This window comes from Hevea brasiliensis, chromosome 15, assembly GCF_030052815.1.
Source record: "Hevea brasiliensis isolate MT/VB/25A 57/8 chromosome 15, ASM3005281v1, whole genome shotgun sequence".
Taxonomy (NCBI): domain Eukaryota; kingdom Viridiplantae; phylum Streptophyta; class Magnoliopsida; order Malpighiales; family Euphorbiaceae; genus Hevea; species Hevea brasiliensis.
Window position 1 is genome coordinate 20,048,237 of NC_079507.1, and position 72,089 is coordinate 20,120,325.

Below are 72,089 nucleotides of genomic sequence, written 5' to 3' on the forward strand. Positions count from 1 at the left end.
TAAAGAACAGATACCCATTGCCCCGTATTGATGATTTGTTTGATTAGTTGAGGGGTGCAACTGTGTTCTCCAAAATTGACCTGAGATCAGGTTATTATCAGCTGAAAGTACAAGAGCAGAGTATTGCTAAAACTGCCTTCAGAACCCGTTATGGCCATTATGAGTTCTTGGTCATGCCATTCGGGTTAACTAATGCTCCGGCTGCTTAATGGATCTGATGAACACTATCTTCATACCATACCTCGACCAGTTTGTTGTGGTATTTATTGATGATATATTGGTCCATTCGAGGAATGCAGAAGAGCACGATAGACATCTGCGGATTGTACTGCAGACTTTGAGGGAGAAACAGCTATATGCCAAATTGTTGAAATGTGAATTTTGGCTGAAGGAGATATCCTTTTTGGGGCACATAGTATCAGCAGAGGGTATTAAGGTAGATCCTAGCAAGATTGAAGCTGTCCTTAATTGGAAGTCACCCAGAAATGTCACAGAGATTCACAGTTTTCTGGGGTTAGCTGGATACTACCGTAGATTTGTGAAGGGATTCTCCATGTTGGCATCTCCATTGACCAAGCTACTTAGAAAGGATGTGAAATTTCAGTGGATGGACAAATGCCAGCAAAGTTTTGATGAATTGAAGAGATGTTTGGTGAGGCTCAGTCGACTTTACCTACACGGGTAAAGAATATACTGATTCTGATGCTTCTCACAATGGGTTAGGTTGTGTGTTGATGCAAGATCGAAATGTCATTGCCTATGCATCACGCCAGCTGAAACCGCATGAGAGGAATTATCCAACACATGATTTGGAGCTTACAGCTATTGTGTTTACTCTTAAGATCTGGAGACATTATTTGTATGGGGAGAAGTGCTACATCTACACAGATCATAAGAGTTTGAAGTATTTGGGCACCCAAAAAGAGTTGAATTTGAGACAGAGGAGATGGTTAGAGTTGATAAAAGACTATGATTGTCTAATAGACTATCAGCCAGGGAAAGCTAATGTTGTGGCTGACACCCTAAGTCGCAAGACTATGGCAAGTCAACAAGTTACTCCCTTATCTTTGGTGCATGAGTTGAGATCATTACATGCCAGTTTAGAGATTAATGATGAGGAGCAGACAGCAGTTGCATGGCATGTACAGCCAGTGTTGATTGATCAGATTAGAATGGCTGCTCAGAATGATAAGAAGTATCAGAAGCTGATGGAAGAAGTCCAGCAGGGTAAGAAACCAGAGTTCTCAATCAGAGATGATGGTTTACTGCTACACCAAGGTAGAATGTGTGTTCCTAATGATGTTAATTTGAGGCAGATCATTTTGAAGGAAGCACATGAGTCTCCTTTTACTATGCACCCTGGTGGTACAAAAATGTATAGAGGGCTAAAGGAGCATTACTGGTGGATGGGTTTAAAAAGAGACGTGGCAGAGTTTGTATCCAAATGCCTAACTTGTCAGCAAGTAAAGGCAGAGCATCAAGTACCCACTGGGTTGTTACATCCACTACCAGTGCCAGAATGGAAATGGGAGAGAATAACAATGGATTTTGTGATGGGACTTCCAAAGACATAGAAGGGTCATGATGCAGTATGGGTCATTGTTGATAGACTAACTAAGTCTGCTCATTTTTTTCCAGTCCGAATGGACTACAGTTTAGATAGATTGGCCAGGTTGTACATCAATGAGTTTGTGAGACTTCATGGAGTGCCAATATCCATTGTATCAGACAGAAATCCTAGGTTCACTTCTAGATTATGGGGTAGTCTTCAGAGAGCCCTAGGAACTAGATTGAACTTCAGTACTGCATTCCACCCACAGACAGATGGCCAGTCTGAGAGGGTAATTCAAATTTTGGAGGACATGCTACGGGCTTGTGTGATTGAGTTTGAGGGTAGTTGGGATACACACTTGCCTTTGATTGAGTTTGCTTACAACAACAGCTACCAATCAAGCATTGGGATGCCTCCATATAAAGCTTTGTATGGCAGAAAATGTAGAACCCCGTTGTGTTGGGATGACGTGGGTAAAAGAAAAATGATTGGACCCGAAATTGTTCAACAGACTGAAGAGAAAATCAGGGTGATCAAAGGTCGACTTAAAACTGCATCAGACCGTCAAAAGTCCTATGTTGATTTGAAAAGAAGGGATATTGAGTATGCAGTGGGTGAGAAAGTGTTCCTCAAGGTTTCTCCTTGGAAGAGGATTATGAGATTCGACAGGAAGGGGAAACTAAGTCCTCGTTTTATCGGGCCATATGAGGTATTGGAAAGAGTGGGTCCTTTGGCTTATCGTTTGGCACTACCTCCAGAGTTAGAGAAGATACATAACATCTTCCATGTGTCGATGTTGAGGAGGTATCGATCAGACCCATCTCATGTATTACCAATAAATGAAATAGAAGTGAATCCAGACCTCACATATGAAGAAGAACCCATAAAGATTCTGGCTTATGAGGTGAAGTAGCTACGGAATAAGCAGATACCATTGGTAAAAGTGCTGTGGAACCATCATTCGGGCCAAGAAGCTACTTGGGAACAAGAGGAGGACATGAGGAGACAACACCCACAGCTATTCAGAAATTGATACCAGGTAAAATTTCGAGACGAAATTTATTTTAAGGGGGGAGAATTGTAACACCCCTATTTGTATAGCCTGGTATATTTCACTATTCCGGTGACCGATGTTGGTCCGGACAATTAATGGGATTAGGGCCACACTTAAGACAACTTGAGAAGCCATAAACACAAATAATTAGTAATGTTTAATTAGTTAACTATAAATAAGAAAAACAAAACATAAGAGGTTAAACGAGCCGAGAGTCACAGCGATGAGTGACCTTCTCGGGAACAACTGCGAAGTCATTTTAAACTCAAATTTCGAACCGTAAAAAGTGACGCCGCAGTCCTTAGGACCCTTATGAACACAGTGGAAAAGAAAAAATCACGAAAAAGAACTGTTAAGCCAGTTAAATAATTAGGTCAGGGAGCCGGAAGAAATATGGAATTATTTACAAACCAGGTTGAACCGGCGAGGGGCAATTTGGTCAATTGACCCCGAGAGCTGACTCCTGACCTAACTGTCAAATAAAATCGGAGAAAAGAAAATTTCAGAATCGAGAATTAAATTGAAGAACTAATAAAAAAATAAATAGAAAAAAAAGAAGAAGATGGAAAAGTCAAAGGTGATGACATCATGCATGATGTCATAAAGGATTAATTAATTTATTTTATTAAATTGGGATTTTTGGTCTTCTAAAAGGGGATAATTACTAACAATTAAAAAGAAAAAAAAATCACTTTCTTCCTCCCCATGTCCAACCATCCATCTCTCTCACCATTTCTCTCAAAAAATCCTCCATTGATGAATATTTGAAGCTCATAAAACCCTAAATTTTCTTCATAATTCCCATAATTCCCAACATCAAATCTTGATATTAGACCTTGGTTAAGAACTTAGAAGCAAAGAAAGGAAGAAAAAGTGAAGAGATTGAAGTTGGGAAAAGCTTCATCAAAGATAAGTCTCCCTCTCCTAACTTAAATTAATTTATACTTATGAAAATGATGTTGAGTAAGTGAAAATTTAATGAAAAAAAGAAAGATGAGGGAACAAGGGAAATTCAGCCAACTTGATGGGGGTTTAGGGTTTGATGGAATTGATAGAATTGAACATGTAATTGAGGTTTGATGCATTAGAATGAGTTTAAAAGCTTTAATTAGTTGAATGGTTAAGTTGAAATTCTTAAATGTGATTAATTGCAACAAAGTAGTGAGATTAGGGTTTTGAGGCAAATTTTGGAGAAATGCATAAATGATGACTTTGGTCTATTGTGAGATGAAAAATGGTCAATAATGACCTAAAGAGATGTGTGGAAATTGTGAGAATGGAAGTTAAATTCGTAGGTCAAATGGTCATGCTAGCATGACCAAACCAACTTTGAAGGACCAAAACGGAAATTTTACAAGTCCAATTGATATGCCACCAATTGGAGATGAAAATAGACATAAAATAGCACAATTTTCATTAAGGAACCATGGCCAAAAACTGACTAAAACTTGGTGAACCAATTGACCAAAGTGAAATGAGAGCAGGCTGCCACTGCACCAAACTGACCAAATGAACAGTAACTGTTCATTTGGTCATAATTCGAGCTAGACAGGTCAAATTGACCTGAAATTTTACCAGAAATTAGATAAGATATAGATCTAAAACTTTCATGAAGAACACCAACCCAAATTATGCCATTAACCCATTCAAATTATTGAGCAAAGTTGAGTTACTGTACCTGCAAAACTGCAGGATTGCCATTTGAGCAGTAATGTTTGAATGGCTATAACTCTCTCTAGAAAACTCTGATTTAGGTGATTCTTAAACCGATGGAAACCTAAGACATAGTAGAACATTTCATATGAAGAAAGTTAGACCAAATTATGAACTTAACTTGATCAAATTACTGAACAAAATTGGATCAAAAACCTGCCAGAACCATAGTTGCAGTATGAACAGTGCACGTGAACAGTAACTGTATTTTGGCTATAACTTGAGCTACAAAACTCCGATTGGGGTGATCCAAAAATGAGAATACACTTAAGACAATAAGGAACATTTTCTATGAAGGAAGTTTTGCCAAATTCTAACAGTAAATTGACCAATGGAACAGTGAAACTTCGGAGCACCAAAACCGAAAATTGGCAATTTTGCCAAAATGACCTAAGCTTTGAGAAAATGACCAAAACCAACAAGTTTAGTGACCAAAATGTGGTATGTGGGTGAAGTTGGAATTCCCATACCTATTAAGCCTTAGAAAGTCAACTATTTGACTTGAATAGTACAGTGAATAGTAACTCGAAACACAAAATTTAAAGAACGTCGAATTTAGCACGTTAGAGCTAGGTAATTGTGAAGCTAAATTTATTTTGGATTTATGTTAAGTTCTAGTACTGAAACATTGTAAAATTGTGTGTTTCAGTTGAAAAGAATATCGGGAAGGAACCCGAGGAACCGAGTCGAGGCTAAGGGATGACTCGCTTGAGGTTTGTGCACAATAAACCCTATTTAAGCATTTTATCCTTGAAAAATTGATTTAGTACGCATTATGAATTTATGAACTTTTGTGTTGCCACCTTGTGACCAAATTGTAACTTTGGAAATTGATTTGATTTTTGTATGCAATATTTGAATGAAATGTTTGAAATGGATTTTTGATTCACACTTAGCATGACAGTTACTTATTATTCCTCCTCCATTTATGGGGTTGAGATCGTTTATTTTCCTCCCTCTCTGGCTTGCCGGTTGAGGTTGTAGATCGAATGAGTACTCATTAGCTAGCTAGCCACCTCCCTCATTGATTTTCATTAATGGGGTTGAGATTACTTTGTCGTGGTGTACAACGCGGCATTGATCAGAAATTTTGTGTCATGGCTTAAGTTGTGTATGACTTTGGCAACACTGTGTTTATGAAATTGTTTGACTAAACTGTGTTTAATAGATTATTTGACAAAATGGTGTTATTAGGAACTTTGATAATTGTTGAAATGTGTTTGAAAAACATTTGAATTGTGTTTGGCAATGAATGATTTAATTATTGCATTTTAGATTTTTATTGTGCACCACTGAGTATTTTTATACTCAGGGATAGCTTATTTTGCTGTCGCAGATAAGAGCAAGGGAAAAGCAGCAGAGTGAGCTGCTGTTGAATCGAGGACTACTCTGACCATTTTGTATGGGTATTATTTTATACCCTTGTAGATAATCTTGATGTAAATATAGAAATATTATTTTTATCAATGTAAGTTGAGCAGTTGTAAATAAATTGTAATAATATTATTTTGGATTCTCTTCTGTAAATTTAATATTTGTTCATATGAATTTTCCGCTTTATGCTTTGTGAATGGAAATATTAAATATTTTGAGATGATTGAGTCATTGAAGGTTGGGAGTTATGAAATATTTTTGGAAGTGCTTTTTACAGGTCTTTGAAGAACTGGTTTCTCAAAATATAGAGGGAACTCTGTCAAAATTTTTATAAAATTTGTGGCAAAATTAAAATGGACAAAAATTTTTATTAGTATTTAAACTTGAATAAATGATTTTAAATTCTTATCAAAATGCTCACCACTTCCAAAATGTAAGAAAATTGTTTTAAAATCCCTTGTAGGGTACTTAATGAGTTATCGGTAGGTGAAGTTCGGTAGTTCATTAAGTATTCTACAGGATCATGTTATGCCTTACAGAGGGGTAAGGTGTGACACCTTATCTTAAAAGACTAATCACTACTGTATAGAAATTTATTCCCATGTAAAGGAATAACAACAGAACATATAGTTCTAATACTAACATACAACTAAGTAGTGCTGGGATCAAACAAAAATAATTAATTGTTTATTTCAAAATTAAGAACTTACCAATAGCGACATCCAAAGTTTCTGTTCTTTTCCCTTAGCGCATAGTGGATGCTCTAACTGATGCGCTACTATGTTCGTGTTGATTCATTGTGTTATGGTTATGAGGAGTACGAACTCTATTTCTATCTCGACCTTTACTGACTGTCTATGAACTTTGGAGAGTAGATCGAGGTGCTCTAGTACAATCTTTAACAAAGTGTCAAAGTTTTCCACAATTGTAGTAGGCTCCAGAGGCCTTACGACAAATACCTCCATGTAGCTTACCACAAACATGGCAGAAATGGGCAGAATAGGAACTTCTGGTTGTTTGACGACTAGATCTTGGTGTTCTCTCCCCTGATGATCCGCCTCTGTCATATCCCTGAGCTCAGGGTTCCTCAAATTCTTTTCTCTTTCCCAAATTACTGCTCGAGCTCTGACCCATATGTTTCTCCCTCTTCTCTATTTCACATTGCCCTTGTGGGGTTGGGTTTTGCACTTGGGCTTAGGCTAACAGATTATCAATCATTTATTTAAAGAAAGTGGCCATTTGTATAGTAATTTGTACAGGTGGGGCTGATAAAGTCGGACTTCCGACTCTCGGAGGGCTGGGGCCTCACCTTGTACTTTCGCCGTCATAGACTGTTCTATTGTCTCATTCTTCTCTTCCATTCTTTTCACAGGATTTTCTATTTCCTGTACAACTAACGCAAGGAGATTCCTCTTCATTAATTCATATTTATGATGTAAATGTACTATATGTATCAAACATTTGAGCAATTGTAGTTACTGACAAAAAGATTTCAAATTCACAGTTCGAAATTTACTTTAAAACCATTGCTCTGATACCACAAAACATGTCACACCCTACTCCCCCGTAAGATGTAACATGATCCCATAGTACACCTAATGAATTACCGTACTTCGCCTATCGATAACTCATTAAATAAACTACAAGGGATTTTAAGACAATTTTTGTGAAATTTAAATCATCGATTAAAATATGGTGTAATAAATTTTTTTTCAAAATTTCGGCAAAGTGTCGGCTGTGTTTTGAGAAAACAGTTCTTCAACCTGAAAAGGAAAAACATTCCCAATATGTTTTCTCAAATACAACTCCAAGAAACTTTATTTCATCTCACAATTCAATCTCAATAATCAATCATTTCATTTCCAAACCAACCTCATCATAAAAGAAACATTTCATTGATTACAAGACTCAAAAATTAATATTACAAAATTATTCAGGTAAATGAAACCTCAAATTTACATTTACAATAGTTTATATTTAATTACATACCAAAATATTTTACAAGAGTTTTTATACAACTGTTCAAATAATTTACATACATATTATTACATACATACATCAAAACCTGTGTACATGGGTCCACCTGGAGCTAATATGAATGTCTCTTCAAAGAAGCTTACTCAATTGCTCTATGCTCTTTTCATCTGCGATAGCATACAAAGCTATCGCTGAGTGGTAAACTCAGTGGTACACAACTATAATTTAAAACATAGTACAATATATATTGACAAAATTTACAGTAAATAATTTGGAAATCTGAATACTCATCAAATTCCAGAACTCAAAATATTCATTGCCAATAATATAAATCATTTGTATAAAATGACTTTGATCACGAAATTCAATTTATCAAAAAATTACTAACCATTTAAGGTAATTCCAACAAAATCAATTATTCATAAATCATAATTGAAATCACAATTCTTTACTATTCAAAAACATTCTTTATCTCGAAAACCATTCTTTATCTCACTAACTATGCAAGACTAATCCGCAAGGGCCATCTTCGGGGTGATTATAACTCCCTATAGTCGGGGAGGTCGAATCGGATTCTAACTCCCTATGATCGGGGAGATCGAATCATCGTGCACAATACACACCACAATAATGAATCTTCCGAAAGGGCCATAAGATAAAAACTTAGATCTAACCTCTAATAAGAGGAGAATCTAAGCCTGTGCACGTACCATGGTAATCAAAACACAACTAACTCCATTGTCTTCTCAATAAATGAGAGACACGGGTAATAACCTTGTCAAGCATCTATAGTGAGATATAAAACAATATCACAATCCTTTTAGTGAGCATAAATCACAATACAATTCGATTCAAAGTCAATTCCAATATCCAATAATTTTTATGCTCATCACAATTCAAATCATAAATTTACATTTTTCCATGCAAATTGCCCATCACAATTCAAAACATGTTCTATCACAATTTTCGAAAACATAATTTATTCAATTCACAACAATGCTTAATACTTGTGGAAATACCATTTCACAAAGCTAAATTCATACATACTATAACAATTTCAATAATCATTGAATTAAATCCAATGCTTGTTAAACATAATACATAAGAAAAATATGTCATTTAATCATATGAATGTTCAAAACAAAATCAGTTAAACATTAGTTGTGCACAAACCTGATTTAAGTCGCCCCTCGGCCTTGACTCAATGTTCCTTATGCTTCTCAATATCCTTTTCAACTGAAACACACAATTTAAAGTGTTTCAGTACTCAATGAATTTGTTTCTAACAATAAAATCCATTATTTAAATTTTCTTGGTACTATTCCCTTCAATTCATTTCGTTAGTCAACCTATAATGTTGACCCTTGATGTACTCTAAGTGAGTTAATTCTAATGTTACCAATATGTCACATTTTAGAGCCCTTTAGTGTTGGCATATGTTACCAATTTCATTTCCAAGTGTATTGCATTTTATTGTAATTTACCAGATTTCGGTGTACTATTTTGACCTAGCTAGACGACCTAGTTTCCTCGGTTTTCGAGTTTCAATCCAAACTGCAAACTTTTAGGTCTTTGTCTTATTGCACGCAGGGCAAAATTTTAGGTCATTTTGAGTTGTGTAGAACAAGACATGGTCAATTTACCAATGCCGGATAGAATGCACTAAAATGCTAGGCTTAGGTCATTTTTAGGTCACTTTTGGTTCGGCCAGTTTTGGTACCTAAACTTATGCAAGCAATTTCTTTTAGTTCTGGTCATTTCTGGGCTTTGGTGTCTTCATAAGAATTTTAGATATATGTCTAAACTATTCATGGTAAAAATTTCAAGTCAATTGGACCTATTTTGATTGAGTTATGGCCAAAACACTAACTGCTGCCCAAATGGTCAATTTTCAGGATTTCAAGTCACTAATCCGGATTTGATCATTTTTAAGGTTACTTTCTGGACTGAATTTAGGTAAGCTTCCTTCATGAAAGTTGGTAATTTTGTGCCTACTTTTACCTCCAATTGGTCTCATACCAATTGGAGTCACACACTTAAGGTTCTAAGCTAAAATGTACACTGCCCTATTACACATTGTTTATCCTTACCAATTACACATCCAACACTTACCAAATTTACCTTTCATGCCAATTCTGATTTGGTACCATAACTTAACACACTTTACATCACATTTTGGTCATTTTGGGCAGCTTGTAACCACTCTCAACATACACATTATAACTCAGAATTTTCAAAGTCCAATTACAATAATTTAACCACATGAACGTACCTCATTTACATGTCCAAATCCAAACAATTATTCACATACACATGCTACCACCATAAGCAACATAATTCAACAATGTTTCATGAACTTAAACACTTCAATCTTCTTCATGAGGCTGCCACAAGTTTACACATACCCATCAACTTCGATTTTCACTTTTGAAGCTTACAAATCAAACTTTACACATGAAATTCAACTTCAATACAATTAAACATTTAAATCAACATCCAAAGAACCATTTACATGCAAGGATAAGCTGTTCATGGTGAGGTTTCATGGCTACCAAAATGCTCCATCACCAATAATTGATCAAACCTCAAATTTCTTCCATAATTCAACTACCCACAACCTTAGTTACACTTTTAATGAAACAAGAATTGAAAATAACCACTTACCTCTTTTGGACTTCTTCGAAACTCCACCAAAACTTATCTTTCTTGCTCCCAATAACCTGTCCAAGAGTTATACACGACTTTTAATGAAGAAATTTGCAAGAAACCATGGCTTAATCATGGTAGATGGAGCTTGTGGTATGGTGCGGCCATGGAAGAATTTTTGAGAGGATTTGGTTTGGCTTGGAGAAAAATGTAGAAGAAGAAGAAGATGGAGTTAGTGGAGTTGGCTGTCCACTTAAGTGATGTTAGTGGAGCACTAATTGATTAAAAATCTATTTTAATGTTAAACTCTTCAATTTTTGCAATTTGGCCACCACACTTTCAATATTTACATAATGCATCTCATTTTAATTTTTCATGGTATTTTCAAAGTTTAATATCATTTACTTTTAATGGACATTTAGGTCAAAAGGCAACTCGAAGTGTCAAATGACCACAATAACCCTATTTGGATTGCATTCCCGATTTTTCGGTAACACCGAGTTTTGTCATTTTCTCGATTTCTCATCTTTCTTTGTACTAATTAATTAATTTTTCTTTGATATTTCTAATGATATTTATACTTCAATAGATGTTTATTTAAGTCTTAAAAATATTTCAGGGCTAGTCAACGGTCCACGCCGTAACTTCCCAGTGTGGTCACCCATCGTTATGGTTCTCGGCTCGTTTAACTTGGTTACATTTCATTACTATTATTTTTCTTTTTTTTTTCTTGTATTTTCTTTTCTTGTATTTCATTATTTTATGTCTCTTCACCCATATCTAAGTGTAGTTCTAGGCATCCTAGCTGTCTGGACAACACTGGTTACTGGAACATAGAACGCACTACCGAACATAGGGGTGTTATGGGTTCAACCAGATTTGGTGTCCTAACTTGGACTAGCAATTTGAATTGGTTAGGTACAGAATTTGAGTTTATGTTCTCGATGAAAGTTGTTCTAAATTATCTGAGTTTTCTATTGATTTGAAATTTAGATCAATTGGATATTTCTACTCTGAGTTATGGCTAAATGAATAAACACTGTTCATTTGGTCACTTTTACCAGGTCCAGAATTTGTTACTCGGATTTGGCCAATTTTAAGGTCATCCTAATTTTTTTTTTTTTTTTTTTATGGGCAAGCTTTCTTCATCAAAGTTGTGCCATTATGTGTCTAGTTTCATGTCCAATTGGCCTTGCACCAATTAGACCTACACAACTCAAGTTACAGCTGACCAAACTTGATAAAGTCACACCCAGCCTTGCAGGTCACCTAAGGCAGCATACCTAACCTCAATTCCATTGGCATAAATCACTTCAATTCCTCATCAAATATAGCCAAATGGTCACTAATTGACCATTAGGACTCCAATTCCATAACACATGACTAAAACCCTAACTTCATGCCTCAAACCCTAATTTTCAAATGTCCATTTCATACAACCCATGCAAAACTAACATTCTAATCATATATACACATTAAACAACTCCAATAATCACAATTTATTTCGTTCAAATTCATCAACTCCCTTAACTCATAAGCTGGCCAAAATTTCTCTTGAATTAAACATGAATAATTTCTCAATTTCTCTTGAATTTCTTTCCATTTTCCTACTTAAGTTCAAGTTTAAAGAAGAGAAAGGGAATAAGGTAGCACTAACCTTGAATTAGCCAATTCCCAAGGCTTGAAAACTCCACTTTTTCTCTTTCTTTTTACTGCCCAAGTCTTGCCCTAGGTGTGAGGAGGAGTTTTGGTGAAGGGAACTTATGATTTTATGGTGAATTTTCAAGAGTTTTTTTAGTGAGAAGATGAAATAACAATGGAGGTTGGCAAGGGAGATGGGTCTCGGCTGGAGAGAAGGAAGAAACCAGAAATTTCTTTTTGAATTTTGACTCATTTTTCCCTTTTTAATTGGTTTAAGTGTGCTTGTTGAAATTTGATTGGTGGAGACCTCACTAATGACATCATGTGATGTCATATTCCAATTTTCTTTTATTTTCTTTTCTTTTTTTTACTACCCATTTTCAATTAAATTTTTAGAATATTTATTCATATTTTATGTCATAATAATTATTTACTTAATTGTACAAGTTGGTCAAAAATCGTCTCTGAAGGTAAAATGACTAAAATGCCCTCCGTTTGGCTTAAGGAGCCAAAACTGTCTGTATCGATTGATAAAATTCCAGAAGCATTTTCTTGGCAATCTAATGCCATCGAAACCTCAATGACTCTTCTCTAGAGTCCCAAAAATTATTTCATGAATTTTCTCCTGGGTTTATGGCTCGTAGCTGCGAGGACCACAACTTCCCACTGGGTTACCCATCATTAGAGCACCGGCTCATTTAACTTGGTTGTATTTTATTTCTAAAATTTTTCCTAAATTTTTCTTATTAATATTTGAGTTATTTATGACTCCTCACTCTAGTTTACATATAATTTCAGTTATTCTAGATGTCCAGAAAGATATTGGTCATCAGAACAGTAGAATGTACGGACTATCTAACGTGAGGGTGTTACAATTCTTTCTCTCTAACAAAAATTTCATCCTCGACATTTACCTAACGTACATAGCTGAAGATCTGCATTAGTGTCACCTCGACTCATATGAATGCAATGTATGTTATGCACACGATCTCATTCTATCTATCGATGCCTAGGAACGCCTAAACCGTGCTCTGATACCAATAAATGTGACACCCCTTACCCGATTACAGTGTAGCTGAGCAAGACATGTCACACTAGGTGCCGGAGCACCCTATTTTATCTTATTTTATTCCTTTAAAAATTTTGTTCTTGTTATATTTTAATATCAATTATCTTTCTATGGAGAAGCCAACGGAATTTCCCCTGTTTCTATTACTATTTGGCGTATTTTACTATTCACATGTTTGAAATTCAATAATATTTTCAAAATAAAATCTCATTATCATCTCATATTTCAATATCATCCATGTATCTCAATTCTCATATTCATTTCCATCCTCTTTCCTTCATACTCCATTCACATATCAAAATTTTCATATTTTCATTAATTTACATAATTTGTAAACTAATTAAATAAATTTATAATTTACATGATACACAAATTAATTACATATGAAATAATCAATTTATTAATTTACATCACATAAATATTACTCACAAATTCTTAGTTTACATTACAACATTCTTGCAATTCACATGCTTATTTGTACAAATTCATTCATGCTTATTACATATATCAAAACTCTTAATTTCATTAGTTTACATAATTTGCAAACTAATTGCATAAATTTATAATTTACATCAAGTGCATATTATATATAATTTCCTAATTTTCATTCAACATATTAAATAATTATAATGCACAAATTACATAATATGACTAATGTGAGACCTATCTATATGCATTACTGAGGAGGTGACAACCTTGAATCCTTTTGACGCTTCTGCAGATCTGGACTTTAAAATCCCAGTCTAATATCCACTGGGTTTTATCTTCAGTACCTGTGCGAAGGTAAAAAAATCCATCTCGCTAAGCATTTCTGCTTAATGGTGCAATAATATTACAAGAAATAATATATATAAATAAAGAAAGAATCAAGCATTCTAAATATTCAAATATCAATTTGATTTAAAATGACATTTCTAGTATTAACTATCTTATATGCTAATTCGTTCTTCTTTGGATGTACTGAGTTTATAGCCTTATAGTAATAATATTCAATATACACTTTATTCTAGGAGTATTGTATTTGAGGTCTCTCTACGATTCTGCAAATTGTATTTTTGTTATGTTTCTATTGCTAATCTCTTTTTCACATTTTATTTAATACTTTCTAATGTTTTTAATTGCTAATATGTTTAAATAATTTCAATAATTTACACTGCCCAGGTAACGTATGATAAGCTAACTAAATTGGATAACAGGTCGTTAGCACTGGACACCGCGGTGCCTCGGGCCGTTATACCATGGGACACGGAACGTCGACCACGTATGCAGTCAGTATGGCTAAAAAGTCGTTAAAACACATAATCGGGCATAAAAGCCATGAATACAGGCATAAAGCCTTTCGCAGTACTGCTAAAAAAAATACCTTATTGGCATGCCAATCTATCCAATCTGACACACGTGTCTAGGCAATACATGGGCACATAGTACCATTAAATGTTAATATATTGTTTTTTATGACTTCATTATTTCATGACAAATTTCATAATTTATACATTCATTTGATAATTTATATGATCACAATTCTCATCAATGGTTCCCACGCACCATTGTTCTTAAAACATTCTTCTATGTTTTAGGGTCACTCAAATTCAAAAATCACAATTCACTAATCATATTATATATTATCAATCATAATGGATTTTTTAATTTCTTTTATTATTCCTTATGTTTTTTGGGTTACTATTTACACATTACTATTCACTCAATTTGTTAACTTTTTTATACATAATATGTATACAAATTATAGATACATAATTATACCACATTTTAGGTTCTAGATTTGTTAGTATTGATTGCCAATACCATTTCAAAACTTATTTTATGTTATTCAAAATTTTCAGATTTCATGCCGTAAGTTTACTGTTCCATTGGTCATTGTTACAGTAGAATTTTTGTCACACCCTACCCCTCTGTAAGGTATAACATGATCCCGTAGTATACCTAATGAATTACCAACTTCGTCTACTGATAATCCATTAAACACACTACAAGGGATTTTAAAAACTTTTCTTATTTCTTTTACAGTGGTGAGCCCTACAAGGGATTTTAAAAACTTTTCTTACTTCTTTTACAGTGGTGAGCACTATTTACAGGTGTTAAAAACCTTTTTGAACTGAAGTGATAGAACTAACACATTTGAATTATTTGGAGTTTCTGTAAAAATTTTGGCAGAGTGCCATCTGTATTTTGGATAAAACAGTTCTTCAGAAAACCTGTAAAAAGCACTTCAATATTTTTCCAAATCTCAACTTCAACATATTTCTCAACACAACATATTTATCAACTCAATTCCACAGTGATTTTTCAAAGACTGAGATAAAAGAAATGTAATACAATTTTTACAAGTCAAAATAACTCATAATTTACTTTACAACTTCAATGTACAATTTTTATTTACAACTGCTCAAAACCAACAACAATATGTACATACAGTGAACATACATTACATTACAAAATACAAAATATTGGTATACTCATTATACCCGGTAGTCTCTCGCTGGAGGTACTAGCAGCCTAGTCTGCTGCCCTGTCTGTCTGTCTACCTGCGACAGCAATAAAAAGCTATCGCTGAGACAATGTCTCAGTGGTGCACAACATTAACCAAATACAATTTAAATCACAATTCATAAATCATATAAATAGTGGATACTTAAAAACCATAGTTAAATTCAAGACAATACTGTCATAAGGAATTTAACACAATATCAAAATAAATCTCAATAATCAAAACATAGTTAAATTCGAAAGACAGTAAATGTCAATAAGAATTTAAACTTCATTTCACAAATTATCAAATTGCATAACAACACAATTTAGTCGAATAAGTTAAGAATACAGTGTTGCCAATTCATTCACAACTTAAGCCATGACACAAATTTCCGATCAATGCCGCGTTGTACACCACGACAAAGCAATCACAACCCCACTAATCGAAATCAATGAGGAAGGGAGCTAGCTATATAATGAGTACTCATCCGATCACCTCAACTGGTAAACCAGAGAGGGAGAAAAATAAACGATCACGACTCCATAAATGGAGAAGGAAAATAAACGATCACGACTCCATAAATGGAGAAGGAATGATATGATACTGTCATGCTAAGTGTGAACACAAAATCAATTCCAAACATTTTATTCAAATGATTCGTGAGAATCCAATAAATTTCCAAAGTTATAATTTCATTCACAAAATGGCAACACAATTCATAATTATCTTTAATTTCCACAAAAACCATTTATAGTGCTTTTCAATCAATAGTATCCATCAAATCATTTACAATGCTTTTCAAGCAATAAATATCCATTCAAACACATTTCCACAATTTAAAACAATAATGTACAAATAGTCATAATTTATTTCGATTGAAAAATTCAAAAGAATTAAATATCGTGCACAAACACAATTTAAAATAATAACATATAATTAATCATATGAAATATTATTCAGAGTAAAATCAGTTGAAAACTAGTTGTGCACAAACCTCTGATAATTGTCTCCTGGTCTGGACTCAGTGTTTCCTTCCCTTTTCCTGAGTCTTTGGTAACTGAGAAACACAATTTGAAGTGTTTCAGTACTAAATTAAACTGTCTCTAACGATAATGTTCGATAAATAATTCACTAAAGGCTATTATTTGCTCAATTACCTAATATACCGACCCTCGATGCGTTTTAGGTAAATTAGGTTTTAGTGTCATTAATATATCACATTCGATAGGGTTTTAGGGTTGGTACGTTTTACCAAACTCATTTCTATGTATACTGCGTTTCCTTGCATTTTATTGCAAATTGCTGGATTCCGGGATACTAGTTTGACCTAGCCGGACGACCTAGTTCCCTCGGTTTTCGGGTTTTGGTCAAAACTACAAACTTGTAGATCTATGTCTTATGGAACGCGGGGCAAAATTTTAGGTCAATCCGAGTTAAGTAGACCAAGTTATGGTCATTACACTATTGCTGGTCAAATGGCATCAAATTAGGTCAATTTTAGGTCAATTTGGTCAACTTTGGTTCGGCCAGTTTTTGGACCCGAACTTGTGCAAGCTTTTTGACTTGCTTCTGGTCATTTCTGGGCTTTTTTGTCTTCATAATACTTATAGGTATGGGTCTTAACTATTCATGGTTAAAATTTCAGGTCAATTGGACCTGTTTTGAGTGAGTTATGGCCTAAACACTAACTGATGCCCAAATGGTCAGTTTTCAGGTTTCAATTGCACTTAATCCGAATTGGTCATTTTCTTATGTCACCTTGCAAGCAGAATTTTGGTATGCTTTCAATGAATGTTGGCACATTTTGTGCCTAGTTCCACCTCCAATTGGTCTCATACCAATTGAGGTTACACATTTAAAGTTATAGGCTAAAATGCATACTGCCCTTAACTACCATGCTTAAACACACATCAATTACACATGTACCTTACTATATGTTCACTTCCCTTACCATTTCTGTTTTGGTTCATTACCAAAACCATATCCCACTTTACATTAACATCACTTTGGGCAGATTACAAACATCCTTAATACATCAATTACAGCTCACATTTACAAAGTCTAATTTCAATCACATACACACCTAAACATCACTAATTCTTACATACACTTTACACAATCAATCTTTACACATATCCATAAATTCTCAAGGTCAATATTCTGCCAACACCTTCATGAACACACACATTTATCCAAGTGTCCCAAGGCTACCGAAAATGTTTCTCCATACCAAAGTGTCCTACAAATCATTAATTTCCATCCAAGTGCAAAAATCACCATATACATATGAAGCAATTTACTAGGATATTAAATCACCATAACCAACATCATTTCTCATCAAATATATGCACAATTATTTCATCAATTACATGACTCCATGGCTGTCCAAAATGAACATCTCAATAACTCTTCAAACTTAAAAATTTTCTTCACAAATTCAACACCCATAACATGCACACAAAGTTTAACAAAGCTATCTTCAAAAATGCTAACTTACCTTATAGTTGGAACTTGTTAAACCTTGATTAAACTTCTTAAATTTGGTATCAAACTCTTCCTTGTGATGTGTAGACAATTTTTCATGAAGGAACCTAAGTGATTGGAGTTGAAATGGAGGAGTGCATGAAGCTTTTTCAATTTGCCATGGAGGTTTACTATGTTTTCATTTCGGTTTGCATGAGAGAAGTGAAGAAGATGAAGATTTCAGAATGTGTAATGGGCTTACACCTGCCCATTTAGTGATTAGTTAAATCCATAGTGGTCCACTCACCAAATTTAAATCATATTATATGTTAATTGTTCATTTATCCCACATTAACCCATAATTTTAGCTATTTACTTTAGGTACCACTAAATTAATTTTTCATTTCATTTTCTAAGTGTAATATTATTTATTTTTAATGGAAATTTAGGTCAAAAGACAATTCGTGTCAAATGACCATAATGCCCTGTTCGGGTTACATTCCCGATTTTTCGGTAACACCGTGTTTTGTCTGTTTTTCGATTTCTCACTTTTCTTTGTACTAATTATTTAATTTTTCTTTGATCTTTCTAATGAGATTTATTCTTCAATAAGGGTCTATTTAAGTACTAAAAAAGTTTTCCAGGGTTCCCGATCCAGGGGTACCAACGGTCCACGCCGTGACTTCCGTCTGATCACCCATCGTTAGGGTTCCCGCCGCTTAACTTGATTACCTTTCTTTGCTATTATTTTTCCTTTGTTTTTCTTGTATTTTCTTTTCTTGTATTTCATTATTTTATGTCTTCTCACTCATATCGAAGTGTAGTTCTAGGCATCCTAGCTGTCCGGACAACACTGGTCACCGGAACAGTAGAACGCACTACCGAACTTAGGGGTGTTACAATTCTCCCCCCCTTAAATAAATTTCGTTCACGAAATTTTACCCAATAGCCATCTTACAATAGTCATACGTTTATTTTCTCCTTTCTATATAATCGTATAATCTTCTTTTCCTCAAATTTGTATAAGACTCTTAACAATCTAATACAACGTTTAATTTGTTTGGATAACACTAATCTCCTCTTACTATTGTCCTGTCTAATATTTCGATTCATGTTCCTTCTTGAATGACCGTTGAGGTCATGTTAGAATCATTCATCAGTCATTGGTCCTCTGACCATTCTGGTCCATAGTCTTCCTCACATTCGTAATATTTCTTTTTCATATATGAATCAACTATTCAAATCTCTACTTCCATAACTCTTTTATCTCACAATATTTTATAACTTACTTTCTTTTGTACCGAACTATAACCTTCGATATTCTAACTTTTGAGTTTTAGATCCCTAAGTAGGATTTTCAAACTTATTTCTAACAATTAAATTATGTCCTGGCATAACTACACAAAAATAGATGCCGTTGGCAACTATCCTCGTCTAGGTGTACTATCAGATAGTACGTAGCTCTACACAATAATCTCAAGTTAGTCTTCAGAATCCGCAGCTTACAAGATAAACAATCAAGAACATTGCATAGTTACTACAATACATCCCAATAGATCAAACTATCCTATCCTTTGTCCTTTTCGAATTCACTGATATCCGAACTTATTCTGATTACAATATCCATTAACAATTACTAACAGTAACATCTCTGCCTTCATCTAGAACAATTCTATTACTGTAACTTACTTTTACGTCCTCTTGCTTTACATTAAATAGACTCGCCAATTAGCTTTATAATTAATAGTGTGTCAGGAAATACTTTTCGCCGATAAAATCTTCAAAAACTAATTTCACTTATTATCACAATCCCTATCCTAAAGGATTAATCACTAATGTATCAAAATTTATTTCCCTAACCTCCTATCCTAGCGGACTTGTTACTAGCACCATAAAGTCCATTTTTGTACATGGAATAGCAATGCAATCAATGATGCTAGCACTCACATAAGAATGGGTAGAACCCGGATCAAATAACACAAACACATCTTGGTTAAAAGTTGAGAAGGTACCAGCCACAACATCAGATGTCTCGGCCTCTTCCCTCTGTCTCATTGCATACATTCTGACTGGAGCACTGTCTTGCTCTGAGTGTTTCACTGTGCCTTGACTGCCTGCTGGGCTACCTCTACCCCTGCCTCTACCTCTGCTGGGTTGTTGTGAACTTCTGGTGATAGGGCTCTGAACTGACCCTTCTACAGTAGTAGGAGGTGGTCCAACTCTGCGACTACTGGTGCAGTCCTTGGCAAAATGTCCTATGCCTCTACAGTTATAACAGGCTCCAATAGCCTTATAGCATATCCCACCATGATATCTTCCACAATTTTCACATTGGCGAGAATGGTAGGAACCTCTGTACTCACGACCCGGATAGAGGAGGTTTCTGTCCTGAATGTCTTCCTCTACCAGACTTCTTGCCACCTCTGCTGTGTCCCTCATAGTTCTTCCTCTTTCCAGTAGGACCACTGGAACTCTATTCTACAGATTTTCCCTCATTCTCTGTCTTCTCTGATTTTTTTTCTCTAAGGAGCAGTTTCAGACTCGATTCTTTCTAACTCTAGAGCTTGAGAAATAAGTTCAGAGAAGTTAGTGTGTTTGAAGCCGACTACTTGTAGTCCGACATCGGGCTTCAAGCCGGTTTAAACCTCTTGCATCTCTCCTCCGGTAGAGAGTAGACTCACCGTGATAATGGCTAAGGCGGGAAAATTCTCTTTCATACTCAGCCACTGATCTGTTCCCCTATTTTAGACTTAGGAACTCTTGCAGCTTCTGGTCTACATAAGCATCAGGGACATATTTCTGTCTGAATTCCCTGAGAAAGTCATTCTATGTTAGCACTGCAAGTTCTACCAAACTGTGGGGAATGGTTTTCCACCAATCATAAGCATCTCCCTGTAGTAAGGACACCGAGTATTCAAATCGAGCTCTTACAGACAATGCGGTTTCTTGAATACCCTATCCATCCTCTCTAACCACTGCTCACCTTCTAGAGGATCTACCGTCCCTTGAACTCTATAGCCCCATATTTCATCAATTTATCATAACGCTTAGTAAGAGACTGTGGTTGTACCACTAGGGTCTGTATTGGGACTTGAGTAGGCACATTGCCAGCCATTTGTTGAAACATTGCGACCATCTGAGCGAATCGAGCAGAAATCATGATGCAGGGCTGGTGCATTGAACCACTAACAATATGTAGTCCTGGGCATCCCTTGCACCTCGGCCTCTATAGATTGATCGATCAATGATCACCCTCTTCCATAGTCACTGTGTGGATTTTAGACCTCCTAAACAAATAACACTAGTAGATTTCCTCCTGTTAGTGCATATTTATAATGTAATGTACTGTATATATCAAACAATTATTTTGAGCAGTTGTACTATGAAGAAAGAATATTCAAGTAACAGTGAAAATGTAATTTAAAAACTTTGCTCTGATACCACTAAAACATGTCACACCCTACTCCTCTGTAAGGCATAACATGATCCCGTAGTATACCTAATGAATTACCAACTTCGTCTACTGATAATCCATTAAATACACTACAAGGGATTTTAAAAACTTTTCTTACTTCTTTTACGATGGTGAGCACTATTTACAGTGTTAAAAACCTTTTTGAACTAAAGTGATAGAACTAACACATTTGAATTATTTGGAGTTTCAGAAAATTTTGGCAGAGTGCCATCCGTATTTTGGATAAAACAGTTCTAAAAACCTGTAAAAAGCACTTCAATATTTTTCCAAATCTCAACTTCAACATATTTCTCAACACAACATATTTATCAACTCAATTCCACAGTGATTTTTCAAAGACTGAGATAAAAGAAATGTAATACAATTTTTACAAGTCAAAATAACTCATAATTTACTTTACAACTTCAATGTACAATTTTTATTTACAACTGCTCAAAACCAACAACAATATGTACATACGGTTAACATACATTACATTACAAAATATAAAAGATTGGTATACTCATTATACCCAGTAGTCTCTCATTGGAGGTAATAGCAGTGAGTTCACTGTCTGTCTGTCTCACTGCGACAAAGAATAAAGCTATCACGAGACAATGTCTCGATGGTGCACAACATTAACCAAATACAATTTAAATCACAATTCATAAATCATATAAATAGTGGATACTTAAAAACCATAGTTAAATTCAAGACAATACTGTCATAAGGAATTTAACACAATATCAAAATAAATCTCAATAATCAAAACATAGTTAAATTCGAAAGACAGTAAATGTCAATAAGAATTTAAACTTCATTTCACAAATTATCAAATTGCATAACAACACAATTTAGTCGAATAAGTTAAGAATACAGTGTTGCCAATTCATTCACAACTTAAGCCATGACACAAATTTCCGATCAATGCCGCGTTGTACACCACGACAAAGCAATCACAACCCCACTAATCGAAATCAATGAGGAAGGGAGCTAGCTATATAATGAGTACTCATCCGATCACCTCAACTGGTAAACCAGAGAGGGAGAAAAATAAACGATCACGACTCCATAAATGGAGAAGGAAAATAAACGATCACGACTCCATAAATGGAGAAGGAATGATATGATACTGTCATGCTAAGTGTGAACACAAAATCAATTCCAAACATTTTATTCAAATGATTCGTGAGAATCCAATAAATTTCCAAAGTTATAATTTCATTCACAAAATGGCAACACAATTCATAATTATCTTTAATTTCCACAAAAACCATTTACAGTGCTTTTCAATCAATAGTATCCATCAAATCATTTACAATGCTTTTCAAGCAATAAATATCCATTCAAACACATTTCCACAATTTAAAACAATAATGTACAAATAGTCATAATTTATTTCAATTGAAAAATTCAAAAGAAATAAATGTCGTGCACAAACACAATTTAAAATAATAACATATAATTAATCATATGAAATATTATTCAGAGTAAAATCAGTTGAAAACTAGTTGTGCACAAACCTCTGATAATTGTCTCCTGGTCTGGACTCAGTGTTTCCTTCCCTTTTCCTGAGTCTTTGGTAATTGAGAAACACAATTTGAAGTGTTTTAGTACTAAATTAAACTGTCTCTAACGATAATGTTCGATAAATAATTCATTAAAGGCTATTATTTGCTCAATTACCTAATATACCGACCCTCGATGCGTTTTAGGTAAATTAGGTTTTAGTGTCATTAATATATCACATTCAATAGGGTTTTAGGGTTGGTACGTTTTACCAAACTCATTTCTATGTATACAACGTTTCCTTGCATTTTATTGCAAATTACTGGATTCCGGGATACTAGTTTGACCTAGCCGGACGACCTATTTTCCTCGGTTCTCGGGTTTCGGTCAAAACTACAAACTTGTAGATCTATGTCTTATGGAACGCGGGGCAAAATTTTAGGTCAATCCAAGTTAAGTAGACCAAGTTATGGTCATTACACTATTGCTGGTCAAATGGCATCAAATTAGGTCAATTTTAGGTCAATTTGGTCAACTTTGGTTCGGCCAATTTTTGGACCCGAATTTGTGAAAGCTTTTTGACTTTCTTCTGGTCATTTCTGGGCTTTTTTGTCATCATAAGACTTGTAGGTATGGGTCTTAACTATTCATGGTTAAAATTTCAGGTCAATTGGACCTGTTTTGAGTGAGTTATGGCCTAAACACTAACTGCTGCCCAAATGGTCAGTTTTCAGGTTTCAATTGCACTTAATCCGAATTGGTCATTTTCTTATGTCACCTTGGAAGCAGAATTTTGGTATGCTTTCTCAATGAAAGTTGGCACGTTTTGTGCCTAGTTTCACCTCCAATTGGTCTCATACCAATTGAGGTTACACATTTAAAGTTATAGGCTAAAATGCATACTGCCCTTAACTACCATGCTTAAACACACATCAATTACACATGTACCTTACTATATGTTCACTTCCCTTACCATTTCTGTTTTGGTTCATTACCAAAACCATATCCCACTTTACATTAACATCACTTTGGGCAGATTACAAACATCCTTAATACATCAATTACAGCTCACATTTACAAAGTCTAATTTCAATCACATACACACCTAAACATCACTAATTCTTACATACACTTTACACAATCAATCTTTACACATATCCATAAATTCTCAAGGTCAATATTTTTCCAACACCTTCATGAACACACATTCATCCAAGTGTCCCAAGGCTGCCGAAAATGTTTCTCCATACCAAAGTGTCCTACAAATCATTAATTTCCATCCAAGTGCAAAAATCACCATATACATATGAAGCAATTTACTAGGATATTAAATCACCATAACCAACATCATTTCTCATCAAATATATGCACAATTATTTCATCAATTACATGACTCCTTGACTGTCCAAAATGAACATCTCAATAACTCTTCAAACTTAAAAATTTTCTTCACAAATTCAACACCCATAACATGCACACAATGTTTAACAAAGCTATCTTCAAAAATGCTAACTTACCTTATAGTTGGAACTTGTTAAACCTTGATTAAACTTCTTAAATTTGGTATCAAACTCTTCCTTTTGATGTGTAGACAATTTTTCATGAAGGAACCTAAGTGATTGGAGTTGAAATGGAGGAGTGCATGAAGCTTTTTCAATTTGCGGCCATGGAGGTTTTCTATGTTTTCATTTCGGTTTGCATGAGAGAAGTGAAGAAGATGAAGATTTCAGAATGTGTAATGGGTTTACACCTTCCCATTTAGTGATTAGTTAAATCCATAGTGGTCCACTCACCAAATTTAAATCATATTATATGTTAATTGTTCATTTATCCCACATTAACCCATAATTTTAGCTATTTACTTTAGGTACCACTAAATTAATTTTTCATTTCATTTTCTAAGTGTAATAGTATTTATTATTAATGGAAATTTTGGTCAAAAGACAATTCGATGTGTCCAATGACCATAATGCCTGCTCGGGTTGCATTCCGATTTTTCTGTAACACCGTGTTTTGTCTGCTTTTCGATTTCTTACTTTTCTTTGTACTAATTATTTAATTTTTCTTTGATCTTTCTAATGAAATTTATTCTTCAATAAGGGTCTATTTAAGTCCTAAAAATATTTTCCGTGGTTCCTCATGATCAGTGATACCAACGGTCCACGCCGTGACTTCCGGTCTGATCACCCATCGTTAGGGTTCCCGCCGCTTAACTTGATTACCTTTCTTTTATATTATTTTTCCTTTGTTTTTCTTGTATTTTCTTTTCTTGTATTTCATTATTTTATATCTTCTCACTCATATCGAAGTGTAGTTCTAGGCATCCTAGCTGTCCGGACAACACTGGTCACCGGAACAGTAGAACGCACTACCGAACTTAGGGGTGTTACAATTCTCCCCCCCTTAAATAAATTTCGTCCACGAAATTTTACCCAATAGCCATCTTACAATAGTCATACGTTTATTTTCTCCTTTCTATATGATCGTATAATCTTCTTTTCCTCAAATTTGTATAAGACTCTTAACAATCTAATACAACGTTTAATTTGTTTGGATAACACTAATCTCCTCTTACTATTGTCCTGTCTAATATTTCGATTCATGTTCCTTCTTGAATGACCGTTGAGGTCATGTTAGAATCATTCATCAGTCATTGGTCCTCTGACCATTCTGGTCCATAGTCTTCCTCACATTCGTAATATTTCTTTTTCATATATGAATCAACTATTCAAATCTCTACTTCCATAACTCTTTTTATCTGTCAATATTTTATAACTTACTTTCTTTTGTACTGAACTATAACCTTTCGATATTCTAACTTTTGAGTTTTAGATCCCTAAGTAGGATTTTCAAACTTATTTCTAACAATTAAATTATGTCCTGGCATAACTATACAAAAACAGATGCCGTTGGCAACTATCCTCGTCTAGGTGTACTATCAGATAGTACGTAGCTCTACACAATAATCTCAAGTTAGTACTGTAATTCGCAGTTTACAGTATAAACAATCAAGAACATTGCATAGTTACTACAATACATCCCAATAGATCAAACTATCCTATCCTTTGTCCTTTTCGAAATCACTAATATCCGAACTTATTCTGATTACAATATCCATTAACAATTACTAACAGTAACATCTCTGCCTTCATCTAGAGCAATTCTATTACTGTAACTTACTTTTATGTCCTCTTGCTTTACATTAAATAGACTCGCCAATTAGCTTTATAATTTATAGTGTGTCAGGAAATACTTTTCGCCGATAAACTCTTCAAAAACTAATTTCACTTATTATCACAATCCCTATCCTAAAGGATTAATCACTAATGTATCAAAATTTATTTCCCTGACCTCCTGTCCTAGCGGACTTGTTACTAGCACCTTAAAGTCCATTTTTGTACATGGAATAGCAATGCAATCAATGATGCTAGCACTCACATAAGAAAGTGTACAAACCGGATCAAATAAAAAAAACACATCTTGGTTAAAAGTTGAGAAGGTACTAGCCACAACATCAGATGTCTCGCCTCTTCCTCTGTCTCATTGCATACATTCGACTCGAGCACTGCCTTGCTCGAGTGTTTCATCGTGCCTTGACTGCCTTTGGCTACCTCTACCCCCGCTCTACCTCTGGGGTTGTTGTGAACTTCTTGTGATAGGGCTCAATCGACCCTTCTACAGTAGTAGGAGGTGGTCCAACTCTGCGACTACTGGTGCAGTCCTTGGCAAAATGTCCTATGCCTCTATAGTTATAACAGGCTCCAATAGCCTTATAGCATATCCCACCATGATATCTTCCACAATTTTCACATTGGCGGGAATGGTAGGAACCTCTGGTACTGCTCACGACGGATAAAGTGTTTCATTCCCGAATGTCTTCCTCTACTGCACTTCTTGCCACCTCTGCTGTGTCCCTTATAGTTCTTCCTCTTTCCAGTAGGACCACTGGAACTCTGTTCTACAGATTTTCCCTCATTCTCTGTCTTCTCTGATTTTTTTTCTCTAAGGAGCAGTTTCAGACTCGATTCTTTCTAACTCTAGAGCTTGAGAAATAAGTTCAGAGAAGTTAGTGTGTTTGAAGCCGACTACTTGTAGTCTGATACTGGGCTTCAAGCCGGTTTCAAACCTCTTGCATCTCTCCCTGCTGGTAGAGAGTAGACTCACTGTATAATGGCTAAGGCGGGAAAATTCTCTTTCACACTCAGCCACTGATCTGTTCCCCTATTTCAGACTTAGGAACTCTTGCAGCTTCTAGTCTACATAAGCATCAGGGACATATTTTCTGTCTGAATTCCCTGAGAAAGTCATTCCATGTTAGCACTGCAGGTTCTACCAAACTGTGCGGAATGGTTTTCCACCAATCATAAGCATCCCCCTGTAGTAAGGACACTGAGTATTCAAATCTGAGCTCTTCTGTACAATGCAGTTTCTTGAATACCCTATCCATCCTCTCTAACCACTGTTCAGCTTCTAGAGGATCTACTGTCCCCTTGAACTCTATAGCCCCATATTTCATCAATTTATCATACTGCCTAGTAAGAGACTGTGGTTGTACCACTAGGGTCTGTATTGGGACTTGAGTAGGCACATTGCCAGCCATTTGTTGAAACATTGCGACCATCTCACGAGCGAATCGAGCAGAAATCGCAGATCGCAGGGTCAGTGCAATGAACCACTAACAATATGTAGGCCTGGGGCATCCCCTTGCACCTCAGCCTCTATAGATTGATCGACTGAACGATCACCCTCTTCCATAGTCACTGTGAGGATTTTAGACCTCCTAAACAAATAACACAAGGAGATTTCCTCCTGTTAGTGCATATTTATAATGTAATATACTGTATGTATCAAACAATGATATTGAGCATTTGTACTATGAAGAAAGAATATTCAAGTAACAGGTGAAAACAGAATTTAAAAACTTTGCTCTGATACCACTAAAACATGTCACACCCTACCCCTCTGTAAGGCATAACATGATCCCGTAGTATACCTAATGAATTACCAACTTTGTCTACTGATAATCCATTAAATACACTACAAGGGATTTTAAAAACTTTTCTTACTTCTTTTACAGTGGTGAGCACTATTTACAGGTGTTAAAAACCTTTTTGAACTGAAGTGATAGAACTAACACATTTGAATTATTTGGAGTTTCTGTAAAAATTTTGGCAGAGTGCCATCTGTATTTTGGATAAAACAGTTCTTCAGAAAACCTGTAAAAAGCACTTCAATATTTTTCCAAATCTCAACTTCAACATATTTCTCAACACAACATATTTATCAACTCAATTCCACAGTGATTTTTCAAAGACTGAGATAAAAGAAATGTAATACAATTTTTACAAGTCAAAATAACTCATAATTTACTTTACAACTTCAATGTACAATTTTTATTTACAACTGCTCAAAACCAACAACAATATGTACATACGGTGAACATACATTACATTACAAAATACAAAATATTGGTATACTCATTATACCCTGAGTCTCTCGCTGGAGGTAATAGCACCTAGTCTCACGCCTCTGTCTGTCTCTACTGCGACAAAGAATAAAGCTATCACGAGACAATGTCTCTGGTGCACAACATTAACCAAATACAATTTAAATCACAATTCATAAATCATATAAATAGTGGATACTTAAAACCATAGTTAAATTCAAGACAATCTTGTCATAAGGAATTTAACACAATATCAAAATAAATCTCAATAATCAAAACATAGTTAAATTCAAAGATAGTAAATGTCAATAAGAATTTAAACTTCATTTCACAAATTATCAAATTGCATAACAACACAATTTAGTCGAATAAGTTAAGAATACAAAGGTTGCCAATCCATTCACAACTTAAGCCATGACACAAATTTCCGATCAATGCCGCGTTGTACACCACGACAAAGCAATCACAACCCCACTAATCGAAATCAATGAGGAAGGGAGTTAGCTATATAATGAGTACTCATCCGATCACCTCAACTGGTAAACCAGAGAGGGAAAAATAAACGATCACGACTCCATAAATGGAGAAGGAAAATAACGATCACGACTCCATAAATGGAGAAGGAATGATATGATATCATGCTAAGTGTGAACACAAAATCAAGTCCAAACATTTTATTAAAATGATTCGTGAGAATCCAATAAATTTCACAAGTTATAATTTCAATCACAAAATGGCAACACAATTCATAATTATCTTTAATTTCCACAAAAACCATTTATAGTGCTTTTCAATCAATAGTATCCATCAAATCATTTACAATGCTTTTCAAGCAATAAATATCCATTCAAACACATTTCCACAATTTAAAACAATAATGTACAAATAGTCATAATTTATTTCAATTGAAAAATTCAAAAGAAATAAATGTCGTGCACAAACACAATTTAAAATAATAACATATAATTAATCATATGAAATATTATTCAGAGTAAAATCAGTTGAAAACTAGTTGTGCACAAACCTCTGATAATTGTCTCCTAGTCTGGACTCAGTGTTTCCTTTCCTTTTCCTGAGTCTTTGGTAATTGAGAAACACAATTTGAAGTGTTTTAGTACTAAATTAAACTGTCTGTAACGATAATGTTCGATAAATAATTCATTAAAGGCTATTATTTGCTCAATTACCTAATATACCGACCCTCGATGCGTTTTAGGTAAATTAGGTTTTAGTGTCATTAATATATCACATTCGATAGGGTTTTAGGGTTGGTACGTTTTACCAAACTCATTTCTATGTATACTGCGTTTCCTTGCATTTTATTGCAAATTGCTGGATTCCGGGATACTAGTTTGACCTGGCCGGACGACCTATTTCCCTCGGTTTTTGGGTTTTGGTCAAAACTACAAACTTGTAGATCTATGTCTTATGGAACGCGGGGCAAAATTTTAGGTCAATCCGAGTTAAGTAGACCAAGTTATGGTCATTACACTATTGCTGGTCAAATGGCATCAAATTAGGTCAATTTTAGGTCAATTTGGTCAACTTTGGTTCGGCTAGTTTTTGGACCCGAATTTGTGCAAGCTTTTTGACTTGCTTCTGGTCATTTCTGGGCTTTTTTGTCTTCATAATACTTATAGGTATGGGTCTTAACTATTCATGGTTAAAATTTCAGGTCAATTGGACCTGTTTTGAGTGAGTTATGGCCTAAACACTAACTGATGCCCAAATGGTCAGTTTTCAGGTTTCAATTGCACTTAATCCGAATTGGTCATTTTCTTATGTCACCTTGCAAGCAGAATTTTGGTATGCTTTCTCAATGAAAGTTGGCACATTTTGTGCCTAGTTTCACCTCCAATTGGTCTCATACCAATTGAGGTTACACATTTAAAGTTATAGGCTAAAATGCATACTGCCCTTAACTACCATGCTTAAACACACATCAATTACACATGTACCTTACTATATGTTCACTTCCCTTACCATTTCTGTTTTGGTTCATTACAAAAACCATATCCCACTTTACATTAACATCACTTTGGGCAGATTACAAACATCCTTAATACATCAATTACAGCTCACATTTACAAAGTCTAATTTCAATCACATACACACCTAAACATCACTAATTCTTACATACACTTTACACAATCAATCTTTACACATATCCATAAATTCTCAAGGTCAATATTCTGCCAACACCTTCATGAACACACACATTTATCCAAGTGTCCCAAGGCTGCCGAAAATGTTTCTCCATACCAAAGTGTCCTACAAATCATTAATTTCCATCCAAGTGCAAAAATCACCATATACATATGAAGCAATTTACTAGGATATTAAATCACCATAACCAACATCATTTCTCATCAAATATATGCACAATTATTTCATCAATTACATGACTCCATGGCTGTCCAAAATGAACATCTCAATAACTCTTCAAACTTAAAAATTTTCTTCACAAATTCAACACCCATAACATGCACACAAAGTTTAACAAAGCTATCTTCAAAAATGCTAACTTACCTTATAGTTGGAACTTGTTAAACCTTGATTAAACTTCTTAAATTTGGTATCAAACTCTTCCTTTTGATGTGTAGACAATTTTTCATGAAGGAACCTAAGTGATTGGAGTTGAAATGGAGGAGTGCATGAAGCTTTTTCAATTTGCGGCCATGGAGGTTTACTATGTTTTCATTTCGGTTTGCATGAGAGAAGTGAAGAAGATGAAGATTTCAGAATGTGTAATGGGTTTACACCTGCCCATTTAGTGATTAGTTAAATCCATAGTGGTCCACTCACCAAATTTAAATCATATTATATGTTAATTGTTCATTTATCCCACATTAACCCATAATTTTAGCTATTTACTTTAGGTACCACTAAATTAATTTTTCATTTCATTTTCTAAGTGTAATATTATTTATTTTTAATGGAAATTTAGGTCAAAAGACAATTCGGGGTGTCAAATGACCATAATGCCCCTATTCGGGTTGCATTCCCGATTTTTCGGTAACACCGGGTTTTGTCTGTTTTTCGATTTCTCACTTTTCTTTGTACTAATTATTTAATTTTTCTTTGATCTTTCTAATGAGATTTATTCTTCAATAAGGGTCTATTTAAGTCCTAAAAATATTTTCCAGGTTTCCTCGATCCGAGGCCACCAACGGTCCACGCCGTGATTTTCTGGCAAGGCCACCCATCGTTAGGGTTCCCGGCTCGCTTAACTTGATTACCTTTCTTTGCTATTATTTTTCCTTTGTTTTTCTTGTATTTCATTATTTTATGTCTTCTCACTCATATCGAAGTGTAGTTCTAGGCATCCTAGCTGTCCGGACAACACTGGTCACCGGAACAGTAGAACGCACTACCGAACTTAGGGGTGTTATAATTTTGAAAAAACTTTCTTCATCAAAGTTGTTCCTTTATGTGTCTTATTTAATTCCATTTTTGAATCACTCAATTTGGAGTTTTGTAGCTCAAGTTATGGCCATTTTACCATAACTAGCCGGATTGACCTATACCCATAATTTTTGGGCAATTTGGTTTTGCCAGATTTGGTGTCCTAACTTGGACTAGCAATTTGAATTGGTTAGGTTCAGAATTTGAGTTTGTGTTCGTCATAAAAGTTGTTCTAAATTGTCTAAGCTTTCTATTGATATAAAATTCAGGTTAATTAGATATTTCTACTCTGAGTTATGGCCAAATGAACAAGCATTGTTTATTTGGTCACCTTTACCAGGTTCAGAATTGGTTACCTAGATTTGGCCAATTTTTAGGTCATCTTAAGTTTTTTTTCTGAGCAAGGTTTCTTCATCAAAGTTGTGTCATTATGTGTCTAGTTTCATGTCCAATTGGCCTTGCACCAATTGGATCTACACAACTCAAGTTACAGCTACCCAAATTTGTTGGACTCACATCCAGTCCTGCAGGTCACCTAAGGCAGCATACCTAACCTCAATTCCATTGGCATAAATCACTTCAATTCCTCATCAAATATAGCCAAATGGTCACTAATTGACCATTAGGAATCCAATTCCACAACACATGAACAAAACCCTAACTTCATGCCTCAAACCCTAATTTTCAAATGTCCATTTCATACAACCCATGCAAAACTAACATTCTAATCATATATACACACTAAACAACTCCAATAATCACAATTTATTTCATTTAAATTCATCAACTCCCTTAACTCATAAGCTGCCCAAAATTTCTTTTGAATAAACATGAATAATTTCTCAATTTTCTCTTGAATTTCTTTCCATTTTCCTACTTAAGTTCAAGTTTAAAGAAGAGAAAGGGAAGAAGGTAGAACTAACCTTGAATTAGCCAATTCCCAAGGCTTGAAAACTCCACTTTTTCTCTTTCTTTTTGCTGCCCAAGTCTTGCTCTAGGTTTGAGGAGGAGTTTTGGTGAAGGGAACTTATGATTTTATGGTGAATTTTTAAGAGTTTTTTTAGTGAGAAGATGAAACAACAATGGAGGTTGGCAAGGGAGATGGGCCTCGGCTGGAGAGAAGGAAGAAACCAGAAATTTCTTTATGAATTTTGACTCATTTTTCCCTTTTTAATTGGTTTAAGTGTGCTTATTGAAATTTGATTGGTGGAGACCTCACTAATGACATCATGTGATGTCATATTTCCAATTTTCTTTTATTTTCTTTTCTTTTTTTTTACTATCCATTTTCAATTAAATTTTTAGCAATATTTATTCATATTTTATGTCATAATAATTATTTACTTAAATGTACAAGTTGGTAAAAAATTGTCTCTGAAGGCAAAATGACCAAAATGCCCCCTCCGTTTGGCTTAAGGAGCCAAAACTGTCTGTACCAATTGATAAAATTCCAGAACCATTTTCTTGGCATTCTAATACCATCAAAACCTCAATGGTGGAAAACCATCCCCCTTAGCCTAGTTGAGCCACCAGTCCTCACTTGGGCAGACTTCCTGAGAGAGTTCAGGCAGAAATGGTTCCCCGACACCTATATAAATATGAAGCTGCAAGAGTTTTTAAGTCTAAAGTAAGGGGACTGAACTATAGTAGAGTACGAGTGGGATTTCTCTCGACTAAGCCACTATGCCGAAAGCTTGGTCACCACCCCAAAGACCGGTGCAAGAGGTTTGAGGCCGAGTTGAGGCTGTAACACCTCTCACTCGACTACAATGTAGCCGAGCTAGGCATGTCACACTTGGTGCCGAAGCACCCTATCTTATCTTACTTTATTCTTTTAATAATTTATTCTCATTATATATTTTAATGTCAATTATTTTTCTATGGAGAAACCAGCAGAGTTTCCCCTTGTTTCTATTACCATTTGGTGTATTTCACTATTCACTTGCTTGAAATCTTTAATAATATTTTAAAATTAAAATCTCATCATTTAATGCATCATCTTTATATTTCAATTCCGTATTCAAATCTATACAATTTCATTCATATCCAATTGGGTACATTCCCATTCATGCTCAACTCATATATGAAAATTTTCAATCTTCATTAATTTACATGATATACAATTTAATCACATATGAACTAACCGATTTATTAATTTACATCACATACCTATTAATTACATTTTCATAATTTACATTATAATACTATAACTAAGCATTTTATACAACATACAAATTATGACCTATATGAGCCCTATCTATATGCATTGCTGAGGAGGTGACAACCTTGAAGACTCTGCAGATCAGAACTCCAAAATCTCTGTTTAGTAGTCACTGGGCTTTACCTTCAGTACCTGCGTGAGGAAACAAATCCATCACGCTAAGCATTGCTGCTTAGTAGTGCAAGAATAAAACAAAGAAAATAATATACAAAATACAGATGGAAATAAAACATAGTTCATTGTAACATTTATTTTAATTATAATTCTATTACTAATCTTTTGTAATGTTTAATTCAATACTTTCTAGGTTATCTTTGATTATTTCATAATAATTAAATTTTAACATCGCTCATATTTATTTCAATTCTTTCTACTAAATAACTAATCTAATTTATTTTAAATATTCTTACTCATTTATTTAATTGCTAATATTTTCAATTGCTAATATTCTTAACTTATTTCAATAAATTTCACTGCCCAAGTAACCTATGACAAGCTGACTAAACTAGATAACAAGTTGTTGGCACTGGACACCATGGTGCCTTGGGCTGTCATACCATGGGACGCAAAATGTCAACCACGTATGTAGTCAGTATGGCCTAAGAGCCATTATAACATATCAGTATGGCTAAAAGCCATGATAACATATAATCGGGCATAAAAGCCATGAGTGAGGGCATAAAGCCATGAATACAAGCATAAAGCCTTACGCAGTACTACTAAAACAATACGCTATTGGCATGCCGATCTATCCAATCTGACACACGTGTCTAGGCAATACATGGGCGCATAGTACCATTAAATATTAATATATTGTGTTTTATGACTTCATTATTTCATGACAAATTTTAATTATAAATTATAACATTTCAATTCTATTCCTAACAGAAGTATAAATTTTTAAAATACATTTTTACATAAATTTTTCCTTCATCATAATTCATATATTTATTTATTATATTATTTGTGTTGATCACAATTCACAATAATGGTTCTCATATACCATTGTACTTAAAGTACTTCTCCTTTCTACAATAATGAGAACTAATATCTCATTCATACATTAACATGATCCATTTATTCATTACACTATTTATATAATTCATCATTCAAATTTCAAGTAATCCATGAATATTTCATGAATTTCAAATTTAGCTAAATTTTCCTTAAATCTTAGTATCACTCAAATTCAAAAATTTAAATCAACTATTTGCATTATCTATATATTAACCATTATAATAGCTTTCTAATTTATTATACCCTATCCTATATCATTGGGGTCACTCAACTTCACCATTCACAATTTACCTACCACATCCTACATTAACAACTACAATGGTTCTTATAGTTTGTTTTTTTACTTCACATAATTTAGTGGTTACTATTTATTTGACCATTTCCTTTCAAAGGTTGACTTTTTTATTCATAATAGATTTGTTAAGCCTAAGTTCACTAATATACCACATTGTACATTTTATTTTTGTTGGCATTGGTTGCCAAACTCAATTCCTAGTCTCCTAGGTTTTATTTCAAATTTTCAGAATTTGAGGTCCAAATTCACTATTCCATTGGACCTTGCTACAGTAAAAATTTGACAAAAATTTCTTCATGAAAGTTGTTCCTTTATGTGCCTTCTTTAATTCCCTTTTTTGAATCACTCCATTTGGAGTTTTGTAGCCCAGCCCAAGTTATGGCCATTTTACCATAACTGGCCTGATTGACCTGTACCTAGAATTCTGGGCAAAATTGGTTTTGCCAGATTTGGTGTTTGTGTTCTACATGAAGGTTGTTCTAAATTGTCTAAGCTTTCCATTGATATAAATTTTAGGTCAATTGGACCTTCTACACTGAGTTATGAGCAAATGAACAGTTCATTTGGTCACTTTTACCAGGTCCAGAATTGGTTACCCAGATTTGGCTAATTTTTAGGTCATCCTAAGTTTGTTTTCTGGGCAAGGTTGCTTCATCAAAATTGTGTCAAATTGTCTTAGGTTTCATCTTCAATTGCTCTCACACTAATTGGAGTAACACAACTCTACTTATGACCTAAAAACCACACTGGACTCAAGGTCCAGAAAATCCTGCATAAACACAACACTCCCAATACCACCATTCCACACTACTACCAACCTCAAATCACATTCCATGCACTTCTAGTCCATAATTGATCTCAACAACATCAATTTATTAACATATTATCAAATTCCCAATTTTCATACTAAACCCTAACTTATAACTTTTATAAATCTCATGCAATACATATACAACATCATCTAACTCAACATACACATCAATTAACATTAATCTACAAATTTAATTGAAACTAAACCTTCAAAACCTTAACCCTCTCATGGCTACCAAAAATGGGGAGTTTCCCTAACATGCACATATTTGTTCAATTTCTCAAATTCCTAGCATAATTCATGAGACTAACACAAATCTAAAGAAAAGAAGAAGGATTAAGCACTAACCCTTATGTGAGCATAATTTTCCCTCATCCAATCTTAAATTTTCCTTCACTTTCTTGGCTTTTCTTAGTAGCCAAACACTTTCCTAAGAGGTGTAGACAAGTTTTAATGAAAGATGCTTAAGGTTTAGTAGTGAGAATTCATGGGAAATGGAAGAGAGAGATGAAAGAAAATGTTTATGGAGGAGAGAGAGACATTTTTGGCTGGTTTGGGTTAAGTAGAAAACAACTGAATTTTATTAGTATTTATCTCATTTTATTTGTTTTAAATATGCTTGTTGAAATTTGATTGGTTGGAGAATGTTAAATGACATCATCTTATGTCATAATTAGGTATTTATTTCCATTTTCTTCTTCTTTCTTTTCTACTCATTTTGAATTAAATTTTTAGCAATATTTATTCATATTTTAAGTCAAATAATTTATTTACTTAACTGGACAAGTTGGACAAAAATCATCTCTGAAGGCGAAATACCAAAATGCCCTTTGTTTTGCTTAAAAGACTAAAATTGTCTGTACTTATTTAAAAATTTTTCTAAGCATTTTCTTGGCATTCTAATGCCATTGAAACCTCAATGACTCTTCTCTGGAGTCCTAAAAATTATTTCACGGGATTTCCCTTGGGTTTAGGGCTACTAGCTATTTTCACCGCTACTTCTCGTTAGGTCACCCATTGCTAGGGTACTGACTCATTTAACTTTATTGCATTTCATTTCTAAAATTTTTTCTTACCATTATTTGGATTATTTATGACTCCTTACTCTAGTCTACATATAGTTCCAGTCATTCTAGCTGTTTGGACAGACATTGGTCATCGGAACAGTCGAATGCACGGACTAGCTAAAGTGAGGGTGCTACAGAAGCCTACTTTGAGAATGCAAGTGGTGGGGTTCCGACACTAAAATTTTTCTAAATTGATTTCACAAGCTTTGGAACTTGAAAGGATTGAGTTGGAAGGGACAGTTAAAAAGGGTACAGAAGAGAAAGAGAAAACTAGAAAGACTACTGATCAAGTTCCTGATAGTAGGTCAGGAAAGAGAAAGTACTTTGGAGGATCTAACTCGCGCGAATCGGGTAGAGGTAGATCTTCTGGATAGAAACCACCCCGATCCAGTCAGCAAACTCAGTGACACCCAAAAATGCACCGTCGGATCAACTTTGTGAAACTTGTGGCAAACCACATGGTGGGGTATGTTATAGAGCCATAGGAGCATGTTTTAATTGTGGAGGGACTGGTCATTTTGCTAAGGATTCTATAAGTCCACGCCGTTCTGGATCATTTACTACATCAAAAGGATCAGCCCAAGTTTCTACCCCAGAGAGTTCACCATTAGTTAGTAGATGCAGAGGCATAGGCAGAGGTAGGGGTACTGCATCTGAAAGTCAGAGTACTGTGAATCAGCCAGAACAAGGTAATGCTCCAGCTAGAGTATATACTTTGCGGCAGAGGGAAGAGGATGAGACTTTTGACATTGTTGCTGGTACTTTCTTGATTTTTAACTAAGATATATATATGTGTTATTGACCCGGGGTTTGCACACTTTTATGTTAGTGCCAGCATTGCTTGCCTTCCTGCTATCTCTTGTATAAAAATAAATTTTGATATGTTAGTGACTAGTCTTTTTAGAATTAGTTTTGAAAGAGTTTGCTAGCGAAAGACATTTCCTATAATACGATAAATTATTGAATATCGATAGATAGAAGAGTTATGGAAGTAAAAATTTGAATAGCTGGTTCAGATGTAACAAATAAATGTTACAAATATTAGCAAGATTATTGACTAGAATGGTCAGAGGACCAATGATTAGGTAAATAATTCTAACATGATTACAATGGTCATTCAATAAGGGAACATGAATTGAAATATTAGATAGAACGATAGTAAGAGAAGATTAGTGTTATAAAAACAAATTAAATGTTGTATTAGATTGTTAAAAGTCTTACACAAACTTAAAGGAAAGAAGATTATATGATTCTATAGAAAGGAGAAAAACTAAGTTCTCACTCCATAGGATCACACAAGGTCTTAGAAAGAGTGGATTCATTTGCACACAAAATTGCTTACCTCTAAAAAGGTGAAATTAATTTAAATTTAACATATGATGGGGAAATTCATAAAGATCTTAGTACATAAGGTGAAGCAGCTGAGAAATAAATATATACATTTGGTTAAGGTGTTATGGACCATTATTCAGATTATGAAGCTACATGAAAATATATGAAAGACATGAGAAAATAAATATATGACTATTTTAGGATGGATATTGGGTAAAATTTCGCTGACGAAATTTTTTTTAAGGGGGGGAGAATTGTAACACCCCTATATGCATAGCCTGGTATATTTCACTATTCTAGTGACCGGTGTCGATCTGTACAATTAAAAGGATTAGAACTATCTTTAAGACACCTAGAAAAGCCCTGAATGAAAATTAATAGTGATTACCATTTAGTTAAGTATAAACAAGAAAAACAAAGCATAAAAAATTAAATGAGCCGATGGTCACAGCGATGGGTGACCTTACCAAGAATTGACTATGAGGTCAGTCCTAACCCTAATTTTGGATGGGAAATTGTGACACCGTGGTCCTAAGGACTATTACGAACCTAGTGGAAAAGAGAAAATCACATAAAAGAGCTGATAAGTAGGTCAAATAATTAGGTCAGGACTTCGAAAGAAACACTGAATTATTTGCAAACCAGATCAAACCGGCGAAGGGCAATTTCTTCAATTCACCCCTAGTGGTGACTCCTGACCTAACTGTCCAATAAAATCAGAGAAATGAAAATTTTGGAATAGAGAATTAAATTAAAGAAGAGTGGAAAATTAAAGGAAAAAGAAAAGTAAATGCAAATGGAATTTTTACATCACTTTGGTGACATCATATATGAGTCAAAATAAAATTTTACTTACACTAATTTTTGACCAAGTCAAATTTAACTTAATTAGACATAAAAACATAAAAATTAAAAGAAAAAAAAAATCATTTCCTTCTCCCCTAACTAGCCGGCTGAACCCCAATCCTCTCTCTCTCTCCATGGTTTTCCTCCATTAACAAATTATTCAAGCTTAAATAACTTGACCTTGCCCCATAAATTTCTACCCTAAACCCTCAAATGCTTCTAATTCACCAAAGATAAGAAGATTGAAGAACAAAGAGAAAGGAGAAAGTGAAGAAATTGGTGAATTGGAAATCAAAGATTAAGGTTAGTGATTTAAATTGAAAATTCTAGTTCAATGCTTATGTTTCTAGCTAAATTAACTTAGAATTAAAGTGAAAATGTAAACAAAACAATTATGGGGGATTAATGGTAAATTTCGGCCAGCCTATAGGGAGGTATAAATTGCTTGAGTTTGATGAAATTAAAGTGATAGAGAAGTTGAATTAAGTATGTAGATTAAGATTATGCACTTTAATTTCATTAGTTGCATAAATTACACAATTAGGGTTCTTGAGATCTAGAAATTGGGAGAAAATTTGAAGGAAATGGTCAATTGATGCAATTGACCCTAATTGAGGTTATAAATGGTCAATTGGGACTAATTGTGATGTGTTGGAATTGGTAGAAACTAAATGCAATTCGGATTGGTTAGGGGTCCCAACCTGGCAGTTTGACCTAGGTCCCTTTCAGGGACCAAAACTGAAATTTTACCAACCCAATTGGTGTGAGGCCAATTGGAATGAAATTAGACACATAAAGACACAATTTTCAATTAGAAACCATGTCCAGAAAATGACATTAACATAGTGAACAATTAGGTCAAACTCAGATATTGTGCACTGCCACTGTACCAAAATGACTAAATGAATAGTGTTTGTTCATTTGGCCATAACTTGGGCTAGACAGGTCCAAATGACCTGATTTTTGTGGCATTGGAAAGATATGACATATAACTACAACTTTCATGAAGAACACAAACCCAAATTCTGACCATAACTAAGTCATTTTGCCACCCAAAGTTAGTTGTCCAAAACTACTAGAACCAATAAAGTGCCCAAAAACTCTGGGTAACACCAATCCGGCCAGACTTAGGAAAATGGCCATATCTTGGGCTACAAAACTCCAAATGTAGTGATTCAAAAAGAGAATTAAAGATAAGACAATTAGAAACAACTTTGATGAAGGACACTTAGCCAAATTTCTACAGTAACTAGATCAATGGAACAGTGCAAAATAGGACACCAAAACTGAAAAATTGAGTTTTATCTTAGGAGACCTAGAAATTGAAATGGCAATCTAAACCAACAAATTAGGCACCCAAAATGTGGTATGTGGGTGTAATGAGAATTGGTATACCAAATTAGTGTGGAAAAGTCAACATTTTGACCCAATGGTCAAATGAATAGTAACCACCATAATTAAGAACACAAAGAATTTAATTTATGGGAGTATATAAGTAAAGTTTAAATGAAAATTTCAATTGTTAAAATTATGGTTAAACATTATTTGAATAAATATTGAAACATCTTAATTGTGTGCTTTAGTGGAAAAAGGGCCTTCCGAGGAAAGGAATCGACAGGAGTGAAATAAGGAAAGACTGATTAAGAGGTTTGTGCACAATAAACTTATTTAAGTATTTCTTATTGAAAATTGATTTAGTATGTAATATGAATAGTTTTTAATTGTTTTGACTTTGGGAATTTTATTTGGAAATTATTGTGTTGCCTACTTTGTAAATGGAAATTTTGAGATAAAATGTGATTTATGGTTTGTATGAAATATTTAAATGTTTTGATTTAAATTGTTTTTGATTCACACTTGGCATGACAGTCCCTCACTATGGTCCTCCTCCACTTGTGGGGTTGAGTTTGATATTTGATTATATTCCTCACTCTTTGGCTTGCCAGTCAGAGGTGAGTTTAGATGAGTACTCATTAGCTAGCTAGCCACCTCCCTCATTGATTTCGATTAGTGTGGTGGGTTTGTATTGTCGTGGTGTACAACACGGCATAGTTTGGAAATTTTGTATTATGGCCTAAGTTGTGTTATTGATTGGCAACACTGTGTTTATTAAATTTTTTCATCAAATTTGTGTTATATTGAGCTTTGAAAATTGTGAAATATTAAATTGTGATTTGTTATAAATGTGCTTTGAAAATTGTGAAATGTGATTGTGTAATGTTTAAATTATGATTTGGCAATGAATAGATTATGTTCAGCTTTTTAAATTTTATTGTGCACTACTGAGTAAAATTTACTCAGTGATAGCTTTATTTTGCTGTCGCAGATAGAGAAAAGGACATAGCAGCAGAGTGAGCTGCTACAGTAATAGGGGAGCACAAATTGAAGATTTTTGTACAGGTATATTATTTATACCCATTGTGATTTGGTAGATATAAATATGGTATTGGCATATACATGTATGTAAAATTAAGCAGTTGTACAGTGATTTATAATAATATTATTTTGGATTTTCTATTTGTAAATTAAGACCAGTGAATGTAAGTAATTTTTTCTTTAATGAAATATGTATGAAATTATTTAGTATTATTTTTGAAAATATTTCTCAGAATTGTGAATTGTGAAATTTGAACTTAATTGTGGAAGTTGAGTAAATTGTGATGATTTGAGTTATTGAAGGTTAAAATTAGTGAAGTGTATTATTTTGGAAGTGTTTTTTCTGCAGGTCAAATTTTTTGTTTTTCATAATTACAACCGGCACTCTGCCGAAATTTTTACAAGATTTACAAAAAAATCCAAATGGTTAAATTTTTTTTTACCTACACCTAAACTTCAAAGAAAAGTTTTTAATTCCTACCAAAAGTGCTCGCCACCTTCAAAAGAAGTAAAATTTGTTTTAAAATCCCTTGCAGTGTATTTAATGGGTTATCGGTAGGTGAAGTTCGGTAATTCATTAAGTATACTACGGGATTATGTTATGCCTTACAGAGGTGTAAGGTGTGATATGTTTAGTGGTATCAGAGCATGGTTTTAAATGAATTTTGATTATGCATGTAAATAATTCCTTTGATAAGTACAACTACTCAAGTGTCCTAAATTGATACATATGACATATTTATATCATGAATATGCACTAACGAAGGTCAACCTCCTTGTATTTATTATCAGGAAGTAGAAAATTTCTAGAATGGAAATGGAAGAAGGAGATCATTCCATAGAACAATTTGTTAAGGCTGAGGTACAAGGGTAAGCCCCAGCACTCCAGAATGTGAGTGGGTTGTTGCAGATCATGAAGCAAAGTGAGTATGATGTGATTGAACAATTAAAGAAGACACCTGCTCGAATCTCTTTGTTGTCATTAATATTGAGCTTAGAAGTGCATCGCCATGCCTTTACAGAGGGTTCTGGACCAGGCCTTTGTAACCTTCGATATCACATCGGGGCAATTTGAGAAAATAGTTGGATAAATTCAGGCATCCAATTTCGTCACTTTCTCAGAAAACGAAATAGACCCGACTGCCTTAAAGCATACCAAGGCTCTACATGTGACAGTTAAGTGCAAAGGATGTATGGTCGCTAAACTCTTTATTAACAATGGCTCAGTGCTCAATGTCTTGCCTAATGCAACCCTGGCAAGACTCCCAGTAAACCCATCTGAGGTACGTCGAAGTGCCATGATTGTGAGGGCATTCGATGGCACAGAGAGAGATGTACTAGGAGACATTGACTTGACACTTCAAATTAGGGCATGTACTTTCGATATTACATTCTAGGTAATGGATATTGAACCAGCATACACTATGCTGTTAGGAAGGCCTTGGATCCATTCAGCAAATGTAGTGCCCTCAACTCTGCACCAGAGGATCAAATATGTCATGAATGGTAAAATCATCATGGTGAGAAGGGAAGAAGCTATGCTAGTCACTAAGCCCTAGTCAGTTCCTTATGTGGAAGCAACTGAATGATCCCTAGAGAGTTCATTTTAAGCATTAAAATTGCAAGGAACGGCCCTGGGAGATGGGGGAGCTGCAGCCATGGATACAAAAGTGATGCTGAAAAATGGTTATAAGGAGGGCAAGGGATTAGGCACTACCCTACAAGGAATTGTCAAACCCGTGTCAGCTACTCAGAGAAATGGTCACTTTGGGTTGGAATATGATGAAGATGCCCTGACTGACGAAAGGTTCTGGATGAGGAACATGCTTAGGGATAAGAGATTTGACAAATCACTCGGAATGAGGAAAAATGTTTCAAAAATTACAGATGTTTTTACCCAGCCAATCATTGAAAACTTAGAAGAATACGATGGACAATCTCCCTCAGGGTTATCTATCAATGTCCTACACCTAGATCCCATATCCGAAGTGCTGATCTCACCGACCGCTGAGGGGTAAGAGCTTGACAACTGGGAAGCCGAGGATATCCCTATGCTTTATTTCGAGTAAAGTATATTTTATTACCAACACTTGATTACTTCGCCCATGGTATCAAGTGTGATTATGTAAATGGAACTTTTCTTATGATTAAACGATTAACAAATTAATCGCGTACTTTCACAAGCTCTGTGTCCAATATTTTCTTTTAAAAGTTCATTGTTAAAATTTAATCTTTAATATACTCCATTTTCATTTCTTCAGGACCACTGACCAACCCAGCCATAATAATCCAATCAACTCTAAAATCCCTTGTGTTAACTTTAAGAGTCCCATAATCGCCATTGACACAAGTGATTCTAAAGAAAAGCCTGTGAAAGAACAGGGGGAAGCAGATGAACCCACTCTGGTACCAAGTGGAGATGAAATGAGTACTTTAAATTTAGGGACAGAGGAAAATAAAAAGGAACTCAAAATAGTGAATAACAAAGAATTAGAAGACATGATTCAATTACTAAAGCAATTCATCAATGTATTCGCTTGTGGTTACGATGATATGCCAGGACCGGATCCCCAAATTGTCACGCATAAAATTCCCTTGATTCTTGATACAGTCCCAGTTAAACAAAAATTGAGGAGAATGAACCCTAGCACACTGCTCAATGTTAGGGATGAAGTTAAAAAGCAATACGATGCTAGATTCCTAGAGGTGATAAAATAACTTGAATGGGTAGCTAATGTCGTCGTCGTAATGAAAAAGGATGAAAGGGTAAGAGTATGAGTTGACTACAGGGACCTTAATAAGGCAAGTTTGAAAGATGATTTCCCTCTCCCACATATAGATGTGCTAGTGGACAATGCAACAGAATTAGAGAGATGTTCATGTATTGACGGAGCCTCAGGGTATAATCAGATTTTGATGGACAATGATGACAAAGAAAAGACTGCCTTTATCACCCAGTGGGGAGTCTTTTGCTACCGGGTGATGGCCTTTGGGTTAAAGAATGCAAGGTCTACCTACCAACGTGCCATGGTCACATTATTCCATGACATTATGCACAAAGAAGTGAAAGTTTATGTGGATGACATGATCATTAATTCTAGAAGGACTGAAAGCCATGTACGGGTATTAAGAAAAGTATTTGAAAGGCTCAGAAAGTATTAGCTGAAGCTGAACCTAGCTAAATGTGTGTTTGGGGCAAGATCAGGAAAGTTGTTGGGATTTATAATAAGTGAGAAAGGAATAGAAGTGGATCCAGACAAAGTTCGAGCCATTCAAGAGATGCCATCACCAAAGACAGAAAGGGATGTGCGTAGTTTTCTGGGAAAATTGAACTACATTTCAAGATTCATTTCTATTCTCACCGCCAAGGCTAAACCCATTTTCAAGTTACTCAAGAAGAATAATACGGCCAAGTGGGATCAAGCTTGTCAAGAAGCTTTTGAAAAGATTAAGCAGTACTTGTCAAATCCACCAGTATTGGTTCCTCCGGTGACGGGTAGGCTGTTAATCCTGTACATGGCAGTTCAGCAAAACTCGATGGGTTGTGTTCTGGGATAACATGATGACACTAGGAGAAAGGAAAGAGCCATTTACTATTTAAGTAAGAAATTCAACAAATACGAGTCAAGATACTCATTTTTGGAAAAAACCTATTGTGCGTTGGCATGGACAGCGAATCGACTCAAACATTACATGTTGAATCATAAAACGTGGCTCATCTCCAGAATGGATCCAATCAAGTACGTATTTGAAAGCCCGTTCATACCTAGAAGAATAGCAAAATGGCAGGTCATACTTTCTCAATATGACATTGTCTATATGACAAGAAAGGCAGTAAAAGGAAGTGTGATAGCTGATCTCCTGGCTGAAAACCCAATCAATGATTATGAGGCTTTGGAATTCGAATTCCCAGATGAGTATATTAATGCAGTAGGCAATGATGTGGAGGGACTAGATGATGTGTGGGAAATGTATTTTGACAGAGCAGTCAATTTATCTGGTAATGGGATTGGAGCAGTGCTAGTAGCCCCAGATGGGAAACGTTTCCCAATAGCTGTTAAGCTAAGATTTGGTGTTAAGCTAAGATTTGGCTGTATAAATAACGTAGCAGAGTATGAAGCCTGCGTGAGTGGCTTACAAGCCGCCATTGAAATGAAGGTAAGGAAATTAGAGGTGTATGGGGATTCAGCTCTGATCATTTACCAAGTTAAAGGGGAATGGCAAACTAAAGACCCGAAACTGATCCTGTATCATAAATATCTCCTTGAACTGATCAAGGAATTTGAAGAGATTTCTTTCACTCACCTGAGCATGACAAGAACCAATTTGCTGATGCCTTAGCTACTTTAGCTGTGATGACCGAGATGGAGGAAGGGCAGATAATGCAGTTATTACAAATTAAAGCAAGGAGCGAGCCAGCATATTACTTTGTGATTAAAGAAGAAACAGACAACAAACCCTGGTATCATGATATCTAGGTGTACATCAAAAATAGGGAATATCCTCCTGGGGCATACAGAAACAAAAGAAGAATGATCAGAAGGTTAGCAATGGGATACTTCCCCAGTGGAGAAATCTTGTACAAGAGAAGCTCCAATGGTGAGTTATTGAGATGCGTGAATGCGAAAGAAATAAGGAGAATTCTTTTTGAAACCCATGAAGGGAACTGCGCTAGTCATAGCAATGGGTATATGATGGCAAAGCAAATCTTAAGGCGGGGTTACTTTTGGAAACCACTTTGGAAAAAAACTGCATTAAGTACTTCTGGAAGTGTCACAAATGCCAAATTTATGCTGATCAGATAAATGTCTCGCCTCATCAGCTCTACAATCTTGTCTCACCATGGCTTTTTGCAATGTGGGGTATCGATGTAATCGGTCCAATTAATCCAAAAGCATCTGTTTGCCTGGTTTTACAACCCTGCAAGTATATGAATTGCTAACAAGTAATAAAATGATAAGTAGAGTATTATTCCCATGAGGAATTTTGTTTAACAAGTACCAATCTGTATAGTAATTTTGACTGTCTAGGCTATCTAATACTTAAGGATTAAAGTTTGTAACTTTAAACACTAGAAGAGTAAACTTAAAATGAAGTAATCTATTTTTGGAACAATTCTGGAATTAAGATTTCATACTTAAATCTTATTAGGGATGTTATCTCGTTTATTTACTAAATTGAGGATCGTTTTCCTTGATGGAAATTAGCCCTAAGTTATCCTAAATCCTCTCTCAAGGCATCTAGGGGGTATTTTAATTAATTCAAACCCTACTTTTGTGGTGATCAAATTAATTAAAATCCTTTAAGACTTTTGACCAATTTTTAGGTTCTACAAAGGTATTAGCCTATGTCGAGGTTAGAATTCCTAGGTTCAATATCTTCATTGTCTAATGTTAATCTTCACCTTTTAGTCCTTCAATCAACATCTACAATCATGGCTAAGTGGGTACCAGCACATAGCATGCATTAAGATCACAAGAAATTAAATCAAGAAACGAATCTCAATCCAATAAATAAAACTTAATGTTCATCCATAATAATAATTACAAGCGTTACTCTCCCAAATCAGGAATTAGGAAACTACTCACTCATGGTGAGTTCAACAAACATCATGTTGAAAGGTAAAAAAAGTAAAAAGAAAATCATGTAAAAGAAATAAAGCAATAGAAATCTATCTAAGGAGATGAAACGAAGGAACCGAAGATAGTTTGCAACTTTGATCTTGTGGAGCTTCAGCTGGAAAACTTCTTTTGGTACTGATGCAGAGCCCGACAGTAGCAGCCTTCAGCAACACTCCCGACCTCCTTTTTTCTGATGTTTTCTTTTCTATTTATATTGGTTGCTCTAGGGTTAGGTCACTTTGAGTCCAAAGGGCCTTAGGAGTCTCATTTTTATCCGAAAATATGAGGGGAATTCGAGTTATAAAACTGGTTGTAGCATAGTACACGGCCCGTGTGTCACTACATGGGTCCCAACGTGCAGGGCCGTGTAACTTGCTGGAGTGGAACTGCGAAATCTTGCATTGGCATAGAGAGTTACACGGGCCTGTGCCAACTACATGGGCCATGTACTATTGTTCCCATAAGGTTCTTCAAGCTTACGCTTGACAGAGACTTACACGGGTCCCTGTGGATTACACGGGTCTACTTACACGACCCGTGTACTTGTGTTTCTCATCGATTCTTTTGGCTTTCTTCTGGCAGAGAGTTACATGGTTCTGGGGCTTGGTTTACATGATCCGTGTACTGTGTATCAGCAACAATTCTCTGTCTCTTGACTCCTCCAAGCTTTCCTTTGCACTCCTATACATCTGGGGCTTCACCCAAACACCTGAAATAATGCAGAAAACATGGAATTAAGGGCTTTACAATAGAAATTACAAAAACTAATGAAATCAACTATTATACATGAAAATACTTGCCTAAATGCTATGAAATAGTATGCAATTGTGTTTAAAAACACCTATACAATTCAAGTGTATCAAATACTCCCAAACTTAAACTTTTGCTTGTCCTTAAGCAAAACAAAACTTTATTTTAAAACACATTTCAGGGGATACTTAGGAATATAACCATCAATTTAATAAGCATAGAATTGAACTCCTCCAACCTTCATACCAATTTCTCTCTTTCAAGGCATAAGGGTTTTAATAGCTGCCTATTTGGAACTTCACCTCATTTCATGGTGTTTCGACTAATTATTCCTCTATACAAGACCATTAATCAGCCAAAAATAACCTTTCTTATCGAAATAGATTTGAGAAACACTAACTCCCCCAAAATTGCCTCTTTTGTAAGTAATTGTGATGAAGTAATTCAATTCTAACTCCATATGAAGGAGCAGAAGCATGAAAAACACAAGTTTAGATAATTGAAATTCAAAATTTTTCATCTAGGGTCACATGCATCATGCAAGATTTATTTTTATCTATTTGATTTCAATGATAAACAGCATATTAAAACTCTTTTAATATATTTTTGGATCTAAATTTGCTATTTAATATTTTGGAATTAATTAGATTAATTATTAGAACTCTAGATTAGATCAAGAACAAGTGCACTAACAACTTGATGCACTACAGTGTGTTTGGCACCTTTGGGATGTGTCTTTAGGACACCAGGTGTTGTCCCTCTAGCTTGTCCACACCAAGATCACTTATGGCAGCCCTTGAACAGCTTCTAAAGCTTTTTCTATGAATTAGAAAATCAAATTTTGCCTTTTGAGATATTAGAGATGTAAACAGAACACTAAAAATAATTTCTAGTATTTTTAATTTAAGAGATTGCTTGCTAATCTCTTGGAATTGATGAGAGATGAAGAAGAAGAGAAGAGAGAAGTCTCCAAGGTGGTGGCACAAAGAGAAAGACAGCAGCTTGTTATGTTTTTTCTTTTCATAACAACACTTATATAGCTAGGTCACCACTTAAAACCCTTGCCACATGTCACATTCTGATTGGCTCTAGGTTTAATTGACCCAATCACATTGTGCCAAGTGTCAAACCTATATTTAATCTTTACTTTGATCATCTTATATGATTAAAAGACATCTCGCAAGCTTATGTGTAGTGCCATGTGTCACCATCTCATGGTGCCATATGTCACCCTGTGAAATGACCAAAATGCCCCTATGTCTTAATTTTGAGTTCTCAACCCAAAATAATTATTTCTCTTCTTCTAATCAATTTATATTAAATATAAATTAATTAATTAATCTCTATTAATTAATTTCTCATTAATTAAATTCATATTTAAATACTTTAAATATAAATTTAACTTATACTATACATCCAATAACCTAGATTTGGTTTAGGGACTTTGTAATCTAATTGCAAACCAAACCTATTTAATTAATCAATTAAACTCTTTAATTAATTAATTAAATCATATTCAATTTGATGATTACTTGTGTATGTGTGTGACTTACTAAGCTCATTACTAATTGGCAATGAGATATGATATCAACTCTTAATATCATCAGAACTCTTTCTTACCATAAATGATTTCTCTAAACTATTTTTTGCACCTCATAGACCATGGTTAATGTAACACCCCCATTTGCATAGCCTGGTATATTTCACTATTCCGGTGACCTGTGTCGGTCTGGACAATTAAGGGGATTAGAACCATACTTAAGACAACTAAATAAGCCATAAACACAAATAATTAGTAATTGCTAATTAGTTAAGTATAAATAAGAAAAACAGAACATAAGAAGTTAAACGAGCCGAGAGTCACAACGATGAGTGACCTCTCTGAACGCATCGCTAAGTCGTTTTAAACTCAAATTTCGAACCGTAAAAAGTGACGCTGCAGTCCTTAGGACCCTTATGAACACAGTGGAAAAAAAATCACGAAAAAGAACTGTTAAGCCAGTCAAATAATTAGGTCAGGGAGCCAGAAGAAATATTGGATTATTTACAAACCGGGATGAACCGGCGAGGGGCAATTTGATCAATTGACCCCGAGAGCTGACTCCTGACCTAACTGTCAAATAAAAACGGAGAAAAGAAAATTTTGGAATCAATAATTAAATTAAAGAACTAATAGAAAAAAAAAAAAAGAAGAAGATGGAAAAGTCAAAGGTGATGACATCATGCATGACCTCATGCATGATGCCATAAATAAATTAATTAAATTATTTATTAAATTAGCTTTTGTGGTCTTCCATAAGACTAAAGATATAAAAGAAAAAGAAAAGAAAAAAAAAAATAGAAAACACTCATCTTCCATACGTTTCTCTCTCTTCCAAGCTCTCCTCTCCCTTTCTTTTTATTTTTCCACCATTAAAGCTTATATTTAAGCTTTTAAAACCATAAATTGCACCATAAATTTCCTAGTTCCTCATGTTAAACCTTGTCTTTGAGTCTTGAAAAGAAGATTGGAGCAAGAAAGAAAAGGAAAAATTGAAGAAATAAAGACTTGGAAAATCTACATAAAAGGTTAGTAATCAAATTTGATAATTTGAGTTGATTCTTACATTTCTAACTTATTGAGCTTGTAAATAAACTTAAAATGAAAAGAAATTAATTATTGGAGGATTAAAGCAAAACTCATCTAGCTAGGGTTTTGATGTGTGTGCATGAATTTGATGGACTTAAAGGTGTATATGAGCTTGATAGAGTTAAAGAAGCATGTATATAGGCATTGAATTGGTTAAATGAAACAACTTAGTGAGTTAGGGCTTTGGGACTTAGGGTTTGTGAACCAAAAATGTAAGAAATGAGTAAATGGCATGTTTGACCTATTTTGAAATGAAAAATGGTCAATAATGACCAAAAGAGATGTGTGGGAATTGTTGGAATGAAAACCAAATTCGTAGGTCAAATGGTCATGCTGCTGGTAGCATGACCAAACCCACTTTGAAGGACCAAAATGGAAATTTTACAAACCCAATTGATATGCCACCAATTGAGGATGAAAATAGACATAAAAGGGCACAATTTTCATTGAGGAACCATGCCCAAAAACTTACCAAAATTTAGTGAAACAATTGACCAAAGTGAAATGAGAGCAGGCTGCCACTGCACCAAACTGACCAAATGAATAGTAACTGTTCATTTGATCATAACTCGAGCTAGACAGGTCAAATTGACCTGAAATTTTACCAACAATTAGATAAGATATAGACCTAGAACTTTCATGAAGAACACCATCCCAAATTATGTCATTAACCCATTCAAATCATTGAACAAAGTTGAGTTACTGTACCTGCGATTCTGTAGAATTCCATTTGAGCAGTAATGTTTGAAGGGCTATAATTCTCTCTAGAAAACTCGGATTTAGGTGATTCTTGAATCGATGGAAACCTAAGACATAGTAGAACATTTCATGTGAAGAAAGTTAGGCCAAATTATGAACTTAACTTGATCAAATTACTGAAAAAGTTGGACAAAAAATCTGCCAGAACCAAAATCTCAGTATGAACAGTGCACGTGAACAGTAATCTTATTTTGGCTATAACTTGAGCTACAAAACTCCAATTGGGGTGATCCAAAAATAAGAATACACTTAAGATAATAAGGAACATTTTCTATGAAGGAAGTTTTGCCAAATTCCAATAGTAGATTGACCAATGGAACAGTGCAATTTCGGAGCACCAAAACCGAAAATTGGCAATTTTGCTAAAATGACTTAAGCTTTGAGAAAATGACCAAAACCAACAAGTTTAATGGCTAAAATGTGGTATGTGGGTGAAGTTGGAGTTCCCATACCTATTAAGCCTTAGAAAGTCAACTATTTAACTTGAATAGTATAGTGAATAGTAACCCAAAACACAAAATTTCGAGAACGTCGAATTTAACACGTTAGAGCTAGGTAAATGTGAAGCTAAATTTATTTTGGATTTGTGTTAAGTTCTAGTACTGAAACATTGTAAAATTGTGTGTTTCAGTTGAAAAGAATATCGGGAAGGAACCCGAGGAACCGAGTCGAGGCTAAGGGACGACTCGTTTGAGGTTTGTGCACAACTAACACTTTTGTTACTTTTCAATTCCAAATTGATTTGAAATAAATTTATTGTATGATTTATGATTTTTTTTTGTGTTGAGAATTTTAACTTATTGAATAAAATTGTATAATTTGAATATAATTTTCTTATGCATTTAAGGATTTATTGCATTATTTTGAGGATTGTAAATTTTAAGTTTAATGTGTTGCCAACCTTGAGCATGAATTTATGATGATTAAATATGTTGATTTGTAAATACTTTGCAAATAGAAATTATTTTGAATCTGATTTGAAACCACAGTTGACATGATAAAATATGTTGTGAATTCTCATTAGCTTGTCTAGTGAGATAACTCCTCCACTTGATGGGGCGAGTTTCTTCCTCTCTGGCTTGCCAGTTGGGGAATGATGTGAATGAGTACTCATATATACTAGCTAGTCTTTGTTTCTCCCTTTTAGCCTCGGTTATTGGGAGAATGTGAAATGTCATGGTGTACAACACGGCATCTATTCAAATTTTGGGTCATGGGTTCGACTGTGTGTATAATTGGCAACGCCCTTTAAATTATGCATGATTTAATAAATTGTGATTGAAATAAATAATTTGTCAGTGATTCAAAAGATTTTGTACTGTTTCGGAATCTAAAAGAAATGTAAATTAATCGTTATTATTTGGTCAAAATGTTATTCGAATGAATAATTTGCATAAATGAAAATGTTGATTTCTGAAGGTCATGGATTTTGAAGAATTTAGAAATTTTAAAATTCTATTTGTTATGAATTGTCAAGCATAAATTGTGTTAAGTTTTAAATTGTTAGTTTGTGCACCACTGAGTTCACCACTCAGCGATAGCTTTGTATGCTGTCGCAGATATAGGGACTAGAAGAGCAGCAGATTGAGCTGCTGAGGACAGGGGAGTTACCTGCTAGAAGTTATCGGGTATAATTTATACCCTGACTGTAAATATTTCTTTTGATGTATATATTGCACATAAATGTATGGACATGTAAAAATGGGTCTTGAGCAGTTTGTATAAAATTTGTATAAAGTTGTAATATATATATTGTAGTTTGAAATTCTCTTAATGTAAATTTTGTAATGATGTATCTAAATTGTTTTTTTCTAATACAATATGAATGATATTGATTGATAGTATTTTGAGAATTATTGAACTTGTGAATTTGAGAAATTGATTGAGATTGAGTATGAAATTGAAGCAGTTGTTGAGAAAAATTTTTAGCAGTGCTTTTTACAGGTATTTGAAGAACTGTTTTCTCAAAATACAGAGGAAACTCTGTCAAAATTTTTATAAAATTTACGGAAAAAGAAAATGGGCTAAAATTTCCAACTAGATTTAATTTAACTAAATGTTTTAAGTACTTATTAGAAAATGCTCACCACTTGTCAAAAATAAGAAAATTGTTTTAAAATCCCTTGTAGGGTACTTAATGAGTTATCGGTAGGTGAAGTTCGGTAGTTCATTAGGTATTCTACGGGATCATGTTATACCTTACAGAGGGGTAAGGTGTGACATGTTTTAGTGGTATCAGAGCAAGTTTTTGAAGTATGTTTTAAATTGTGAATTTGTGTCTTTCCTTGTTATGTACAACTGCTCAATGTCCATAATTGTTACATACCGTGCATTACATCATGAATATGAACTAACAGGGAGAAATCTCCTTGTGTTGGGTGTACAGGAAATAGAAAAAAAGTCCTGTGAATAGATATGGACAAGAGGGATAAAATTGTAGAGCAGTCTGATATAGCTAACGTACAAAGAGAGGCCCCAGTTTCACAGAGTCTTGGGGGTCCAACTGTACCAATCCCTCCTATACAAATTACTGCACAAACGGCCCAGCAGATGGCCATGTTCTTCCAGCAAATGGCTGATAATCTGTCAGCCCAGGCTCAAGTACAAACCCAACCCCCTCAAGAATAGTATGAAAAAGGGAAAAGTGGGAAACCCATCGGTCAAAGTTCGAGTAGTAATTTGGGAAAGAGAAAAGATTTTGAGGGACCCCGAGCTCCTAAGTATGACAGAGGTGGATCTTCAGGGCGGAAGCAATCAAGAACCATTCGTCAAAGAACCAGAAGTTCCTACCCTACCCGTCTCTATGAAGTTTGTGGGAAATTACACGGAGGTATATGCCATAGGGTCACTAGAGCCTGCTTCAATTGTGGTGGAATTGGACATTTCGCCTGAGATTGTACTAGCGCACGTCGAGTTATGCCACATACTACACCAAAGGAATCAGTCCAAGGTTTTGATTTTAGAGGCTCATTAATAGTCAGTAGGGGCAGAGGCAGAAGTAGAGACAACACTTCGTGTAATCCTCGTACAATGGACCAACCCGAGCAGAAGAATACACTAGAAAGAGGGAACGTCGTGCATCGAGGGGAAGAAGCAGAGACTTCAGATGTAGTTGCCGGTATGTCCTTAACTTGTGAAAGGAATAATTATGTACTATTTGATTCCGGCTCTACTTGTTTATATGCTAATGCTAAAATTATATGTTCAACTGCTATTCCCTTGCATGGAGATAAATTTTAATGTGTTAGCAATTAGTTTTTTAGGATAAGAATTGCGATAATAAGCATGATTGGAATTAATTTTGGAAAAGTTTCTAGTGAGAGACATCTCCTAGACTATGATAAATTATAAAGCTAATTAGTAAGCCTAATTAGGTAAGGCAAGAGGACCTAAAAGTAAGTTGTAGTAATATATTTGCCCTAGATGAAAGTAAAGGTATTACTGTGATAGATGTCAGTAAGTACCATAATCAAAATAAGTTTAAGATATTAGTGGATTTGAAAGAAATAAAACATAGGAAAGTTTGATCTATTGGGATGTATCGTAGTAACTATGCAATATACTTGCTGTTTGTGCTGTAAGCTGCAGATTACAGTATTGACTTGAGATTTATTGTGTGGAGCTACGTGCTACCTAATAGTACATAAGGATAAGAATAGTTATAAATAATTTTTGCTCTGGTATAAATATACCAGAATAGAGTTTTATTACTAGAACTGAGTTTGAAAATCCTAATTCAGGATTTAAAACTCTATGATTAGAATATCAAAATATCATGGTTGTAAGGTAGTGAGAGTTAAAGACTCCGTTACCCTAGCATGAATTACAGTACATCAGGAATTGTTATGGGACTAGAGATTTTAGCATGGTAAATATTTGAAAATAACACCTATAGGACTAAGTCATCCAGTCTCCGATATGGGGTTTATAGTTGTTTTGATATTGCGATGGATCTTTTGCTCAAAGTTTAGTAAGGAACAGTATTCTATTTGTGTAACGGTAAGACACAAAATATCATTTTGTTTCCCTAGAAGAGACAGGATGCTATGGATGACAATTATAACTTATAAAACAGTTAAGAAATGATATTCTACTGATAACAGTAATTCGATAGGAACTAGTTGGTCAGGTATGCTTTAGGAAGAGCACAATTTTATTGTGCGGATTATAAGGATTAGATTAGAATTCAAGTGGAACTTTTGAATAGCATGGGAAATAGGAGAGTCCGGTAGACTTCCTTTTTAAGATTAAAGAATTGTTTATGGTTAAAAAGTAAAAAAGGTAATGATCACAAACCAGCGCAAAATAAGCTATAGAATATTGATAGATAAAAGAGTTGTGGAAGTAAAAATTAGAATAGTTAGTGCAAATGTAATAAAGAAACATTATGAATATTAGTTAAAGTGTTGACTAGAATGGTCAGAGGACTAAATCAAGTAATATTGAAGTATAGTGGATTTATTAGGGACGATAAGAGGTACTAAATTACGACTCGACAGCCAAGTTAAGGAAGAAGATAAGATTGAGGAATAAAATAATTAAAGTTAAGTTGTGGAATGAAAAAAGGAAATAAACAGAACATTAAGAAATGAGAAAAATACTAGATGAGGAATTGCCACTAAGATAAACAACTTACTTAAGATGCGTAACGATATCCCGAACTATTTTATCAAGAAGAACATAAGTTAAATAAAAGCAAAAAAGATAGTGCAAAATGGCACATAAGCCGTGGTCATAAATGGAAATGGTAAGATAATGATTATGGACCTATGGCCAAGAAAGAGATAAGCAGTTCATATATGACCAACAAGGTCATTTAAGAAAAAAAAAAGATTATAAAGAAAAATAATTGTTAAAACAACAACAAGAAAAGACTAAAATATTCTAAACTAAACTAAAGGTTGCATGAAATGATCAAGAGATTTGATAAGGAAAGAGTAAAACTAAGTTCTCCCCCATAGGATCATACGAGGTCCTAGAGAGAGTGGATCCACTAGCACATAGATTTGTTTACCTCTAAAATTGAAATGAATTTGACTCTAACTTATGACAGAAGCTCATAAGAAAATTGGCACACGAGGTAAGCAATTGATGAGTAAATAGTGTTGGTTAAAGTGCTATAGACCATTATTCTGATTATGAAGCTACACAGAAATGTGAGAAAGACACGAGAAAACAATATGTATGACTATTTGAGGACAGATAGTGAACAGAATTTCGAGGACGAAATTATTTTAAGGGGGAGAGAAGTGTAACACCCCCATTTGCATAGCCTGGTATATTTCACTATTCCGGTGACCGGTGTCGGTCCGGACAATTAAGGGGATTAGAACCATACTTAAGACAACTAAATAAGCCATAAACACAAATAATTAGTAATTGCCAATTAGTTAAGTATAAATAAGAAAAACAAAACATAAGAAGTTAAACGAGCCGAGAGTCACAACGATGAGTGACCTCCTTGGGAATGACTGCGAAGTCATTTTAAACTCAAATTTCGAACCGTAAAAAGTGACGCTGCGGTCCTTAGGACCCTTATGAACACAGTGGAAAAGAGAAAATCACGAAAAAGAATTGTTAAGCCAGTCAAATAATTAGGTCAGGGAGCCGGAAGAAATATTGGATTATTTACAAACCGATGAACTCCGAGGGGCAATTTGGTCAATTGACCCCGAGAGCTGACTCCTGACCTAACTGTCAAATAAAAATGGAGAAAAGAAAATTTCGGAATCGATAATTAAATTAAAGAACTAATAGAAAAAAAAAAAAGAAGATGGAAAAGTCAAAGGTGATGACATCATGCATGACCTCATGCATGATGCCATAAATAAATTAAATAAATTATTTATTAAATTAGCTTTTGTGGTCTTCCATAAGACTAAAGATATAAAAGAAAAAGAAAAGAAAAAAAAAATAGAAAACACTCATCTTCCATACGTTTCTCTCTCTTCCAAGCTCTCCTCTCCCTTTCTTTTTATTTTTCCACCATTAAAGCTTATATTTAAGCTTTTAAAACCATAAATTACACCATAAATTTCCTAGTTCCTCATGTTAAACCTTGTCTTTGAGTCTTGAAAAGAAGATTGGAGCAAGAAAGAAAAGGAAAAATTGAAGAAATAAAGACTTGGAAATTCTACATAAAAGGTTAGTAATCAAATTTGATAATTTGAGTTGATTCTTACATTTCTAACTTATTGAGCTTATAAATAAACTTAAAATGAAAAGAAATTAATTGTTGGAGGATTAAAGCAAAACTCATCTAGCTAGGGTTTTGATGTGTGCATGAATTTGATGGACTTAAAGGTGTATATGAGCTTGATAGAGTTAAAGAAGCATGTATATAGGCATTGAATTGGTTAAATGAAACAACTTAGTGAGTTAGGGTTTTGGGACTTAGGGTTTGTGAACCAAAAATATAAGAAATGAGTAAATGGCATGTTTGACCTATTGTGAAATGAAAAATGGTTAATAATGACCAAAAGAGATGTGTGGGAATTGTTGGAATGAAAACCAAATTCGTAGGTCAAATGGTCATGCTGCTGGCAGCATGACCAAACCCACTTTGAAGGACCAAAACGGAAATTTTACAAACCCAATTGATATGCCACCAATTGGGGATGAAAATAGACATAAAAGGGCACAATTTTCATTGAGGAACCATGCCCAAAAACTGACCAAAACTTAGTGAAACAATTGACCAAAGTGAAATGAGAGTAGGCTGCCACTGCACCAAACTGAACAAATGAACAGTAACTGTTCATTTGGTCATAACTCGAGCTAGACAGGTGAAATTGACCTGAAATTTTACCAGAAATTAGATAACATATAGACCTAAAACTTTCATAAAGAACACCATCCCAAATTATGTCATTAACCCATTCAAATCATTGAACAAATTTGAGTTACTGTACCTGCGATTCTGTAGAATTCCATTTGAGCAGTAATGTTTAAAGGGCTATAACTCTCTCTAGAAAACTCGGATTTAGGCGATTCTTGAATCGATGGAAACCTAAGACATAGTAAAACATTTCATGTGAAGAAAGTTAGGCCAAATTATGAACTTAACTTAATCAAATTACTGAACAAATTTGGACCAAAAATCTGCCAGAACCAAAATCTCAGTATGAACAGTGCACGTGAACAGTAATCTTATTTTGGCTATAACTTGAGCTACAAAACTCCAATTGGGGTGATCCAAAAATGAGAATACACTTAAGACAATAAGGAACATTTTCTATGAAGGAGTTTTGCCAAATTCCAACAGTAGATTGACCAATGGAACAGTGCAATTTCGGAGCACCAAAACCGAAAATTGGCAATTTTGCCAAAATGACTTAAGCTTTGAGAAAATAACCAAAACCAACAAGTTTAATGGCCAAAATGTGGTATGTAGGTGAAGTTGGAGTTCCCATACCTATTAAGCCTTAGAAAGTCAACTATTTGACTTGAATAGTATAGTGAATAGTAACCCGAAACACAAATTTTCGAGAACGTCGAATTTAACACGTTAGAGCTAGGTAAATGTGAAGCTAAATTTATTTTGGATTTGTGTTAAGTTCTAGTACTGAAACATTGTAAAATTGTGTGTTTCAGTTGAAAAGAATATCGGGAAGGAACCCGAGGAACCGAGTCGAGGCTAAGGGACGACTCGTTTGAGGTTTGTGCACAACTAACACTTTTGTTACTTTTCAATTCCAAATTGATTTGAAATAAATTTATTGTATGATTTATGATTTTTGTTGTGTTGAGAATTTTAACTTATTGAATGAAATTGTATAATTTGAATATAAATTTTCTTATGCATTTAAGGATTTATTGCATTATTTTGAGGATTATAAATTTTAAGTTTGATGTGTTGCCAACCTTGAGCATGAATTTATGATGATTAAATATGTTGATTTGTAAATACTTTGCAAATAGAAATTATTTTGAATCTGATTTGAAACCACAGTTGACATGATAAAATATGTTATGAATTCTCATTAGCTTGTCTAGTGAGATAACTCCTCCACTTGAAGGGGCGAGTTTCTTCCTCTCTGGCTTGCCAGTTGGGGAATGATGTGAATGAGTACTCATATATACTAGCTAGTCTTTGTTTCTCCCTTTTAGCCTCGGTTATTGGGAGAATGTGAAATGTCGTGGTGTACAACACGGCATCTATTCGAATTTTGGGTCATGGGTTCGACAGTGTGTATTGTTGGCAACGCCCTTTAAATTATGCATGATTTGATAAATTGTGATTGAAATAAATAATTTGTCAGTGATTCAAAAGATTTTGTACTGTTTCGGAATCTAAAAGAAATGTAAATTAATCGTTATTATTTGGTCAAAATGTTATTCGAATGAATAATTTGCATAAATGAAAATGTTGATTTCTGAAGGTCATGGATTTTGAAGAATTTAGAAATTTTAAAATTCTATTTGTTATGAATTGTCAAGCATAAATTGTGTTAAGTTTTAAATTGTTAGTTTGTGCACCACTGAGTTCACCACTCAGCGATAGCTTTGTATGCTGTCGCAGATATAGGGACTAGAAGAGCAGCAGATTAAGCTGCTGAGGACAGGGGAGTTACCTGCTAGAAGTTATCGGGTATAATTTATACCCGATCAGAATATTTCTTTTGATGTATATATTGCACATAAATGTATGGACATGTAAAAATGGGTCTTGAGCAGTTTGTATAAAATTTATATAAAGTTGTAATATATATATTGTAGTTTGAAATTCTCTTAATGTAAATTTTGTAATGATGTATCTAAATTGTTTTTTTCTAATGCAATATGAATGATATTGATTGACAGTATTTTGAGAATTATTGAACTTGTGAATTTGAGAAATTGATTGAGATTGAGTATGAAATTGAAGCAGTTGTTGAGAAAAATTTTTAGCAGTGCTTTTTACAGGTATTTGAAGAACTGTTTTCTCAAAATACAGAGGGAACTCTGTCAAAATTTTTATAAAATTTGCAGAAAAAGAAAATGGGCTAAAATTTCCAACTAGATTTAATTTAACTATATGTTTTAAGTACTTATTAGAAAATGCTCACCACTTGTCAAAAATAAGAAAATTGTTTTAAAATCCCTTGTAGGGTACTTAATGAGTTATTGGTAGGTGAAGTTCGGTAGTTCATTAGGTATTCTACGGGATCATGTTATACCTTACAGAGGGGTAAGGTGTGACAGTTAACACCTAGCATAGCATGCCATGGTCACCCAATCAGTAATAAGGTTTGCCTTAAATGAACCTATAATCATATGTTACCATGCACTAGAATTTCTCTATTACAAAATCCCAATTCGAGCTGGAGTCATGGTTTATGTCAAACCCCATTTGCTATGAATATTATGTTCTCTTTTAATTCCAGTACTTGATTAAAAAGATTTTTCTCATCAGAAACTCTTTTCTAATTAAATCTATTTGTCTGGCTAGGAACTTGAAACATCAAGAACAATTAAATGAGCATAGGATTTTATCCCTATTTACTTAGAGGAATAGATTCCATCTTGATCAACACCTACCTCCATATATAACTAGTAGGAGCCAACACATGCCCATATACCCATACGCAGTACAAGTATGAAAGCAGTATCAAACTCAAACCACCTATATACAAGATAAATGTACTATATCAGGTATAAAAATTATATGCACTAATATGATTTATGACAATACATTGACAAGAGTAAACTCTATGTGCTTGTCATAAATGTCACTGGTTCGACCTACTTATCATCTATAAGTGCCTATCATGTTTGTTATATGGTATGAGACTCACCATTCCATCTTATTTATATCTCATATAAATAACTTGGGAACAAACATGAATACTATCTTTCTAGATAAGTCATGTTCTTATTGTGAAGTATCCTCGATTGTGAACCTATTTATGATACTTTGTGCTAGAAATACTGTCACTCATATTCTTAACAACTTAAGAATAGAATTTCTAACAAAATATCAATGGACCTTTTCTATTACACATAAATGTATTATGTAAACGAAAAAGTGAAAATGCCTTTTATTAATAAAACATATACAAGATACATACTAAATGATATGCTCTAGGGCATGCTACTAACAATCTCCCACTAGCACTAGAGCCATTCATTACAATATCTCATACCCATCTTTTTAAGATGTCGGTCTAACTGAGCTTGTCATAAAGGCTTAATGAACGAATCAGCTGGATTTTCAGCTGATGCAATTTTCTGCATGACTGTATCGCCTCACCCAACTATTTCTCTGATAATGTGGTAGCGCCTTTGTATGTGTTTGGATTTCTGGTGAGACCAGGGTACCTTAGCCTGTATGACTACTCCATTGTTGTCACAGTGAAGTGGAACTGCTGACTCAATGGAAGGAACTACTACAAGTTCTGTCATGAACTTCTTTATCCAAACAGCTTCCTTTGCAGCATTTGATGTAGTAATAAACTCAGCCTCGGTAGTGGAATCTGCAGTCGTACTCTATTTGGAACTCTTCCAACCGACTGCACCTCCATTACAAATGAACACATATCCAGAGGTAGACTTTCTATCATCGATATCTAATTGGAAATCAGAATCAGTATAACCATCCAATTGCAAGTCTCCTCCTCCATATATCAAGAATAAATCCTTAGTTCTTCTCAAGTACTTAAGGATATTCTTGACAACTATCCAGTGTTTCAAACCTGGATTGGATTGATACCTGCTAGTCAAACTAACAGCATATGCATACATCAAACTTCCAATAGCCGAAGCATATGGAATCCTAGCCATTTTATCTCTTTCTTCAGGTGTCTTAGGAGACATCTCTTTAGAAAGATGGATACCATGTCTCACTGGTAACAATCCTCTCTTGGAATCAAGCATATTAAACCTCTTTAACACATTTTCCAAGTATAGACTTTGGGATAAACCAATTATTCTTTTCGCTCTATCTCTATAGATGCGAATCCCAAGAATATAGATTGCCTCCCCTAAGTCTTTCATGGAGAATGTATTTGACAACCATATCTTTATAGTTGTCAATATACCTGTGTCATTACCCATCAATAGTATGTCATCCACATATAAGACAAGGAACGTGATAGCACTGTCACTAACCTTCTTATATATACATGGCTCATCCTTATTTTTGATAAAACCAAATGACTTAATGGCTTCATCAAAACGGATGTTCCAACTCCTCGAAGCTTGTTTCAACCCATAAATGGATCACTTTAGCTTGCATACCTTGGAACCATCTTGGGATTCAAAACCCCTAAGTTGTTCCATGAAAATGTTTTCTTCAATGTATCCATTGAGAAAAGCTATTTTGACATCTATTTGCCAAATCTCATAATCATAGTATGCAGCTATTGCTAATAGAATCCTAATTGATTTAAGCATGGCAACAGGCGAGAAAGTCTCCTCATAGTCGATTCCTTACCTTTGGCAGAACCCTTTCGCTACTAGCCTTGCCTTATAGGTCTCTACCTTTCCATCAGAACCAATTTTCTTCTTGAAAACTCATTTGTTTCCTATAGGTACAATACCTTCAAGTGGGTCAACAAGATCCCAAACTTGATTCTTATACATGGAATCAATTTCGGATTTCGTAGCATCAATCCATTTTGAAGGGTTTATATTTGATATAGCTTATTCATAGGTAAGTGGATCATCTCCATGATCTACTTCTCCATGAGTAGACAACTATTGTTTTTTTTTTCATGAAGGAAACCATATCACACTGGTGGGAGAGATACCTTGGTTGTTCTACGAGGAACAGCTGTAGATGTTTCATCAATGGGTGTAGGTTGACTAGATGGATCTATATCCATCTGATCTTTTGGTTGGTCAGAATTCTCCAATTCTAACTCTATTTGCCTTCCTTCGCCTCCTTCTTGAACAAACTATTGTTCAAGAAATGTGGCATCTCTACTTACCACAACCTTTTGTGAAGTAGGAAAATAAAAATATTATCCAAACTATCTTTTGGATATCTAACAAATCGACCCTTTTCTGATCTGGTTTCCAATTTATAAGTGTTCAGCTTTTTTATATAAGCTGGACAACCCCAAATCTTAACATGCTTAAGACTTGGTTTTCTTCCATGCCATATCTCACAAGGTGTGGAAGAAACTGATTTTGATGGAATCCTATTCAGAATATACAAAGCTAATTCTAATGCAAATCTCCAAAAGGAGATTGGCATAACAATATAGCTCATCATACTACGTACTATATCCAATAGGATACGATTTCTCCTTTCAGATGCACCATTCAGCTATGGTGTTCCTGGAGGAGTTAGCTAGCAAACAATGCCATGCTCTCTCAAGTATTCTGTCACACCCTATCCCTCTGTAAGGCATAACATGATCCCGTAGTATACCTAATGAATTACCAGCTTCGTCTACTGATAACCCATTAAATACACTACAAGGGATTTTAAAACTTTTCTTACTTCATTTTACAGTGGTGAGCATTATTTATAGGTGTTAAAAACTTTTTGTGAACTGACTTGAAACAGTTAACACATTTAGACTATTAGTAATTTCTGTAAAAATTTTGACAGAGTGCCATCTGTATTTTAGATAAAACAGTTCTTCAGAAAACCTGTAAAAAGCACTTCAATATATTTCCAAATCTCAACTCCAACATATTTCTCAACACAACATATTTCTCAACTCAAATCCATAGTAATTTTTCAAAGACTGAAATAAAGAAATACAATACAATTTTTACAAGCCAAAATATCTCATAATTTACTTGACAACTTTAAGGTACAATTTTATTTTACAACTGCTCAAAACCAAAAATAATATATACATACAGTGAACATACATTACAGTACAAAATGCAAAATGTGGTATACTCAATATACCCGATGATCTCTCGCTGAATGCACTAGCAGCCTAGTCTACTGCCCTGTCAATCTGACTACCTGCGACAGCAATGAAAAGCTACCGTTGGGACAATGTGTCAGTGGTGCACAACATTAACCAAATACAACTTTAAATCACAGTTCATAAATCATATAAATGATGGATACGTAAAACCATAGTTAAATTCAAGACAATGAATGGCATAAGGAATTTAACACAATATCACAATAAATCTCAGTAATCAAAACGTAGTCAAATTCAAAAGACAGTGAATGTCAATAAGAATTTAAACTCCATTTCACAAATTATCAAAGCTCATAATAACACAATTTAGTCAAATAATTTACGAACACAGTGTTGCCAATTCATACAAAACTTAAGCCATGACACAAAATTTCCGATCAATGCCGCGTTGTACACCACGAAAAAGCAATCACAAGCCCACTAATTGAAATCAATGAGGAAGGGAGCTAGCTATATAATGAGTACTCATCTGATCACCTCAACTGGTAAACCAGAGAGGGAGAAAAATAAACGATCACGACTCCATAAATGGAGAAGGAAAATAAACGATCACAACCCCATAAATAGAGAGGGAATGATATGATATTGTCATGCTAAGTGTGAACACAAAATCAATTCCAAACATTTTATTCAAATGATTCGTGAGAATCCAATAAATTTATAAAGTCATAAATTCATTCACAAAATGGCAACACAATTCATAATTAACTTCAAATTTTCACAAATCACACTAAATCAATTTTTCCACAGTTTCAAACCATTTACAATGCTTTTCAAGCAATAAGTATCCATTCAAACACATTTTCATAATTGAAAACAATAATATACAAATAGTCGTAATTTATTTCAATTGAAAAATTTAAAAAAAATAACTGTTGTGCACAAACCTCTGATAATTGTCTCTTGGTCTTGACTCAGTGTTTCCTTCCCTTTCCCTGAGTCTTTGCTAACTGAGAAACACAATTTGAAGTGTTTCAGTACTTAATTAAACTGTCTCTAACGATAATGCTTGATAAGTAATTCACTGAATGCTATCATTTGCTTAATCAACCTAAGATATCGACCCTCGATGCGTTCTAGGTAAATTAGGTTTTAAGGTTACCAATATGTCACATTCGATAGTCTTTTAGGGTTGGTACATGTTACCAAATTTATTTCCGTGTATACTGCATTTTCTTGCAATTTGCTAGATTCCGGGATACTAGTTTGACCTAGCCGGACGACCTAGTTCTCTCGGTTTTCGGGTTTCGGTCAAAACTACAAACTTGTAGATCTATGTCTTATGGAACGCAGGGCAAATTTTCAGGTCATTCTGAGTTATGTAGACCAAGTTATGGTCATTTTACTATTGCTGGTCAAATTGCATCAAAATTGGTCACTTTAGGTCACTTTAGGTCATTTTAGGTTCGGCCAATTTTTGGACCCGAACTTCTGAAAGCTGTTTGACTTGCTTATGGTCATTTCTGGGCTTTGGTGTCTTCATAAGACTTGTAGATATGGGTCTTAGCTATTCATGGTCAAAATTTCAGGTCAATTGGACCTGTTTTGAGTGAGTTATGGCCTAAACACTAACTACTGCCCAAATGGTCAATTTTCAGGCCTCAATTGCACTTAATCCGGATTTGGTCATTTTTCAAGCTACCTTGCAAGCAGAATTTTGGCAAGCTTCCTTCATGAAAGTTGGCACATTTTGTGCCTAGTTTCACCTCCAATTGGTCTCATACCAATTGGAGCCACACACTTAAAGTTCTAGGCCTAAAACTCAAACTGCCTTATTGCATTTCTTTCATACACATCAAGGATCACTCCTAACACTTACCAAACTCAACATTCATGTCAATTCTGGTTGTACCATAACCTAAACATAATCTACAACATATTATAGGTCATTTTGGCAGCTTACAATTACATTCAACATACACCATAAAGTGCAGAATTTTTTAACTCAATTACAACAATTCAAGTACCTAACCATAACACTTTTACATGTTCAACTTCACACCATCATACATACCCTCAAACTGCCATAACCACTATCACAATTCAACACCATTATTCCATAAACCAAGCATGAATTCTAGCATTCCTCAAGAGTTAACAAACTGTCGAAATGGTACCTTTACATTCCATTAATTTCCAAGCTTCAAATTTCAATTCACATTTACATATACTAAGTATACATCACCCAAACAATTTCCTACACAACATACATTTAATCAATCATTTAATTCACCATTTACAAGCAAAAATAAACTGCCTTCAAAGTGTTTCCATGGCTACCAAAAGTACACATTACCCTTTAAACATCAAACCTCAAAAATCTCTCCATAATTCAAGTACCCATAACATTCTTACTAACTTTAATGAAGCACTAACCAAAAACACAAACTTACTACTTTGGAAACTCTTCAAAATCTCTCCGAAACTTGGTCTTCTTGCTGCCTATCTACTGCCCAAGTGGTGTAGAACAGTTTTTGTGAAGGAAGCTAGTGAAAAATGTGGCTAAATCATGGTTGCATGGCTTGGTTAAGCTTTGGCCATGGAGTATCTTCAATGGAGGTTCACGGCTGAAATTTTGAGAAGTGAGGAAGATGACAATCTGCTGGTCCAAATTGATGAATAAGTGGTCTACTTTGGTGGGTGAGTGGAGCACTAAGGGCCTTTAATATTAGTTTATTCATAAATTTCATTTTCCCACATTTAACTCCCCATTTTTGCTATTTATATTAGGTACCACTAATTTAATTTTTCATTATATTTTCCAAGTGTAATATTATTTATTTTTAATGGAAATTTAGGTCAAAAGACAACTCAGGGTGTCAAATGACCACAATACCCCTGTTCAGGTTGCATTCCCGATTTTTCGGTAACACCGAGTTTTGTCCGTTTTTCGATTTCTCACTTTTCTTTGTACTAATTAATTTATTTTTCTTTGATATTTCTAATGATATTTATACTTCAATTGATGTCTCTTTAAGTCCTAAAAATATTTTTCAGGGTTCCCTGCGGTCCAAGGCTAGTCAACGGTCCACGCCGTGACTTCCCGGCGTGGTCACCCATCGCTAGGGTTCTCGGCTCGCTTAACTTGGTTACATTTCTTTGCTATTATTTTTCTTTTATTTTCCTTGTATTTTCTTTTCTTGTATTTCATTATTTTATGTCTCCTCACTCATATTGAAGTGTAGTTCTAGGCATCCTAGCTGTCTGGACAACACTGGTCACCAAAATAGTAGAACGCACTACCGAACTTAGGGGTGTTACAATTCTCCCCCCCTTAAAACAAATTTCGTCCATGAAATTTTACCCAATAGCCATCTTACAATAGTCATACGTTTATTTTTTTCCTTTCTATACGATCGTATAATCTTCTTTTCCTCAAATTTGTAAAAGACTTTTAACAATCTAATACAACGCTTAATTTGTTTGTATAACACCAATCTCCTCTTACTATTGTGCTGTCTAATATTTCGGTTCACGTTCCTTCTTGAATGACCCTTGAGGTCATGTTAGAATCATTCATCTAGTCATTGGTCCTCTAACCATTCTAGTCCATAGTCTTACTCACATTCGTAACATTTCTTTGTTATATCTGAATCAACTGTTCAAATTTCTACTTCCACAACTCTTTTTATCTATTAATATTCTATAACTTACTTCTTTTTGTACTGAACTATAACCTTTCGATATTCTAACTTTTGAGTTTTAGATCCCTAAGTAGGATTTTCAAACTTATTTCTAACAATTAAATTCTGTCCTAGCATAACTATACCAAAACAGATGCCATTGGCAACTATTCTCACCTAGGTGTACTATCGGGTAGTACATAGCTCTGCACAATAATCTCAAGTTAGTACTGTAATCTGCAGCTTACAATATAAACATCAAGAACATTGCATAGTTACTACGATACATTCCAATAGATCAGACTTTCCTATCTTTTATCCTTTTCGAATTCACTGATATCCAAACTTATTCTGATTACAATATCCATTAGCAATTACTAACAGTAACATCCTTGCCCTCATCTAGAGCAATTCCATTACTGCATCTTACTTTTACGTCCTCTTGCCTTACATTAACTAGGCTCGCCAATTAGCTTTATAATTTATGGTGTGTCAGAAAATACTTTTCGCCGATAAACTCTTTCAAAACTAATTTCACTTATTATCACAATCCTTATCTTAAAGGACTAATAACTAATGCATCAAAATTTATTCCCCTGTAAAGGAATAATAACAGAATATATAGTTCTAACACTAACATAAAAGTATTCAGACTCCAGGTCAAACAATACATAAACAAAGAGTGCCATTCTATATGGTGTTATGGAGATTGGATTCACACCAGGCATAACATTAATTTCAAACTACACCTCTCTTTCCAGAGGTAATCCTGGCAATTCATCAGGAAACACGTCTGGAAAGTCATATACTGTAGGAATGTCCCTCAATACTGGACTCCCCACTTGGGTGTCTACCACATGTGCCAAGTATGCTTCACACCCCTTTCTAATCATTTTTCTCGCTAGTGCAGCCGAAATGACGTTTGATGGCAATAGTTGCCTCTCCCCATGTATTACCACATCACTGTACTGAGGGAGACCAAAAATGACTGTCTTCAGCCTACAGTCAATCATGGCATGATGCCTAGCTAACCAATCCATGCCCAAGATGATATCATAATCTCTGAAGGGCATTTCAATGAAATCAGACAGAAAAGTGTGTCCTTGGATCACCAAAGGACAATCCCTATACGTTTTATTAACCCTGACCTCCTGTCCTAGCGGACTTGTTACTAGCACCTCAAAGTCCATTTTTGTACATGGAACAGCAATGCAATCAATGATGCTAGCACTCACATAAGAATGGGTAGAACTCGGATCAAATAACACAAACACATCTTGATTAAAAGTTGAGAAGGTACCAGCCACAACATCAGATGTCTCGGCCTCTTCTCTCTGTCTCATTGCATAGATTTTGACTGGAGCACTGTCTTGCTCTGAATGTTTCACTGTGCCTTGGCTGCCTGCTGGGCTACCTCTACCCCTGCCTTTACCTCTGCTGGGTGGTTGTGAACTTTTGGTGACAGGGCTCTGAACTGACCCCTCTGCAGTAGTAGGAGGTTGTCCAACTCTGCAACCACTAGTACAGTCCTTGGCAAAGTGTCCTCTGCCCCCACAGTTATAACAGGCTCCAATAGCCTTATAGCATATCCCACCATGATATCTTCCACAAGTTTCACATTGGCGAGAAGGGTAGGAACCTGTGGTACTCTGCTGACCAGATAGAGGAGGTTTCTGTCCTGAATATCTTCCCCTACCAGACTTCTTGCCACCTCTGTTGTGTTCCCCATGATTCTTCCTCTTTCCAGTAGGACTACTAGAACTCTGTTCTACTGATTTTCCCTTTTTCTCTGTCTTCTCTGATTTCTTTTTCTCAGGAGCTTCTTCAGACTCAATTCTTTCCAACTCTAGGGCTTGAGAAACAAGTTTAGAGAAGTTAGTGTGTTTAAATCCGACTACTTGTAATCTGATACTAGGCTTCAAGCCAGTTTCAAACCTCTTGCATCTCTCCCTGCTGGTAGAAAGTAAACTTACTGCATAATGGCTCAGGCGGGAAAATTCTCTTTCATACTCAGCCACTGATCTGCTCCCCTGTTTCAGACTTAGGAACTCTTGTAGCTTCTGGTCTACATAAACATTAGAGACATATTTTTGTCTGAATTCCCTGAAAAAGTCATTCCATGTTAACACTGCAGGTTCTACCAGATTGTGAGGAATGGTTTTCCACCAGTCATAAGCATCCTCCTGTAGCAAAGATACTGAGTATTCAAATCTGAGCTCCTCTGTGCAGTGCAGTTTCTTGAATACCTATCCATCCTCTCTAACCACTGTTCTGCCTCTAGAGGATCTACTGTCCCCTTGAACTCTGTAGCCCCATATTTCATTAATTTGTCATACTGTCTAGCAGAAGACTGTGGTTGTACCACTGGTGTCTGTATTGGGACTTGAGTAGGCACATTACTAGCCATTTGTTGGAACATTGCAGCCATCTGCTGAGCGAACTGAGCAGGAAACTGCGGTACTACGGGGGCTGGTGCTGCTGAACCACTGACATTATGTAGGGCTGGGGCATCCCTATGTAGGGCTGGGGCATCCCCTTGCACCTCAGCCTCTATAGATTGATCGACTGAATGATCACCCTCTTCCATGGTCAATGCGAGGATCTTAGACCTCCTGAACAATTAACACAAGGAGATTTCCTCCCGTTAGTGCATATTTATAATGTAATGTACTGTATGTATCAACAATGATATTGAGCAGTTGTACTATGGAGAAAAAATATTCAAATAACAGGCGAAAACAGAATTTAAAAACTTTGCTCTGATACCACTAAAACATGTCACACCCTACTGCTCTGTAAGGCATAACATGATCCCGTAGTATACCTAATGAATTACCAACTTCGTCTACTGATAACCCATTAAATACACTACAAGGGATTTTAAAACTTTTCTTACTTCACTTTACAGTGGTGAGCATTATTTACAGGTGTTAAAAACTTTTTGTGAACTGACTTGAAATAATTAACACATTTAGACTATTAGTAATTTCTGTAAAAATTTTGGCAGAGTGCCATCTGTATTTTGGATAAAATAGTTCTTCAGAAAACCTGTAAAAAGCACTTCAATATATTTCCAAATCTTAACTCCAACATATTTCTCAACTCAAATCCATAGTAATTTTTCAAAGACTGAAATAAAGAAATACAGTATAATTTTTACAAGCCAAAATATCTCATAATTTACTTTATAACTTCAAGGGACAATTTTATTTTACAACTGCTCAAAACCAAAAACAATATATATATACAGTGAACATACATTATAGTACAAAATGCAAAATGTGGTATACTCAATATACCCGATGATCTCTCGCTGAATGCACTAGCAGCCTAGTCTGCTGCCCTGTCAATCTGACTACCTGCGACAGTAATGAAAAGCTATCGCTGAGACAATGTCTCAGTGGTGCACAACATTAACCAAATACAACTTTAAATCACAGTTCATAAATCATATAAATGATGGATACGTAAAACCATAGTTAAAATCAAAACAATGAATGTCATAAGGAATTTAACACAATATCACAATAAATCTCAGTAATCAAAACGTAGTCAAATTCAAAAGACAGTGAATGTCAATAAGAATTTAAACTCCATTTCACAAATTATCAAAGCTCATAATAACACAATTTAGTCAAATAATTTACGAACACAGTGTTGCCAATTCATACAAAACTTAAGCCATGACACAAAATTTCTGATCAATGCCGCATTGTACACCACGACAAAGCAATCATAACCCCACTAATCGAAATAAATGAGGAAGGGAGCTAGCTATATAATGAGTACTCATCCGATCACCTCAAATGGTAAACCAGAGAGGGAGAAAAATAAACGATCACGACACCATAAATGGAGAAGGAAAATAAACGATCACAACCCCATAAATGGAGAAGGAATGATATGATATTGTCATGCTAAGTGTGAACACAAAATCAATTCCAAACATTTTATTCAAATGATTCGTGAGAATCCAATAAATTTTCAAAGTCATAAATTCATTCACAAAATGGCAACACAATTCATAATTAACTTCAAATTTTCACAAATCACACTAAATCAATTTTTCCACAGTTTCA